The 72089-nt window shown below is 40.7% G+C and overlaps 2 protein-coding genes across 2 annotated transcripts; one reads left to right on the forward strand and one right to left on the reverse strand.

Moving 5' to 3' along the window:
- Positions 1-26005: 26005 nt before the first annotated feature.
- On the forward strand, positions 26006-27162 carry LOC141657462 (2-hydroxyisoflavanone dehydratase-like). The gene has a single exon (XM_074464712.1). The coding sequence runs from the start codon at positions 26094-26096 to the stop codon at positions 27021-27023; it is 930 nt and encodes a 309-aa protein (XP_074320813.1). The 5' UTR covers positions 26006-26093; the 3' UTR covers positions 27024-27162.
- On the reverse strand, positions 27121-39497 carry LOC141657461 (putative ATP-dependent DNA helicase CHR12). The gene is given in 13 exon segments (XM_074464711.1): positions 27121-28091; positions 28093-28147; positions 28725-29330; positions 31076-31229; positions 31308-31515; positions 32040-32261; positions 32999-33258; positions 34485-34868; positions 35157-35306; positions 35937-36125; positions 36502-36566; positions 38364-38520; positions 39096-39497. Coding segments are annotated over 13 exon segments (3285 nt in total). The 5' UTR covers positions 39345-39497; the 3' UTR covers positions 27121-27505.
- Between the last annotated feature and the right edge of the window lie 32592 nt (positions 39498-72089).

The following is a 72089-nucleotide window of genomic DNA, read 5'->3' on the forward strand; positions in this document are numbered from 1 at the left end:
TACTTCGGATCCAGCGGAGCTTGCTCGGGTCCGCGCTGAGCTGGATGCAGCTAGGTCAATGATCAAAGCCCAGGGGTTGGGGATCACTCGTCGGGACCAGGAGTTGAAGCGTCGTGAGGACAAGTTACGGAGCCGAGACGCGGAGATTGCCTCTCTGAGGGCTCAGCTGGCTGCAGCGGAGGAGCTTCCCATCGAGATGGAGCGTGAGATGCTGGAGAGTTCCTCGGAGATGGAGTCTGAGCAGGTGGTAGTATCTGCGTTGGCGGCGACTCCTCGTGAGACCGGGACTGGTCCGACGGGAGACGCCGAGTAGATGTAGTAGTTTGTCCACGTCTTGGACTCGTATTTGTACATATTTACATTTTGCGTGAGGCGGTTTGTATATATGTGTTTTTGGATTGTGGCTCATTTCGTGATTTTGTCTTTTTTTAGTGTTGTGTTTCGGAGGAGCGTTGTCGGCTGTCAATTCTCCTTCTGTTTTGCACTAGTCCCTGCATCGTTAGTGTAGAAAACAGGCAACAGATAGCACATATACATAAACGCAAACACGTAAAAGCATTTGGTTGAAAAACAAAAATTAACCAAGATGACTTGAAGTTAAAATTTGAAATTTGAAATGATATGATATTTGAAAATTCCGCGACAAGTCGTCACTTTAGATAAAAGGAATTAATTTGAAAATTGAGCAATTAACTCGTGTCGTGAATTAAATTGCATCGAAATGTTGAAATTGATTTGTGACTCGAAAAATTCAAACTCAAACCGTCAGGGATGAATTTTTAGAAAATATGTTTACGAGCATATTTGATTTTTGAGGTCAAGACTCGAATTTGTGAGTGCTTGAATTTTGAGGAAAACTGATGTCGTGTTATCAATTTTCGATTTTTATTTTGATGGAAACTTGTGAAAAAGCGAAAAAATTTCGGAAAAAAGCATCAAATTTTCGGAATTTTGATTGATATGGAAACGATCCGTCGCGGATCGGGGCGACTAGCCCTTCCCCCCTTTAAAAAAAGAAAGAAAAATTCGTATGCTTAAAGCTGCGTCATGGAAACCGTGTCGGATTTCGTAAAACGCGAAAATAAGGAAATGTGAGTGTGAGGAAACACAAAATGTCTTGGATCATCCCGAAGAGTCATGAGCGTCCCGGGGGAGGTTTGAGGTGTTAGGAGAAAACACAACTTGAAAGAGACAAGTCAAAAGCGGAATCCTGGGAAGGCCTAAAGAGGCGCGAGTCGCCCGGCGATGGAAGCCAGCTCTCCCCCTTTTCTGAAAAACGCGCTGATCATTTTTGTATAAATAGTGATGTTTGCGCCTTGTTGTTTCATCATCCGAAACACAAAAACATCTCTACAAAACTTCTTTTTCTTCTTCCACGAAAATATTTCATGGATGCTTTTGAGAATGCATTGCGACAATGGTGCCGGGATTTGTCGCCTCCCGAAAAGTATCAACTCGTTTGCATGGGAGTTGGTCAATTGTTGGTGCTCCGTCAAGTCAAGTCAAGCACCCTCATTTCTCGAAGCGAGTTCTCGGTTTTGGGATTCAAACACCATGTTTTCGTTTTCCGAAGGGTGAAATTTGTCCTCTTGCCGAAGAAGTTGGAGCCATTGGTGGGTGGCCGGGTTGTGTTCCGGTGCTTCCTCCTACTCGGTTGTGCTATAAGGAGAAATTCCGTGTCATATTGGGTTTGTCGATGAGTCAAGTCAACTTCCTCCTTGCTCCTCATGGTGTGGATATGTTGGCTCTTATCAACGTCTTTTCAAACCGATTAGATGTCAATGTTTCGGAGGTGGCTAGGAGAAGGGCTCTTGCCTTTTGCCTTGTCCATGTGTACCTCTTTGTTGATGTTTTGAAGAAGGAGGGGCCAAAATGTTATGGTAGCAAGTAGCATGACCCTTATTCATGTGGTTGAGCAAATGGAGCATGATAGAGATCCATCGTGGTTGGTGCTTGGCGAGATCATCCAAGCCTTGGACAAGGAAGGCTCTTGTGGAGAAGCTCCTTCGTTCGGATCCCCAAGGATCCTTCAAGTGTGGCTATTGGAGAGGCTAAGGTATGTAGAGCCTCCGGTTGATTCTTCTTCTTATTCCTTCCGTCACCTTACCATGAGGAAGAAGTTGTACTCGGATAGTTTTGCTTCCACCGAGGCTTATTGGGCCGCAAGATTGGCGGAGAAGGGTGGTCCTCACATCCGTTGGGTAGTGCCATGGTGACACTTGAGGTCCTTCACGGGGTTGCCCACTTCGGGTGCTAGTCCTCAATCTTTAATGGTGGTGGGTTTGAAGGTTGCTTCCTTCATTTATCCCGAAAGGCTCATGAGGCAAATGAGGCGTCAACAAAAGGTGCCCGCTCAAGATACCCCTGTCCAAGAGAATGTTTTCCGGAACTCCGAGCTTGTGGAGGTCATCGAAAGATGGTGGGCCACTCGGCCGCTTTGGGAGGTACCAAACCCTGTTGCCACATTATGGGTGACTCTCGCTTATGTCAAGTGGTCACGAGCTCCGTCCTTGGAAGAGAGGTCCAAATTCCGTAAGGACGAGGTTGACGACTTGAAGTATCGAGAGGTTGGCAAGGCCAACCGTGCCTTCTTTGAGGAGTATGTTGATGGGACTAGCACCGATGTGATAAGACCACCAAAGAGGAGAAGCTCAGGTCCCAAGAACATGGTGGGCCGTGCATTGGCTCATTTCGGGTCGAACATGGGGTCTTGTGCTAGATCGGAGGCCGTCGCCATCTTAGATCCGTTGAGGATCCGTTCTGAGGAGGAAATCCATGCTAGGCGGGCCAACAAGAAGAAAAAGGGGAAGATGTACCCCGAGGGAAAAGGCAAGGGTAAAATGGAAGAGTGAAGACCTCCATTACCCACTTTATTATTATGTTGTATTAGTGTTGTGAGTTTTTATTATGTCGTACTAGCTAGTTATTGTGTGTTTTGTGCTAGTTTTATTATGTGAGGTGTTTTAGTCGACACCTTAGCTTTGACAAGTTGTAGACTCGTCGAGCTCTATTTGTTATTGAAATAGTAATCCCTCCCAATATTAATTAAATAAGGGAATTGCTCGTGTCGAAAATTGTGAACGCTTGTTTCTTCCATCCATTTTGTATTGGCAATTCGATTTGAATTATCCTAAACATTTGCACTTAGGAAAGTGGTATTTTTGTGAGGAAGGGAAAAAAGCTTATTGTTGTATTTTTTGTGGGAAAGGGGAATGCTTTTCCCTTTCTTTTTTGATGGGGATGATGACCATGATGTTTTGTATGTGGGTGATGTTTTTTTATTATGGGGATGGTTGTTTTTTTTATTATGGGGATGGTTGTATCCTTCTTGTGTAAGAAAGGACTACCTACGTATTCACCTGAGGAGGTGAAATCAAACCATGATCGTAGTTCGAAATGTTTTGTAAATTTTGATTGGGTTTTGTGGTTGTATCCCTCGTGTATAAGAGGGACTGCATACGTATCCACCTGAAGAGGTGAAATCAAACCATGCTCGTAGTTCAGGGGTTTTTTTGTTTTAGTGCAAATGGACGTTGCCTTTGACAGATCAAAGGACATTCGAAACGGGCAAGGTGCCGCAGCTTAGACTCGATAAAACATGCAATTTTAAATCAGAACACGTTGAGGAACTTGACTTGAAAAGGGTTGAGGTGGTTGCTAGTTGTAAACCTAGGCTAGGTCGTTGGTTGCTATGGTTCAAGGGTAGTATTTCTTGAGTTGGTCTAGGTTGGTCGGGTTTGTAAAATCCTCCCCATCTAGGTCACTCAGTCTCACTACCCCCCCCCCCCCCCCCCTCCGAAAGTATTTTCTTGGCCAGGTATGGCCCGGCCCAGTTGGGTTTGAATTTTCCCCTCGGATCGACGGGTAGCGGTGCATGAACCGACTTGAGGACCAAGTCGCCTTCCCGGATGTTCCTGGGTTTTACCTTCTTGTTGAATGTCCGTTGTATACGTCGTTGGTATAGTTGGACGTTGTGCAAGGCGTTGAGTCGTCGTTCGTCTAGAAGAGTGAGTTGCTCGTACCTTCGACGGGTCCATTCCGCCTCAGGGACTTGACTCTCCAGTAGTATGCATAGTGAGGGGACCTCTAACTCTACCGGTTGAACTGCCTCCATACCGTATGCTAGGTAGAAGGGTGTGGCGCCTATCGGTGTTCGGATGAAGGTTCGGTATCCCCAGAGTGCGAATAGGAGCTTGCTCGGCCAATCGCGGTAGTTGTCTTGCATTTTCTTGATAATGGTGACAAGAGTTTTGTTAGCTGCCTCGACCGCTCCGTTGGTTTGGGGACGGTAGGGGGATGATCGATGTCGTTTGATTTTGTATTTGTCCAGCAAGGCCTGAGTTTCCGCCCGGAAGTGAGAGCCTTGATCACTGATAATCTCATGGGGTACCCCATATCGGCAGATGATGTTGTTTTGGATGAACTTGGCCACTTGTTTGGCGGTCAAGATTGCATATGACTGCGCTTCTACCCATTTGGTGAAGTAGTTGATGGCGACAAGGACGAAACAATGCCCCTTGGTGCCTACCGGGTTGACTTTCCCAATGATGTCGATGCCCCAGGTTGAGAAAGGCCAGAGTGAGGTCATTGTATATAAAAGGGATGGCGGTATGTGTTGTATGTTGGCAAAGATTTGGCAATTGAGGCAATGCTTGATGTAGTTATGGCAATCATCTTCCATGGTGGTCCAGTAGTAACCTAGCCCCATGATTTTCCGGGTAAGCATCATTGCGCTCATTTGAGGGTCACATTCTCCGTCGTGGACCTTGACAGGATAGTCGTATACCTATCAAAAATAACCAACTGGCTCTAACTAATATAGCTAGGGAAGTCGGGTCGATCTCCACAGGGAGTTGGGAAAATGTCAGCTTAATCTAAGTTTGTCTCGGTAACCAAATTGGGGGGTTTTAGATGATTGATTCTAAACTAATGATAAGGATAGGGAAGAGAAATAAGAGAATAAAGAATAACCAAGTAGAGAAAACAGCTAAGACAGACGGTTCATCATAATCATTCAGTCAAGTAAGCTAGGTCTCAGGTCAATGCAGATACGGTCTGAGGAGCAATGAATATCTCCTTTCGGTCTCAATTCGCCCTAAAGCAGAAATAGCTTAGCTTTCGCCCTAACTATAATGCCCTATTGTTCGCCACTAGTCTCGCCTTTTCCAAACTTTTAGTCCAGGTCAAGGGTTACTAATATATAAATGCCTAATTGGGTCGACTCAATTAAACAGATACAATTAATTGCGTGATTAACAACAAAGATTATACCAAAGATTAACCCAATAGATCGATTACTTTCCCTTCATAATTATGGATCCCCTATAGTCTTAGCAGAGGGGAATTAGCTACGCATCATCATTGAACTAACAATAATAACAAATAGATAATTGAAGCTAAACATAATAACAAAACTAATAAAGATCGAATTAAAGCAATTATGATAACAATAAAGGAAAGAGGAAATTAAAGCAATAATCAAGATTAAAGGATTAAAGAAGAAGAATAGTACCAATACAATCCGAATCCGAGTAGCGAAAGTGTAAAGGAAAAAACTAAATACAAGAAGCAGTAGCAAAGTATAGAGTAAAAGTCAGTGAGAGAGAGAAGAGATAGCGGAGTTACGTAGTTCTTCACTCTGTCTTATACGAAAAACACACTCTAAACCTAATCTATGGACTAATTACAAAAGCCCATACGAAAACTAGGCGGATAAAGTCTAAAGCAGGACAAACCACTCGATCGAGTGGAAATAAACCACTCAATCGAGCAAACTAACACCAAACCACTCGATCGAGTGGGTATAAACCACTCGATCGAGCATCCTTGCAAAGTCTTCTCGATTGGCTCCTTGAACTGCTTGATCGAGCAACTTGGAGTATATAAAGCATTCGATCGAGTATTAAATCACTCGATCGAGCTATCTTGGCACGTAAGACCTTAAAGCACCTTCCGAAACCAGCTCACGCGTCTCCAAAATGTTAGATTCCAAGCTCCGACTCCTTATTCTCCATAAATGCATGCAATTGGGACAAAATAGGCTCGATTTAGCTCCTCTTTGGTTTATTCCTGCAAATTACATAAAACGAACCAAAGTAGAATATTCGGGGGTATTTGTAGCTAGATGCTACATAAATAGTACATAAATGCGTGTAAAAATGAGGTAAAAACCTTCTATAAAATACACGCATCAAATCTCCCCAAACCAAACATTTGCTTGTCCCCAAGCAAAATATGAATGCAACTAAGAATGAACAGTGGAACGGGACCAACGCATCAGCTACAAATCACCCACCAAAACCAGTTTAATGCAACAAAATGACAAGGTGGCAAATCAGAATTGCAAACGAGTTAAATCAATGTTTCAAACTTACTGAACCGTCGACCTTGCAAGACTCAAAGGATATCGGACTCTCACGGGTCGCTCGTCACTCAAAATTAGGCACAAGGTGAGTATATATGTGAAAGATAGAAAGAAGTAAAGACACTTACCTAACTCGACCTATAAGAACATGCATGCAGTTAACATGAATAAAGTCTCTACAACCGTACATATGCATTCCAACCATACTAATGACCAAGACACATGCCGAGGACTTACATTTGGGTAAATGAGGTAATGGGTAAGAAGGGTCTAAGATGAATTTGGATATGTGGAGTTAATAGCCAGGCTAGCAACAACGAAACCAAATTTTGAACTGCATCCCAACTTCGCACTCAATATAACAAGATGAAACGGTGCAAAAACCATGCACTCTGCTCACGAAACACCAAAACAAACTCGTCAACTCCCCATAAGATACAAATAAAACATGGGAGTGAAAATCATTATACAATTTCTCATTTTTTTTTTCACACATGATTTTTCTTTCTCTTCTTTTTCTTTTCTTTTTTTTCGTTCTCTTTTTTTTCTTTTTCATATCATTTTTTCCATTCATCATTTTTCCTTTCATTCCCTTCAATTCTTCCACCAACTGCTGAAAATCAGACAAAAATAACCAAACTGCAGTAAAACATTCCAAACAACTACTCGTCACTAGCTTGGCTAGGGTAGGAAAAATTATAGATAGTAGCTAAAAGGACAAAAAGGCAATTTGGCTATGTGGGGCTCATGGGTAGAATGAAATAAAGGGAACTGCCTCTCCTAACATGTGTCACCATCCACAGACTGAATGCATACAAGTATTAAGAAGACTAGACTCATGTTTATGCAAATTGATGTTACATGCCTTAAAGAGAGTACTACTCACATCCTAGATGAAACCGGTCATGAATGTCACCAGTTTATAAAGCTCTAACCTCAGAATGTAATGTAGCTTGCCGATATAAGAGTCAAGTCTATTCGTTCAGATAAGAGAGAAACAAAAACTCGTAGATCATGCACATAATCATGCCAACTAAATGTCAAGAATATGCAAGGCTCAAGTAAGGATTCAATGTAGCGTCAAAGTTCAAACGTTCCGACTCAAATTAAACATGAAATTTTTTTGAATTTTATGCATTTTTATGTGATTTTTTTTTTGAATTAATTAAAACAACAATGCATGCGAAAATAATTAAACGTGCAAGCAAAAATGCAAGAAAAACATGCAGACAGACACAGATATGGATGCATACCTCCCCAAACCAAACCGTACAATGCCCTCATTGTACCAAAAATAGGGAAAGAAATGCAAACTGAAGAGAAAAAGGAGAAGTGGAGTCGGAAAACTTACAAAACGTCGTAAAGAGGGACCTCCCCAAACCGACCATGAACATGGGAGGTCAAAGAAAGTCAAGCAGTAGCTCCATAGACGTAAAATAGCGGCTGGATGACGTAGCTACTCGATCGAGCAACTTGGAACAGCTCGATCGAGCAAACTGGTATATGGAAGGACTCGATCGAGTAGAAAACTACTCGATCGAGTAAGCGTGATTTTGCATTTGGTCGATCGAGTAAGAATATCACTCGATCGAGTGAATAAAACCCAAAAAGTGCTCGATCGAGTAGAAAAACTACTCGATCGAGTGACTGGACCTACAGAATACGCGTTAAAAGCAAGGGAAGCATAAAAAGTTCGTAAAACAGCGTCTAAAGTTCCACAAAAAGCGAAAGAAAAGTAAAATGTTCAACAAAAGTACAATAAAACAGTCCGGGCTGCCTCCCGGAGAGCGCTGGTTTAAGAGGTCCCGCACGACCTTTCGGCATCAACTAATCGGCGTCTAGCTCGTCGAAGTACAGGACTTCAACACGATTGTCTGCTTCATTTGCCTCGTGATAATGCTTCACATATTGCCCATTCACCTTGAACCTACTACCTTCGGAATCTTCGAGCTCCACGGATCCAAATTTGGTAACAGCTGTCACCATATAAGGACCACTCCACCTGGACTTGACTTGCCAGAAACAATCTCAATCGGGCATTAAACAAAGCAACCTTTTGCCCAACATGAAACTCCCAAGGTAGAATTCTCTTGTCATGCCATCTCTTCGTCTTTTCTTTGTATATGCGCGAGATATCATAGGAATTTAGCCTAAATTCTTCCAACTCATCTAGCTGCAAAAGACGATTCTGACCACACAACTTAGGATCAAAGTTAAGCTCATGAATTGCCCACCAAGCCTTACATTCCAATTCAACAGGTAAGTGACATGATTTCCCATAAACTAACCTCTAAGGTGATGCACCAATTAGTGTCTTAAAGCCGCCTCGTAGGCCCATAGTGTGTCCTCTAACTTAAGACTCCAGTCCTTCCATGATTTAGAAACTAACTTAGACAAGATCTCTTTCAACTCGCGATTAGAGACCTTAAGCTGACCACTAGTTTGGGGATGATACCCCAAACCACGCCGGTGTTGGACACCAACTTTAGACAGAATAGAAGTTAGTTTCTTTTCCTTAAAGTGCATTCCCCATCACTAATGACGACCCTAGGGACACCAAATCGGGGAAATATGACCTTTTTGAACATTTTTATCACAGTCTTGGCATCACAATGAGGTGAGGCAATTGCCTCAACCCATTTCGACACATAATATACAGACCACTAAGATATACCCGTTACCTTTACTAGACAGGAACGGTCCTTGGAAATCAATGCCCCGGACATCGAAAACCTCAACCTCTAGGATGCCGTTTTGTGGCATCTCATGTCTCTTCGAAATGTTCCCGATCGTTGGCAAGCATCACAAGCTGAAACAAAAGACTTAGCATCGGCAAAAACAAAGAAGGCCAAGTAAAAACCAGGTCGAAGTACCTTAGCCACGGTGCGCGATGGACCGTGGTGACCACCATAGGAAGAGGAGTGACAACCTTCCAGGACTACTTTGGCCTCCCACTGCGGAATACACCGTCTGTAGAGACCATCTGCACATTCCTTAAATAAATAAGGATAATCCCAAAATACGCTTAGCGTTATACGAAAACGCTTCCTCTGGCGATGAGAAAGGTCGGCGGCGACTTACCACCACCGACAACGAAGTTAGCTATATCTGCATACCAAGGCTCTTGGTTAACAATAGATGATATAACAAAGAATTAAAGTATCGTCAGGAAAAGAATCATCAATAGGTAGAGAATCTTCCCTTTCTTGTCGCATCGATCGCGACAAGTGATCAGCTACAACGTTCTCGGCTCCTTTCTTATCCTTAATCTGCAAATCAAACTCCTGAAGAAGGAGTATCCATCTCAATAGCCGTGGTTTAGCCTCCTTCTTAGCAAGGAGATGTCTCAAAGCTGCATGGTCAAGAAAAAAAGAACTTCGACCCAACTAAATAAGAACGAAACTTCTAAGGCATAAACTACAGCTAGCAGCTCTTTTTCGATGGTAGTGTACTTCACTTGAGCCTCATCCGTTTCGGCTCGCATAGTAGATAGCATTCAGAGCTTTGTCTTTCCTTTGGCCTAGCACCGCTCCTAGTGCATAGTCACCGGCATCACACATAATCTCAAACGGCAAGTCCTAGTCGAGGTCGTATGATCGGCGCAGAGACTAAAGCCTCGCTTTAACCCGTGAAAAGCGAAAGACACTCATCAAGAAACACAAAAGGGGCATCCTTAAGTAGCAGATGTGTAAGTGGTTTAGCAATTTTTGAGAAATTCTTGATAAACCGGCGATAAAAGCCGGCGTGGCCAAGGAAACTCCTCACCCCCTTAACATTAACAGGAGGTGGTAATTGCTGAATCACTTCCACCTTTGCTTTATCAACCTCTATTCCCCTATCAGAAACTAAGTGCCCTAAGATAACTCCCTCGTTGACCATAAAGTGGCACTTCTCCCGATTCAACACAAGATTAACCTCAATACAGTGACACAACACTTTCTCAAGGTTAGACAGACAGTTAGAAAAATCACTTCCATAAACACCGAAATCGTCCATGAAGACTTCCATAATAGACTCAATATACTCTGAAAATATCCCCATCATACACCTTTGGAAGGTGGCAGGGGCATTACATAAACCAAAAGGCATCCTGCAATAAGCAAAAATGCCCTGAGGACAAGTAAATGTAGTCTTAGCTTGATCGTCTGGGTGAATAGGGATCTGAAAGAACCATGAATACCCGTCTAAATAGCAGAAAAATTTATGAGAAGCTAACCTTTCTACCATTTGATCAATAAAAGGAAGGGGAAAGTGATCTTTCTTGGTGGCGGCATTAAGTCATCTCGTAATCTATACACATCCGCCAACCAGTCACTACTCGAGTAGGTATTAACTCATTCTTATCATTCTTAACCACAGTTGTCCCTCCTTTCTTCGGGACCACCTGCACTGGACTTACCCATTTGGAATGACCAACGGAATAAATAATACCTGCGTCGAGCAGCTTCATTACCTCAGCCATCACAACATCTTGCATCTTCTGGTTCAGTCTGCGCTGACCCTGTCTGCAAGGTTTGTGATCTTCCTCCAGCTCTATCCTGTGCATACAAATATCGGGACTAATCCCCTTGATATCGTCCAATGAATAACCCAAAGATGCTTTCTGTTTTTCTTAAGTACAAATAACAAAGAGGTCACCGATCATTATCAAGCTTAGCACTAACAATGACCGAAATTGTTCAGTATCGTCTAAGAAAACATATTTTAGATGAGAAGGGAGAGGCTTACGCTCTGGTACCTTTACCTCAATGGAGCAAAGAGTGCTAATCATCTGTTCCACTTGCTCTCCCTCAGCTTCGGTGAGTTCGGGCTCATCTAAATCATCAACAAGCAAATCCAACACAGCGTCATCGTCATCTGGGCTATCTGCACACTCATCAAAAAGCATAAGAGCTTCTAGTGGGTCCTTCATGAAAGAACCCGACCAGAAGTCATAAATAGACTCGTCAATAATATCAACCGAATAACAAGTATCCTCTATCATTGGCCGAGCCAAAGTACTAGGCAGACTGAAAGTGATCGCGTCATCCCCTACTGCAAGAGTCAAACGCCCTTGTTTGACATCAATGACGGCCCCAGCTGTACAAAGGAATGGTCTTCCTAAGATAATTGGGGTCCGGGTGTCCTCAGCTATATCTAAAACAATGAAATCCACTGGGATAAAGAGCTTGCCTATTTTCACAGGTACGTCCTCTAAGACACCTAAGGGCTTCCTAACAGATCTATCGGCCATCTGTAGGGTAATGTTAGTCACTTTAAGGTGACTCATGTTCAGTTTCTTGCAGACAGATAGGGGCATGACACTGACACTGGCTCCTAAATCACAAAGAGCCTTATCAATAACCACATTGCCTATAATACAGGTAATAGAAAAGCTGCCCGGGTCTTTCATTTTAGGTGGAGCCTTGTTTAAAAGCAAATTACTAGACTCTTCCATAAATGAAACTGTCTCAAATTCACTTAAATCTCTCTTACGCGTCACAATATCTTTCATAAACTTAGCGTAAGTAGATACCTGAGTAACAAGTTCGGTAAAAGGGACAGTTACCTGGAGGTTCTTCACAACGCGTCCACAAACTTACCGTCTCGTCGCTCGATCTTTGCGTCCTTCGACGACCTGGGAAGGGCACTGGGTAGCAATGAGTGGACCCGCAACTTTCTCTTTACCTTTATCAACGCGTGACGTCTCCAAAGCAGGGGAAGATGACACGGTAGCGGAATTAGATAGTAAAATAGGATCTCCGCGCTTTCCGTACTCGATCGAGTACTTTTATCACTCGATCGAGTGATTTCATGTTGAGAAATACTCGATCGACCACTTTCCTCACTCGATCGACCATTCCCTTTTTCTGCCTTACTTGATCGAGCATTTTTATCACTCGATCGAGTGATTTCTTCAGCAAACTTACTCGATCGAGTAAGAATATCACTCGATCGACCATCTTCAATTTGTGCACTTCTAGATCGACTATAATTATCACTCGATCGAGTGACGGGATGAATTAAATCACTCGATCGAGTAGATTTTTCACTCGATCGAGTGTCCGAACACACGCAGAACAATTTCGTCCAAAACTCATCTATATCATCCTCCGGGGTATCTTCAGCTATCAAAACCCCGTCTTCTGGTACTTTTGGCTCTTCATGAGTAAGGCCAACTTGGAGATTCATTGCATTGACTGAATCGCATGTCGGTAGAAGCTCGGCTTGGTCTTTCGCGAGTGTTAACTGCGCGACTTGTTCTCTCAATTCCGCTATGGCGGTTTCTTTCTTATTGCACTTCTCCTGAAACTGTTGTGTTATGCTAAACATAAAGGATTTAAGTTCAGTAATTTCTTGATTTGCAGGAGGAGAAACCGGTTGCGGCGCTGGCGTAGAAAGAGTAGGAACATTCCTTATTTCTTCGTACAGTTGAGAAAAAGGAACTCCTTGCTTGTATTTCTGATAAGCAAGGACACGCTCTGTACTCGCCAGGCATCCAATAGGGTCATGCCCTTCCATACCACATCTACCACATAGCTCCACATACTCAGTAATCGAACAAACCTGAGCACTCTCGCCTGAAGCTTCTGTAATCTCCACATTACCTAGACTTTTGCTAGGACCGTCCACTGCAGCTCCTGCCGACTCAATAACTTGCTCACTACCTCGGGGATTTCCATATTCAGAGACATGAACAGCCATCTCCTCAATGAGACGCCACCCTTGGTCATCTTCAACATTCTTCGTGAATCTCCCTTTAGCTACGCTATCAAGAATAGCTCTCTCGCTTCGATATAGTCCATTGTAAAACTGAGTACAAAGGAACCATCGTTTGAACCCATGATGAGGCACAGAGAGGACAAGCTTCTTGAACCTGGTCCAAGCCCCATTCAAATCTTCAGTAGACAGCTGCTCAAAAGAACTAATCTGAGCTCTCAAGGCATTGGTGCGCTGCGGTGGAAAATATCGCCTGTAAAAGGCTAAAGCAAGGGAACTCCAGTCGGTTACACCGGCTGCCTCCCTATCAAGATCTCTCAACCACTCCCGGGCATCATCAGCTAAAGAAAAGGGAAAGAGGGCTCCCTTCACTTTGTCCTGTGTCACCCCAGCAGAAAGGGGAATGGTAGAGCAATACTCTGTAAACAGCTCTATATGCCTACATGTATCTTCTTCAGGTACCCCCCCTAAATATATTTCTCTCTACCATCTGTATGTAAGATGGGTGGATTCCAAAGTTTCCCTGATCAGTAATGGGTAATAGGAAACCTTTTGGAAGCGAATCCACAGTAGGCTCTGAATGGCTGGCTAACTTAGGCATTCTGGCAAATAGACTTTACAAAGCAACAAGTGACCTGCAAAACTTATCAAAAACTTTGCAGAAATGAGATCAGTCTCAAGGAATAAATTCCTTGAGACGAGGAACAAACTTAAATAAAGCAACAAAATTGCGCCACCTCCCCGGCAAAGGCGCCAAAATTTGACAGGGCGGTCGTATACCTATCAAAAATAACCAACTGGCTCTAACTAATATAGCTAGGGAAGTCGGGTCGATCTCCACAGGGAGATGGGAAAATGTCAGCTTAATCTAAGTTTGTCTCGGTAACCAAATTGGGGGGTTTTAGATGATTGATTCTAAACTAATGATAAGGATAGGGAAGAGAAATAAGAGAATAAAGAATAACCAAGTAGAGAAAACAGCTAAGACAGACGGTTCACCATAATCATTCAGTCAAGTAATCTAGGTCTCAGGTCAATGCAGATACGGTCTGAGGAGCAATGAATATCTCCTTTCGGTCTCAATTCGCCCTAAAGCACAAATAGCTTAGCTTTCGCCCTAACTATAATGCCCTATTGTTCGCCACTAGTCTCGCCTTTTCCAACCTTTCGGTCTAGGTCAAGGGTTACTAAGATATAAATGCCTAATTGTGTCGACTCAATTAAACAGATATAATTAATTGCAGCAGTTAACAACAAAGATTATACCAGCATTAACCCAATAGATCGATTACTTTCCCTTCATAATTATGGATCCCCTATAGTCTTAGCAGAGAGGAATTAGCTACGCATCATCATTGAACTAACAATAATAAAAAATAGATAATTGAAGCTAAACATAATAACAAAACTAATAAAGATCGAATTAAAGCAATTATGATAACAATAAAGGAAAGAGGGAATTAAAGCAATAATCAAGATTAAAGGATTAAAGAAGAAGAATAGTACCAATACAATCCGAATCCGAGTAGCGAAAATGTAAAGGAAAAAACTAAATCCAAGAAGCAGTAGCAAAGTATAGAGTAAAAGTCAGTGAGAGAGAGAAGAGAGAGCGGAGTTACGTAGTTCTTCACTTTGTCTTATACGAAAAACACACTCTAAACCTAATCTATGGACTAATTACAAAAGCCCATACGAAAACCCAGGCGGAAAAAGTCTAAAGCGGGACAAACCACTCGATCGAATGGAAATAAACCACTCGATCGAGCAAACTAACACCAAACCACTCGATCGAGTGGAAATAAACCACTCGATCGAGCATCCTTGTAAAGTCTTGTCGATTGGCTCCTTGAACTGCTCGATCGAGCAACTTGGAGTATATAAAGCATTCGATCGAGTAATAAATCACTCGATCGAGCTATCTTGGCACGTAAGACCTTAAAGCACCTTCCGAAACCAGCTCACGCGTCTCCAAAATGTTATATTCTAAGCTCTGGCTCCTTATTCTCCATAAATGCATGCAATTGGGACAAAATAGGCTCGATTTAGCTCCTCTTTGGTTTATTCCTGCAAATTACATAAAACGAACCAAAGTAGAATATTCAGGGGTATTTGTAGCTAGATGCTACATAAATAGTACAGAAATGCGTGTAAAAATGAGGTAAAAACCTTATATAAAATACACGCATCAGACCTCTCCCATGACTTTTTTGGCTTTGTGATGGTCAATGTAAAGGAGGAGAATTCTTTGGGGTGTTCTTTTGTAGAGTTGATTTTGGTTTATCACGAATTGTGATGCAAGTAAACGGATGGCTCTTTGTCCTCTTTGATTAGAGTTGGGAAGGAATTCGTTTTTGGTTTTGTAGTTGAGGATGGCTTGGTACCAAGGTTCATCATGGCTTTCCTCGTCGTCGTTGATGGCACAAATGTGAGCTGGCTTGCTCCTTCTCTCGACACATAGGGACATCGATGTCATGTCGTCAGGTATGTTGACGAGCGCGGAAAGTTTTGCCAGGGCATCAGCAAATTGATTTTCCTTCCGTGGCAAGTGGAAATAGTCGATTTGGTCGAAGAACTCAGCCTCTTAATTGATCTTCGCTCGGTAGGGAGCTAAGCTGTCACTTCGGATTTTCCATGATCCGGACCCCTAATTGATGATGAGCGAGGAATTACCATGGACCCTCAATCTTTTGATGCCAAGTGTGATGGCTGCTTGTAGGCCGATGAGACATGTTTCATATTCAGCGGCATTGTTGGTGACGGCGAAGTCCAGTTTGACCGGGATCGGAACATGTTCTCCCTCTGGCGATATTAGAAGCATTACCACCCCAAAGCCGCTCAGATTAGATGCACCGTCGAAGTATAGGTCCCATGCGTCGGAATCGGCACAAAGGATGTCTTCGTCAGGAAGCGACCATGTGTCGGTCGTTAGATCCTCGTTGATGGGATTCTCTGCCAGGAAATCGGCGAATGCTCTTCCCTTGATAACCTTGAGGGGTACAAACTTGAGATCAAACTCGGACAGCATGAGTGTCCACCTAGACAGCCTTCCGTTTAGTACGGGTTTTTTGAAGATATATTTAACCGGGTCCATCTTGGAGTAGATGTGGACTGTGTAGCTGAGCATGTAATGCCGCAGCTTCTTTGTTGACCATACTAGGGCAAGGCATATCTTTTCTAGTTAGGTGTACCTTGTCTCGTACTCAATGAACTTTTTGCTGATGTAGTAGATGGCTCGTTCTTCGATGCCGACTGTTTGTGCTAGCATAGCTCCCATGGCGATGTTGGTAACAGTCAGGTATAGGGATAGAGGAATCCCCGGTTGAGGTGGCATGAGGACAGGAGGTTTGGATAGGATTTCCTTTATCCTGTCGAAGGCCTTTTGACAATCGTCGTCCCAATCAGTGTGATCGGATGCGCGAAGCTTCTTGAATATCGGTTCGCAAATCATAGTGAGCTTGGCAATGAAGCGGCTGATGTATTGAACCTGACCGAGAAATCCCCGAATCTCCTTCTCACTCCTAGGCCGAGGCATTTGTTGAAGGGCTTTGATTTTGGTTGGATCAATCCCAATGCCTCTTTTGCTGACGACATGTCCCAAGAGTTTTCCGGAGGTGACCCCGAATGTACACTTCTGGGGATTTAGTCTCATGTTATATTTCCGCGGACGAGCGAAGAATTTTCAAAGGGCGTTGATGTGGTCGTCCCGTTCTCTCGACTTGACAATCATGTCGTCGACATACACCTCTACCTCCTTGTGTATCATATCATGTAGGAGAGTGGTAGCGGTTCTTTGATAGGTAGCCCCAACATTGATGAGACCGAAAGGCATAACTGTGTAGCAATATGTACCCCATTGTGTAGTGGACGCAGTCTTGTACATGTCTTCCTTAGCCATTTTAATCTGGTTGTACCCAAAGATACCCATCCATGAATGATAGGAGAGCGTGCTCGGCGGTGTTGTCTACCGAATGTCAACATGTGGCAAAGGGAAGTCGTCCTTTGGACTCGCCTTGTTCAGATCCCTGAAGTCGACGCAAACCCGAATTCTTCCGTATTTCTTTGGTACGGGCACAATGTTGGCCACCCAATCAGAGTATTCAGACACTTTTATGAAACCGGCCTTGAACTGTTTATCTACTTCTTCCTTGATTTTCAGGGCCCATTCAGGGCGCATCCGGCATAGCTTTTGCTTCACGGGTTTAGCTCCGGGCTTAATGGGTATCCGGTGCTCTGCAATTTCTCTGTCAATCCCAGGCATATCTTTGTAGGACCAGGCGAACACGTCCTTGTATTCATGGAGGAGGTCAATGAATTGTTGTCTTTCCGAGGGGTCCAGGGTTGTCCCTATCCTAGGTTCTTGAGGTGTGTTGTCGGTTCCTACATTAATAGGCTCGGTCTCCTCAATGATGGGAGTTCTAGTTTCCCGTTTGTCAAGTTATTTGGCTAAGTGAGGTGGGTAGTCACTCAAGTCAAATTCCTCATGGTCATTCAGAATTGCATTGCAGTTAAATTGAGACGAGTCATAAGCAAACTTAGCGTTCATTAAGTTAACACGAGCGAAAAGCTCGAAGAGGACAGATTCTCGTGATCAGTCAGAGGTGACACAGCCGAGGAGGTAGCCCCTGGAACAGGCTCCAGGTTGTCACCTTTCATGGGAGTGGGGGTGACCCTAGTAGACTCAGTCTCTGAATCAGCCCATGACTTTGTGATAAAACAGTGGGAAGGGGACTTTGACTGGGACATCAGGAGTGTTAGGAGCTATGACAGACTCTGACTCCGACTTAGACTCAGATTCAGATTCTTTTCACTCCCCTCTTTGAACATTGGGCCTTCTCCAGTTGTGATCTTGAGAACGCGGCCTTGGCGATCGGCCCACTTGACGGTTTTCCTCCAGCCTTGTGTAGCTTTCTCCGGGTCAGTGTCATAGATCAAGGCAGTTGGGTCAAACTAATTTTCCTTCAGAGCGATATTGATAATGTCCTCATAGTCGAGGTGCTTGATGTTATCTTCTCCAAAGAGGAGAGTGGCAGCTTGTCCATCGAGGCATGACGACGGCTTAGACTCGGTTGATGCAGTTTCGGTGTTGTCGGGGATGAAGTAGCAGTCCTGGAAGACTTCCACACCCGGGTATCTGGCCTTGACCACAGAGTCATAGATCGGCTCCGGAAAGCTATGGTAGAGCTCTGATTCTCCCTCGGGGACAAAGTATCCATTGAGGGTCAGATGATAGGGACGGAGGATAACTCCGTGCTTCTTGCGTTTTCGAACTAGGAGGTTCATCTCCTGGATATCTTCATCAGTAGGCTCATATCCCAGTCCGAAGGAAATGTTGGGGACCTTAGCCTGTTTCAAGGGAGGTAAGGTGCTCTTTAGTGGGTTGAGGGGTAAACCCGGGAAGTAACCCTGGCGCATCATTATGCGGTTGACTGTGAGGTTGGCAAACGGGTCACAATCAAAGGGTGTTGATTCATCAGTTATGGCATTCACAGCTTGGAAACCCCACATTTCATTATCATCTTCCTCAATGGTCTGGGAGGCTATTCCCTTTCTCATGATGGCTTTGATTGGGGAAGCAGGAATTGTGATTTTTTTCCCGTTGAAGGGGACCCTTATTTTCTGGTGGAGATTCGAGGTAATTGCCTTGACGGCGCGAATCCAGGGACGTCCCAGGAGCATATTGAAAGAGGCGTCGATGTCGATCACCTGAAAACTTGTTTGCCTTTCCAGTGGTCCGGTTGCGACAGCCAGAGTGACAAGCCCTGCGACCTTGCGACAAGTGTCGTCGTAGGCGCGTACTCCTTGGTTTTTCGGGACCAAATCAGCTTCCTTAATACCCAGCTTGTGAGCAGTCTTGAGGGGAATGACATTTACCGCGGATCCATCATCCACAAGGACCATGGGCACATTCTTCTTGAGACATTGTACGGTAATGTACAGGGCAAGGTTATGATTGGCTCCGAAAGGAGGGATATCTTCGTCGGAAAGACGACTGGGTTGTTCAAGTCAGGGGCGTCCCTCGTCATATGTGCCACTATTTCTTCAGGGGAAGAGGTTGAGGCCACCGTTAATTTTCCCAAAGCCTGTAGCAAAGCCTGTCGATATTCAAAGGATGTCGCGATCAGTTGCCAGATCGAGATCTCGGCTTTTGCCTTCTGAAGCTGTTTGAGGATTGAATTCTCAGGAGCCTTTGGTTGAGTGTCTACATCTGGGACAACTTAATCGTTTGTTGTTGGAACGACCGTTGGATTGTTCGGGTTCTGATAGGGGCGTCCGGACCGGGTAAGGTGACCGATCTCTTTCGCCCGTTTCTCTTTCTCTGGGACAAGGTAGACATCTTCAACATCGTCTCTCCAGATGCCGTTGATTTCAGGATCTCGAAGGCACCTTGGAGGGGTATTTCTTGGTGGGCAGTTTTTGTGAGGGATATTTTTGTGAGGGTAATTTTTGTGAGGGTAGTTTTTGTGGGTTTGATTATTGTGAGGGTGATTATTGTGAGGATAATTATTGTGAGGATGATTATTGTGAGGTGCATGCCAGAATGGTCGCGGGAGCAATCCATCCTGGTGAGGGTAGTTTTGGGCGCTCGGGGGATTCACCCTCGGGCGTGGTGGTGGAGGATTGAAGATAAGTCGACGGTAGGCATCGTCAAGATGGGTAATCCTCTCGGAGAGGCTGACTATGGCTTCCTCAACCTGTTGGAACATGGTGAGCATAGTGGCGGCACTAAACACAAATATCCCGTCCGAGGGATCTTTCTCCAAGGCATTCACCTCGTCATCAACTGGCAGGATGAGGTGTGAACAGTCCAGAGTTAGCTCATCGTTGGAGATGGCGTGGATTCCCAGAGGATTTGTTTTGTTGTTTGGCTTAGTCGGCGGGGGTAAAGGCAATTCCCCTTTCTCAATCATGTCTTGGATGATGTGTTTGAGTTTGAAGCAGGTTTCTGTATCATGCCCCTTCCCTTGATTGTACTGACAATAGGCATTGGGGTTCCAGAAGTGGGATTTCTTAGCATCGGTCGGATCAGGGGTGGGTCCGATTGGTTGTAACTTTTCCTGGTCCATGAGCCTCTTCAGAGCACTTGCGTAAGTTGACCCTATATTATGGAACACTCTCTGGGGGCGCTCAGCTCTCTTAGCAGATGGTTCAACGAGGTTGACCTCATCGATCTTGTTCGTTTGGCCGTAAGGGCGAGACTCGGTTGAGGTGGATCCTTGGTAGCCTCTGCCAGTAGTCTTGTCCAAGACACTCTTTCGGAGGTCATCTTCAATGCGTGTCCCCGACTTTGCGGATCTTGGAAGGTCTTGATATTTTGGTACCTCGGTAAGTTGGCATACACTCAAGCGGAGATTGTTGACGAACTTTTCCACCAAAGTTGATTCACTCGGCTTGCTGGCCACCGAGTACTTACCCTCCTCCAACAAAGTTAAGAACTCCTGAATCCCTCCTTGTCGTTCTGGGTTAGGACCTCGAGGGTACGGGTATTGGCTTGGATTTCAACATTGTCAGCGTATTGCTTAGCAAATTCAACTGCGACCTCATCCCAGGTAGTAAGGTTTTTCGGATCAAGGGAGTAGTACCACTGACGAGGGATCGGTTCCAAAGAGGACGGAAAGATCTGGGTGAAAAGTTCTTGTTTGACCCCTTTAATGGCCATGTAGTCTTTGAAGGCACGGATATGATTGAGCGGGTCCTCCACTCCTTTGAACTTAGGTACATCAGTTAGGGTAAAGTTGTCAGGTAATTGATCCCCAACAGGTTCGAACCTTCGGTTGTTCTCAAGATGGATATTGTTACCCCGGGCTAGGAACTGTTCTTCCAAGAGCTTTAGCCTCTTCTCAGTTTCAGTCAGAGGTGGAGTTTCCTTGTTCTCCACGGCGTCGATACGGGTCTCGACGCGATCCAGGGTGACCTTAAGAGCGGTGAGCAGGCTGGCTGGCTGATCAGTCGTGACATCTCTGTTGTTATCATTGTTGTTGTTGTTGACAGACGAAGTTGAAGACAGGGCCATGGCTCTGAGGCATAAAAACGGCTCACATTACAACTCAATCCGACACGGTTCAAAGACTGAACGCAGACAACACAAGGACGAGACAAAGACCAGACCCAAAAAGACGAGGGTGATCGTGTGTGATCCCTCGGTGCTGACTCGATTTATGACGTGACGGTGTTGACCGAAGTTTTAACACGTGTCCAGCATAACGGCGCGACGCCATTGGACGGGTATCGTGGTGAGACGACTCATAAGTAAAGACCCATAAGTACGTTTGCTTCAACTCGATAGACACGAGGCGGAATTGGAATGGTGGACTGAAGTTTTCGAAAATAGAAATTTTCAAAAAGATTCATTTGTCACTTTGCGGACGGCTTCCGAAGATAGAGATCTCCGTAAGTCGGTCAGTTGAAAGGGTTGTCTTAAGTTTATTTGCAAACGACGGTTTTGAGTTTGAATCGGCTCGGAAAACAGTGTATTGTTTCCCAAGACGGTTTTGAAATTCAAAATTGTATGTTTTGAAAATCGAGTATGAAATGTTTGAAGAGGTCACGGGGACAGTGCATGGTCCTCGGGATCTCGAAAGTGTCTCGAGAAAAGGGTGTGTGCTTTTCTCGGGTTTTGAAAGAGCCATTGTCGACACGAGACGGGTTAAAATCCGTGTCTAGATGCGGCGATTATAACGGCGTGAAAAGGTGATTTGAAATGGTTGTAGAAAACCGAGTTTGAAAATCGTCATTATGACGGCCTAGAAAGGCGTGTTAAAATGGTTATAAAAACCAGGTTTGAAAATCGTCATTATGACGGCCTAAAAAGGCGTGTTGAAATGGTTATAAAAACCGGGCTTGAAAATCGTCATTACGACGGCCTAGAAAGGCGTGCAACGGTCGGCGAAAGACCGAGGTTTGAAATGGCCATTATAACGGCGCAAAAAGGTGTTTTTTGAAAGTTTGAAAATGACACGGAAGGACTTATGATCAAGTAGCACATAAGCACTCACAGTTCATTATATTATGCATTATGCTGACACGGGTTTTGGCTTAGAAGGGTGGGTTACACACCAAGCAATCAAACCCCGATTTGCGAGAGGGATACCAATCCAAACAAAAGGTGTAAGGAGGGTGCCCTAGCCTCGTGCTCGAAAGTAATGAAAGCTCTTTGACGAAACAGAAATGTGTAACGTCAATGGTATGCTTGACTCAATCAGGATTCAAAACGCGGGGATGAGAAAACTCACGCCGACGAGACGAGCCAATTGGTCGATAAAGGTTAGGTTGTGGGCCCGGACAGGGAACCCGACCGTGACCGTAATATCAATTAATGCATTCCAACCAAGACCTCGTTCGAGTCTCACCATCTAGGGATCACAAAGACGTAAGTGTCCTAGTTGTCCCCCAGCGGAGTCGCCAAATATGTGGACGGAGCCACCTGCAGGTCCGGTTCGATCTGTGGACATACAGCGGTCTTTTGAAAGCCACGCTCGACGGCGTAAAAATGCTTTCGACCGGATCGTTTTAGATCTATCGGTTTCGTCTCGGTAAGGGTCTAGAAATGATTAGAGATGTTCGGAGTCGCCACCAAGCATTGGTGGGATGCTTGGAACCCGTTCGAAATCCACTTTATACCTCGGTCAAATCGAAGCACAAAGCAGCGTTTGACATAGGTACTAAAGATAAGGAAATTGTCCCTCTTTAGCATCCTATCTCTAGAATGACTCTCGTACGCCCCGGATAAGGTCGTCCACTATCCAAAGTTTCTGAGTAAGAGGTGAAGGTACGTATTGGGAAGCCCTTTAATCAGACACCCAATCCCGCCCGCGGTAGCTGCCTCTACTGATCGATCTTGGTTGGTTGAATGCAAAAGTTGATGAAACGGTTTAAATGCATGAATGCGCATCCAATAATTTAAACCTAACATGTGAGAGTTTTCTAAGTCGGTTGATTTAATCCAAGTATCAAGTATAAGATGTCGAGTTGGATTTATGGTTGATTTGCATGCAAGACGGAATTAAACATCCATTTACCGTATTAGGTTTATGGTGCATAACGTGATCCATTTGTCTTAGTAAAGTATTTTGCAAATATGATTTTGAATAAGCAAATAGTCATCTGATCCGTCCTATATCCGGGTTAACCGAGTCGGGATCGTCCTAGACTAATCCTGGAAAGGGAATAGACCCTGCACCAGGCGGCCACATGAGGCACGAGCCTATTGGCAGTGCAAGGGGGTCTCCCCTGGTTTTGGAAACAAGAAAGAAAGGGGCCTGTTTAGGCGCGGGTCAACCAACGGTTATATGCCGTGTTCTAACCTTTTGAAAAACGTTTATAAAACGTATTGAAAAATGGGTATTTGACCCGATTTGGTTTGAAAGAGTCGTTTAGACCATATTTGTTGATTTGAGGAACGGGACTCGAATAATCATCATCGTTTTGATAATATTCGATGTCGGGTTCGACGTTGGCAAACTTGACATGAATAGTTTTGAAAATAATTATGAACTAATTGTTTTAAGTTCATTTGAATGTAATTAGTCGATACTCATCATCGCATCTGTTAAAATCCGGCATGGTATATAGAACCAAGGATGACTTTGTGTTGGTGACTAACATACTTGTTTTGAAAATGTAAAGAAATGATGAAAGGCTTTAAAATACCTCCCAAAATGTAATAAAAGGCTTTAAAATACCTTTTAAATGTTATTAACCAAATATTATCACCGAAACACGGATTTAACTGTCATGGTATGAGGAACCAAGGTGAAAAATGTTTTATTGTTAAAACAAATGAAATAAAATAAAAAAGGTTTGAAAATATTTGAAATGGTAAAAATCGATTACAAATATGAAAATGAATTAAAGGGGAAAGACGAGAACAAACACGGTTGAGTTCGACTGGCACCCCATTGAGGCGCGGGCCTATTTGCACAATAAGGGGCTTCTGCCTCAGGCCAAAACTCAGTTTTGGCTCGTTTATCCCATGTTTTGGATCATGTTATGCATGTTTTAGCATGTTGTAGTCATGAAACAAATGAAGGCATGATAAAATAAAGATTTTTACACCCTCATACTTACATGTTTGGTTATGGCGAGAAACCGACGTAAGTGTAACAACTCATTTGGTCGGAAAAGACTCGGTTTAAAACCGTTTTGGTAAGTAAAAAGAGTGTTTTATTAAGTTTAGTGACGGTGTAGTGGTCGAAGTGATCGGTCAAGTGATTTAATGCACGATGACGGTACCAAACAATGTGTAAGGCTTGTATTTACGATCGGTAGGTCGTAAATACGCGTCGTATTGTGACTTAAGAAGTCGAGTCGAGAAGTTTAAGAGAGAAAAGAGGGGGCGGACACTCGCGTGAGTTCTCAAATGGGGGCATTTGAGGGGTATTTATAGGAAAATGAGTAGTTGTGTGAGTTTTGATCGACGTGGCCATCTGGGCTACTAAAAGAGGCGCGAGCCACGTCGCGGTTCTTCGAGTTGTCTTGTCGCTTTCACACAAGTGCAATCATGATTTGTTCTATCCTAGGATTTGTAGTCATATATTTGGTACTTGACCATTTATAAATCCGGGAAATCTTAGCATAGAAGGCTTTTAATGTTTGTTTTTTGTGGTTGACTCGGTTTGACTCGTTGTTGGAGTCGGGATTTGAATTTTTGAGTCGGTTTTTGGTCCGGTGTCGGTTTTGACTCTAGTTAGTGTCATTGCGACCCCGTCGTCGTGCATTAAACACTCCATGTATTTTTAAAATGTTTTGAAATGTTTTATTTTCGAAATCGTTTTAAGTTTTCCGACGTAAAGTTGTACACAAACTGTCGATCAAACGCCGCGATTCCAAAGCATGTTATAGTCTGATAATCATCGGGTGTTTGTTGAAGTCTCAGCAGATACTGGGTATCTACAGGTAGGACCAACCTATCTCATCCTTTCGAATGAGTGAGTTAAGTTGAATCCACCGACTTCCAAACCATCTCGAAAGAGACGGGCACGAATGTCTAATAGAAGTCATAAAATCAGCAACCTTATTAGTTTCACGAAAGTAATGTTTAATTATCATTTCATTGAAAAATTGAAGGTCTAATTTCACATCCTTGATAATATTAGAAATTTCCCAAATGATTGTCAAGTACTACAAATTGAATTAATAACACATAAATTGTCACCTTCGACAGTTAACTTTGAGGTTCCTAAGTATTTAGCTGCTAAAATGCCTTATTTTAAAGTAAGAGCTTCCGCCACAAAAATATTATTCGTTCCGCACTTTTTTGCTCATAATAAAACAATTTTACCATTATGATCTCTTATATACGGAGTAATACCTTAAACGAGCATTATTTCCAAATAAACGGGGTTAAATGTACCAAAACGCACACTAAATCCAATGTGTTGGTGATTTAAGAGTAATTACCGGTTCATTTGGCGTAATTAAGGTTGGTTCGTAGATGGGTAATTTCTAAATAATATAATGCGAGTTCGGGAAGTACGGAGTGTACGCTTGCATAATTATTTACCGGATTACGGTATAGTTTTCGTTCGAATAACTATGAGAGTTACAACCCTTCAGGAAATGCATCCCCCTAATTCCCTATCCCTGTTTCCTTTTTCTATATAAATAGATAAAGGACGAAAAGGAAATTTACACATAATAATTTCCATCTTTTGCATCTAAAAAACTATAACAAACTACACAAAATATACTTCTATATTACGTCTCGATTTTTGTGCCTAAAAATCAGAGGCACCGCTTATCTAAGTAGAAAATTTGGTTTCACCCAGACTAAAAATGATCGAATTATTCTATTAAAAAATCGGATTTGATTCGGTGCGATTTTATTATCAATTCCTGTTCATGCATATACAATCTCTAACACAACGTTATCTAAAAGAATTAGGGAATGGCAATAAATGCTTTCGACTATTTGTCCTTTATTTATTTTTGGTGCGAACTATTTGTCCTTTATAAGATGCACATTTCCACGCTCTAGTGCTCTACTTTATTATCTCCTCCCAATAACTTGTCTTACTAGTTACTGCAATACAAAATGGATACTGAAACAACAGCCAAAGAGGTAAAGGTGGAGTTCCCAGGTCTGATCCGAGTTTACGAAGACAACTCGGTAGAAAGACTCTATCACTGCCCTACTATTCCCCCTTCACTCCAAGACCCCCAAAACGATGTCGCATCAAAAGATGTCATCATTTCTACATCAACAGGCATCTCAGCTAGACTCTACCTTCCCAAACCCACTCAAACACCTAACAAATTCCCCATATTAGTCTACTTCCATGGTGGCGGATTTTGCATTGAATCCGCTTTCTCAACTCTAACCAGTCGTTACACGAGCATCTTGTCGTCTCAAGCTCAAGTCATTGTTGTTTCAGTTGAATACAGGCTTGCTCCTGAACACCCACTTCCTACAGCTTACGAAGACTGTTGGGCCGCGCTTAATTGGGTTGCGTCGGTATCGGATCCATGGTTAAAAGACTACGCTGCTGTAACTGCGTTGTTCATTGGTGGGGATAGTTCTGGGGCCAATATAGTCCATAACATTGCAATGAAAGCCGGGACCGAGAGTTTAAACAAGGGTGTCGAGATCCGTGGGGCATTCCTTTCGCAAGGGTTTTTCTTGGATGAAAAGATTGATGAGTTGGAAATCGGGTACAAGATTTGGGAGTTTGTTTACCCGGATGCACCGGGGGGACGAGATAGTTGGATGATTAACCCGATGGGTGATGGAGCTCCGAGCCTGGCTGGGCTCGGATGCTCCAGGGTTCTTGTTATTGTGGCTAGTGACGATGTAATGAGAGGTAGTGGTGTTAGGTACTATAATGCAGTTAAAGAGAGTGAGTTTAATGGTCAAGCCGAGTTGTTTCAAGTCCAAGGGGAGGGTCATGGCTTTCATGTCTATAATCCTCATTCTCAGAATGCTAAGCTTCTTTTCAACCGACTTGCTTCTTTTTTCAACAACTAGAAAACAACAGATGCTATAATAGCCGAATATTGAAATATGTGCTGTTTTTGAACTTATATCAGTTTGTAGCTTAATCAATTTATACTTTGAAAGGGTATAATTTTGAAGGTTCATTCGCTTTAATATATATTTTTTTTTGTCATTCCGTGCGTAGTCTACATGAGTAGTTGCAGATGAACTTACACTTCTGTACTTCTACTTAAGAGTTACTAGTATAATCTAACAGCTATTCAGAATTTTGAAGCACTCAACATCAGGTGATGAATAAAAGATAAATAAGCGACTTATAAAAAAAGGCCTAATTTTGTTCCATAGAATTCTTTACCGACAGCAAAAGAGGTGCACGCCGTACAACTTAAAAGATGAAACATTGCAGATAATCACCACCATGTTTGGAATGCTAATCAAACCAATATATTTACCCACATCTGGATCAATGGCATTGACAACTGGGCACAAAATTCGATAATTTACTGGATGATTTACCGGTTTCCTCTGCCAGAACTTGGACCCCTGGAAGATTCTGACGCCGATGAAGTGGACCCTAACATATTATAGCTAGACCTCTTCTTCTTATGGGTTTTCCAAGTCAAATCTTGACCAGTCCACATCCCATTCTCGCTTCCCATGTCATCTTGCCTCTCTGGCGTCCTAAAGTTTAACCCGTTGAGCCTAAGCTTCACAGCTGAAAGACCTGGAATTTCAACGCTATTCCCATCGCTAGGACTCGCCATGTCATCATTTTCAGCTTCATACGCCGGTTTTTCCATGTCTCCGTAACTATTATTATTATTAGTAGTAGTAGTATTAAGGTCTTCTCCATTTTCAGAAGAAATAGTATCTCTTTTCTTTCTCTTAAGAACAGCTTTAGATAAGTCTTCTCCATTTTCTACCGCTTTTGCCCACCGTGTATCACTGAGAGTGTCGGCATACACCACCTCTTTTCTCTTTCGTTTACCTGTTAACTTTCCGACATCGTATTCAAAACCTTTACCCTTTTCACTGATACCGGCATTGACAGCGTAAACCTCCATTTTCTCAAACAGCCAGTACTCTTGTTCTGACCTTTACTGAACTTGTTCCTTTCCGCATTATTTCTTCTAACATCTCCTTTCTGTCCTGAGCTGTATACCAAAAGAAACACTTTCAGATGAACATCTACTCGACAGGTGTCTTGCAAGTTAACTTGCAATAACTCATTCAGGGGGATACCTAAAATCATTAATTTATAATAATAATAATAAATATTTAGAAAGATAAAATTTGAAGTGAAAAGAAAAGACTATTGAGATACAAGGCTTTAAATTCATCAGAAATCTTGGTATATGTTTCATATACTAATCTCTCCCCTAGGAGAAGTGTCAGGCACCGATTCCAAACCAATATCCTTGAGCCCCGAAAGTGAAGAGTCAAAAGTATAGCCCATCAACTTAAAATAGGTAAAAGACAGAGCAGCATGCTAAAAGACTTAACCCAGGCCCCCTAAAAGGCTAAAAGACTAAAAGATTAGATGACTAGTGTTCTCAAGGTCTTCATGGTTCTACAGTATGACAAGTTGAGTCTCGAGGAATTACGAGTGGGCACTTCAGAGATTTTCGATCAGAATGTATTCAAGGTCTTCTTTGAACTAAGATACGCTTGTATATCACAAAGTTAAGGGGCTTAATTACCACTTTCGCGCATTTATAAACAATATTATACCTGTAGATGTGGTATTGAAAAGCCCCGCCTGGATAACCTTGGCATCAATTCCCATCTTCTGTTTGGCACGATCGAGAATTACTTCTTCAATTGATCCTACACTTACCAGAACAAAAACTCTCACCTCCTTCTTTTGACCAATACGGTGGGCCCGATCCTCTGCCTGCTGGTCCATCTGTGGGTTCCAATCACTATCGAAAATAATGACTGTATCAGCCGTCTGTAAGTTAAGGCCCAGACCACCGGCCCGGGTGCTGAGAAGAAACAAGAAATAAGGAGAATCAGGAGCATTAAATTCTTTCAATAAGGTCCCTCTTTCATCAGTCTTTGATGAACCATCCAATCGAAGGAACTTATAATCATGCATTCGCAGATAATACTCAAGAATGTCTAAAAGGCGGGTCATTTGTGAGAACAACAAGACTCTATGACCGGCTCGATGTAGCTTAGGGAGTAAACGGTCAAGTAGCTCGAATTTTCCGGATGCTCGTACTATATCATCCATGCGTCCAATATTATAATAATCTTGCAAGAAGAGGTATGGATGGTTGCAGCATTTCCTCAGTTGCATTGAAAGGTTCTGCAAACTCTTTGACTTCCCTCTTTCTGCAATAATATTGAAGAAAACATATCAAGAGAAACAACACATTGAGTAAACACTACAACTCACCCCCAAAAGGGATTAATCATCTAAAAAAAACTAATATCATTTAAGTTCACCCATATTATACATATATATAAAAGATTAAAAAAGAAACCCAGGAAATTCTACATATAATTTGCTCTGTATTTCCCTATGCATTTATGATTTATGTATGACTTATGGAAGAACTGAACTCGCCAGGAACCAACACAATCCTGCATAACACTATACCTCGCTGAAATGAGGTTATCATCTAAAAAAACTACTAGCAAAAATAAAATACATTTTAAGGCGCAACGTAGTGGGCGCACAGTCACACACCCAACCACAAACACAATAAAAGAAGAAAGAAGTCAAGGAATTTCTAGAAAGAGGTAATAACCTAAGGATTGATGTATTTTCACCAAGCACCTAAATAAAAAATGTTGCTGCACTTTCTCCAGCCAAAAACTTGGACCATCACATACAGCATATATTCTTTTTTGGGATATTCTATGGTGTACCCTTGAGTTTTTCGGTTTTCTATGTTGTACCCTCATAATTTTTATATTCTACATTGTACCACTAAACTTCTTTCTTATTTCTCTATCATGACCTCATTTAACTCTCCGTTAACTTTATCACTATCAAACAACCGTTTTTTGACCTTTATTCTGACTTGTTAGTGTTCTAACAACATCCTAAGTGAAAAGTATCATAAATCACTTTCCATAAGCATAAATTACTATTAAAAACCTTAGTTATGATTCATGAAATGATAATGGAGATTTTATGAATTTTTAGTTAGATTCGTATACTATTTGGTGGGTTAATGGGTAATTTGGCGAGTTAATAAGTAAATGAGTAGGTTATCAATTAATTGGAATGGTAAATAAATGATTAATAGATCAATTAAGAAAATAACATATCAAAGACAATAAATTAGGTCATGGTATGGACTAATGTATAGAGTTCAGGGATACACCATAGAATTTCAAAAATGTAGGGGTACACCATAGAAAACCGAAAAACTCGAGGGTACACCGTAAAATATCCCGTTTTTTTTTTACTGAGGCGGCAAGCCAGGAAAGTAAGATGATGATGTTACAAAATGGACAATTTATTTATGCAGGACCTAAGTTTGTGAAATATCGAAAATGTTTCTCCTCATGAAGTAGAAATCAGATTTTAATTTTCAGTAGTACATGAAATTATGGGTTTTCCGGCCATCCAGGTGACAGTGGGGTCAAGACTGACAAATAATGAAAACTGTGACAAGAATTTCATCGACACGTTACTTCACAGAATAAAAAGTATGGACATTCGACCCACGCTTCTTTATTTCATCGTCATATTCTACAGGCAAAAAAAGAAGTTTTTGGCTCCTACAACCATGGAAATTTGAACAGGGAGTGCTTTTTATAATGTTGGAAACTTACTTCGAAAAAAACAGAAGATACTACATGTCTTTTTAACTATCAACTGTTAAAGGCTTGGCACTTGGGATAGACCAGACAGATAAAATAGATTAATCCCTTACGCTACTACTAGAATCCCAATATACAGCTTTCCCCGCAAATACCTAAGGATTGTTCAACAGAACAGTAAAAACAAAAATCTATTCAGCCAGGACTTCCTCTAACAAAACAATGTAGATCAAATATGAGACTACACGCAAAAAATAAATCAGTTCGAATACTACTAGCTCCAGAAAGAGAAGAAATTAGACCTGTTTCCAAGCCAACTCTTCCCCAATCAGTAACCTGCTGATAGTATACTTTCTGCCATGCAGACAAGTCACATTTCAATATGACCTGTGTTTTGCTAGGAAGATATTTCTCCACTTCATCTTTCTTCCTCCTGAGAATAAATGGTCTAATGACCTAAAACCACAGAAATCTAATTAGAAAATCGAGCCATAACTCACGAAGTTGGAAGAGAGTTGAGGTATAGAAGCACACTTGATGCAAACGTCGAATGATCAAGAGCTCTTCTTCATCAGAAAGGGCAACATGACCTCGATCAGCAAATGGTGCGTTGAACCAATCTGCGAAATTGTCAACGGAGTTAAAAATTTGAGGTAGAAGAAAATTGAGCAGGGACCACAGCTCCTTCAGAGTGTTCTGTATTGGAGTCCCAGTCAGCAGAAGCCTTCGCCGGATCCTATATCTGGATAAGCACACAACTTCCGTCAGATCTCAAAACTTCAGTTACAAACACAAAACCAAGAAACCTTTATTATTGTGGAACTATGAAACATATTAATCAGGGCCACGATAAGGGAATTACGGAAGTGACAAATATAAGCCAAAACCACACAGATAACAAAATGCAAGTAAACATCAGAAATATCATTTTTAATTGGGGTATAGAAAGCATTTAGCATGAAAACATTTAGATCACGGGACATATTAACCATGTAAATTATGTAAAGACATACTACTATACTAGCCAAGTTAAGTGCTCATTGTTCCATTAGAAGCTGAGTCGTGAAGGTGGCTACAAAATACAGAAATTTTAGTTAACTTCTTTTAAGATTGAACGATTTTCTCCCATAAGAAATAAAATCCCTTCAACATAGAATAGATGACGTCACAGTCATGTACAAATCAGTAATTATACAAATTATTCTAACACGTCAGATGAAACAGAAACAGGAAATCACGGGCAAAAAGAGCAAGTTGAATACATACTCTGAACAAAGAATCCTAGAAAGAGCGCATTCGTGATTTTTCAATCGGTGACCCTCATCAATTATCATGTAATACCAATGTATTTTTTTGAGGTATTGCTTATCCCTCATAATCATATCATAGTGCGTAAGCATCACGCAGAATTTTCCATCACTGCCGAAGTATTGTTCCCTGATGGCTTTCCTTGTCTCTGGACGTCCATCATATAAGATAGCAACAATGCTGAAACACGATCATTTACAAAATATGTCAAAACAGAGCATATACACACTGGACTATTATAAACAGCTACATGCATTTTCTTTTCCAATTTTAAGTGATACAGAAGTATAAAGACAACAAAGAGGCAACGTCCATTAACAAAAAGAGGATTACGACAAACCCATCAGGTCATCATATCATATTACAATTTGGTCTTTGCTAACTTTCCTTCTAAGGATTGCTTTTCTACTTTTAATGGTTTGGGTGGGTGGGAGCACTCGAAGCCACACTCTAAGGGTGTGTTCGGATTGAGGGATTTGGAGGGAAGGGAAAGGGAGGGAGAGTAGGGGATTTAAATTCCCTCGTTTGGAATAGCAAATAAGGGTGGAGGGAAATGGAGAGGAAGGGATGTGGAGGGATCCATTTTCCCTCCCCAAGACAAATCAAAATCTCTCCACAATAGGAAAGATTTGGAGGGAAATTGTATCCAAACACCCACTCTCCATTTCCCCTCCCCTTCCCTCCCCTCCCCTCCCTTTCTCTTCCCTCCTTCCCCCTCCCCTCCCGTTCCCTCCTTTTTGGTATCCAAACCGTTCCCTCCTTTTTGGTATCCAAACAAGGCCTAAGTTACCATTCTTTAATATACCAACAAAACAAAAGTATAAACTATTGATCCGGAGTTGACACTGGATTCCAACTGTACATCATCTTTTGCATTAACACAATTGTCACAAGCCCAGAAATAAAATATTGTTTACCTGGGAACCCATTTTTGAAATTCAAGAATCCAATTAGGCAGGACAGCTTTTGGTGCCACGACCAAATGTGGTCCATTCACATCTTTATTCACCGCTAAATATGCAATCAACGAAATGGTTTGAATTGTTTTTCCCAGTCCCATCTCATCTGCTAATATCCCATTCAGATTGTTATTGAACAATGAGAGCATCCATTGGAGCCCTTCTAACTGATATGGTCTGAGTTCTCCACCCTGAAGTATTGCTGGTTGCTCTGTCACCTGCAAGAAAAATAAGACATAAATCTATGCTCAGCAGAATTCTAATTTTTAGTATAATGTAATATCAGAGAAAGAGGATGCAGCAGCATAATCTAAACATTGACACATCATTTATAATGGTAAGAGGACCTCCGCAAGCCGGTTAGAGACAAAAAAGAACAATTTAAAAGTTTCAAGGAAGATAATTCTCTCATCTTCCGATTCCTGCCGTCAAGTATCCATCAAGGGTTGATTCTATGAGCTGTCAAGGTCATTCAAGGTGTTCCTATTGCCAATTTAAATCTACTACCTACAGCCAATTTTAACCAGTCGGCATGAGAGACTTCGACTCTTATAGTCATCTTTAGATAATTTATGCCATATAGTAAGTCCCATCAGCTATTGAGCATTTTAACACTAATGTATTAACAAAGTTCTGTTATGATAACTACATGTTGACGGGCATATAATATGCAAAGGTACAGACATACAGCTCCTGCACTCTCAAGTTCCAATTCCTAGTCATGGAATTTAAGGTTGTTAACCCTCCTCCACCCCACCCACCTCCAGCCACTGGGTTGATGTGGAATTAATTTTGTGCCACCACATTTCGATCCCCTGGCTGGTTATATGATGGCCAATTTTCTAAGGTTCTCCTTGAATCCCTGCAATCTTTCAGCCAATGTGCCCTCATGGGCCACTAGATTACAAATCAGTCTCTTCAGTTTTTAAAGATAATTCTCCTGGATGCTTATATTCAATACCTCCTTGACCTAATAAACATCTTAACTGCCGGTTTTTGTGATACTAGTGAACACATCGCGATTGTTCTAGGATTGTAATCACGCATCTTGGGTATGCGCATCTTGGGAAGCATAACGATGTAATATTTACAATTAGATTGGCTTAAATAAGTGGGGGAATGATATCAAATTAACAATCAGGACATAGCTGTATTAAAAATCATGATTTCCTATGACATCAGTAACAAAAGAAACACCATGTTATAAGGGAAGGTTCAGAGGCACCCAACTTTACCACAAAGTAATAGAGAAGTGTCTCATGCGCGTTGTCATAATGAAAAACAACAAGTAATGCTCAAGTAAATTAAACCTCAAAATATTGCCATTAACTTCCAATGCCAGTATGAATTGCCATGAGTGTTAAGGTGGGACAATCAAACCGACTACATTCTTATAAATATAGGAAAATGATACACAATCAAATGCGGAGTTAAAATGTTGTACCTTTTCTTCAATTGAGTGTACAGCTGAGTTATATTTCTTCTGACCATCGAGTAAATTGCCTGCCTTGACAGAATCATCATCACTTTCGTCAATATTTTCATTAGCGACAGAATTCCCGTCTTTCGGAACATCCAGATCATGCATATCAGCATCAGACTCTTCCAATGGTTCAATGCCTTCAGAATGATTCGCATCTTTTTGACGTTGAACAGCAGCTCCAAGATTGACAAGAAGCTCATTAGTTTTCCCAATGAGCAATTTTAATCTTTCATTTTTGCTCTCCTCCACCATTTTCATATATAAGTCCTGATCATGATTTCTAAGAGCATCCATCCTCAGCTTCTCTTGCCGTGTAACGCGTTGTCTTTGCCTTCCATGCCAAGCCTGCCAATACCATCAAATTCATATATATGTATCGACTAAAAAACTAGTGTCGCCACTTCTTAGACACACCATTTCTTTTATAGTAATAAATCTCGAATTGAGACTTGATCTTGGAATCAGTCATAAATGAGACCGCCTCAAAATATGGTCGCGGTAATGTTGAAAACCTTGGTAACTAAATCCTTTAATACGGTGTAACAGCCAGTATCGAATACCACCAGTTCTTTCACAATGTTTACCAAGTTTTAACTATAAACATATAACAGAAAGAACGGAAGATAAAATTACCAAGACCCCATCATTCCTCTGTTTCTGACGTTTTAAAGAGGCACCAACTTGCAGCTGAAATTCACGAGCGGCATTTAGCAAATCGGCGAAAAATCTCCTCTTTCTAGTCTCCACATAGCTCTTCTCCTCTTCCTCTAATCTAGATAATCTCTGCGATTACGTGGTTCATCACATCAACAACAAAACACAAACAGCATGAGGATATAAGCACTCTTTCAAGAATGAAAACATAAAACATTTAGAATTAGATTGTAAGGCAGGCTAACTTTTTTTATGTGCTAAATATGCTTGACAACCTTTCTTTCTATCTTACACAAACACCCTTGGCTTACTATCTTTGATGTTTAACTCAACAATCACCATCATGTGCAAAGCATTTTTAAAGAACTGCGGAATAAAATTTGTGCAAACTACTCTCTCCAACCTATTTATATTGTCCCCATTTGACTTTTATGGCCTAACAACGTTGACAATGACCAAAACTCTCACAATATACATCAGTGACAACTATTTAGAAATGATAAATGAAGATTGTTTATTTTTTGGATAAATTGAACATTACAAATTTTACATTGTATCACTACATATATTTTGAGAAATTAATGGTGACCACCAAAATCAAATGGGGAGAATAAATATGGGATGAAGTATAAAACTAAAACTACAAACAGAAATACTAAGTTGGCATCGATAAATGAGAGAAAAGGAAACAGGCAACGAAAGGGCACCCAACAGGGAGGGAGAGGGAGAGGGAGAGGGAGAGGGAGATAGGAATACTACCTCAGCATCCCTTTTCTTCCTCAACTGATCATCAGATTCGGCAGCAAAGGGATCACCTAGACCGTAAAAGGGGAAGCGCAATCGGGTCATCCCCCAATCAAACATCTGCTGTTCAGGATAGACACACTTCAAGCGAAGCCAAAACTCTGAACTTACATCAGCACGAACCTTCTTATGTAGCTCATCGAGCTGATAAAAAGACAATGAAAAACATGTCAGGCCTTGAGAAAATATAAATCCAACAGTTGTTCATATGTTTATGATAATAAGGTGTTATATTAACAACTGAAAGCTACATTAAGAATGCAATCAATAAATGCCACAGTTCAGGGGAAAATATAAGGAAACTCATAAGGAAACATTAAAAAAAATGCCAGTGAGACAAGAGTTATTATCTCCGGCTCTTGACTCAAAACAAACTATGTTTCAGCCAAGTAAGGCAGTATAATAAAGGCTTGAAAAAGTGATTTCACTTTATTTTTGAGGTACATTTATTTACATAATAATATATACAACTCCGTTCTACACCAAAACAAAATGTAGGAAGCGAAATAATAAACTTTACCTTAAGACCATAAAGTTCAAGCAAGCACTTGGACTGCAGATCTTCTCCTCTACTTGTTGGCAGTTCTGTTTGATAACAAACCATTAGTGTATAGTATAACTACAAAATTTTACAGAAGTTTAATCCATACAAACAATCAAGCTGAAATATAGACAGGGTACTTGAGAGGAACTGACTTAAAGTGAAGTTAAAGCAATATGTCAAGTATCGAACTGCATCATAAAAACAATAATATACAATGTTTATGCATTATAAATTTCCCTTTAAGGAATAGCTCTCTTCAAAACATGAACCATCTTCTGATACATGTAGCAACACTGCTCAAGAGTTCACATTAAGAAAAACAAAATTTTAAATAAAGCTACCTTATCCTAACTTGGGGGTAAAATTACAAGCAGTAGAATAACCAAGGATGCAAAGTGAATAGTCCATTTACCGTCTCACCCATTTGTTTATTCCTTTTTTGTCCATGTGAGTTGCTTGTTTATGTTTCCTTCCCTATTCAGTTACGCTTGAACCAAACTTGAATACAACAACAATACCTTATTCCCTCAAAGGCTACTGCCAGTGGCGAGGGAAGGAGAGTCATGTGTAGACAACATTACCCTTGTGTTAACAAGGATAAGATGACCCATAATAAAAGTTGAGTTAGGAGCGTCGGATGATTTCTACTTGCCACAAAACGGAGTCTAGTTTAGTGAGCCTTCCTTCTTTATTCTAACATAATCCAAATTCCAAAACCAAAAATATATAACCCACGTGTTGGTTGTTTGATACACTAGACTAGTAAACTGTTTTGAGAATAGATCTAAATTTTATAATTCTGCACAAGTAAATAATCTCATGCTTAAGAGATTACACATGCTTAAGAGATTTACCAGGTAAACAATGCAGCAAGAAGATTAGAAATAGTTAGCAGATTCCACTATACAGAAGACATTTGGATATTAATATAATCTATACTAATGATAGCAATCTATTCTACAGCTTATCACATTCTAAGCATGAACAAGTAAAAATAGTTAGCCAGAATTACAGTAAAGTAGTCAAAAGCTAGAATGAGAACAAGTCAGCCCCATAAAATAACGTAATTGCTAAATCCCGCGCGTAATTTTACTAAATCCCGCGCATTTTGTCCCTCTTTTCCATTATTACCCTTCATTTAAAAAAAAAAATGTTGATTCACAAATCAAACGTCCCTGCCATCCCCGACCACCCCTCCTACCTTCCCCCTCATGACCACTCCTCCACCAGCGCCGACCACCTAGATCCCCACGCCGTCGACCACCCTGCCCCTGCGTCATCGACCATCCTAATCCACAATACTCGATTAATTTGTGTCCCATTTAACCTCCGCAACCGCTTCTCCGTCGACAAACCCTATCCATTCTCAACCACCCATCCACCAGCCCCGACCACCCATTCCCTAGCCCCGACAACCACACTACGCCGTCGACCACCCCCATAACATGCCCGGCGTCGTCAACTCACCCATGTACCATCGACCCACCCCTTCCCCCCATTCCTCAACCCCTACGAACCCAATAAACCTTCATCGTCGTCGATCTTCCGTCGCCGTCGACCCAATACTCTTCTCCTCCTCCGGCGTCGGTCAGTGAGGGTGGTTGGTGGGACGCGGCTGGTGGGAATCAAGGTTTTCTTTTTGGGGATTTCTCGATTGATTAGTTGAGGTTTTTTTTTGGGGTGAGAAATGAGAGGGGTAATTTCGGAATAATGGGGATAAATGCGCGGGATTTAGTAAAATTGTGCGCGGATTTAGCACGTCCCTAAAATAAATGCTTCTAATATATGTTGAAAACTTCGTCCCTGCAAGTTATAATTGTTATGAAAACTGAACCAACCTTCGAGTTCAACTAATCGATGCTCAATTCTACTCTGCAAACGGCTCTCATTTAATTCTGTCAATACATTACTAGACATTAATCTTGGTCTCTGCTTCACCACAGCATCCTCAAATTCCATAATCAAATCTCCATAACTAGACATGGCACATGTGTCCTGCAGCGTAGAAATTGACAGTTACAATCATTAAAAAGTCATATCAAGCATCCGGCTGAAATCCTTAACCTAACACTGTAGAGTCATAGACATACAATAAAGCAGAAACTAACAGAGAACAACCTTCATCAATCCACCGTTAATATACAAGCACCAGACAAACTGACAGCAAATTACATTCAATAGAATCAAATGTCTTCCAACCAATTACGGCAACGGCAAACGTAAACCTAAAAGTATCAAAACTAATACTCCCTCCGTCCCAGTCAATTGTCTACCTATTCCATTTTCTGGTGTCTCGGTCAATTTTAGGAATGTCTTTGATGGGTAACTTGGTTGGTCCACTCTTGTTTCCTTGGTCTTTGTGCCAAAACGAGAGGTAAACAAATGACCGGAACAAACCCAAATCATCCCCAAGTTTTACACCTCCATACGAAAAATCAATCAAGACACCATCACGGATACACAACGAAAAAGGGAGGAATCTGAAAACCCTAATTCAAAAAGATGAAAATCAACAAGAGGCATAAAACAGATAGTAGAAAAACAAAAAGGGCAAGTGTAAAGATCCTCACTTTAACAGAATTAGAGGAGGAGGAATGAAGTGGGTCAGGAGTATCAACGTCGTCATCATCGTCGTTGTCGTCATGATTATCGGCGTCGAAAATGGAAGAGACAGAATCAAAGACATGGGTCGGAAGAGGGAGGTTACGAGAGAGGAGATTAAGGGCACAAATCAAGGTCTTGGTCTTCTCAACATGGTCTAAAGAACAAGGAGAAGATGAAGGGTTGGTATCAACCTGACCAGCCATGGCGGGAAACATAACTGTAATAACAGTACTACGCTCTTTCAACTGGCTATTTTCAATTCAATTCAATTCAATTGTTTAAAAAGAAACATTAAGAGTCGGAGGGATTTACATACAAAGGAGAAAGGGGGGTTCTGGGATTATTGACGAAGGTAGAGAGAGGGGGGTTTGTTTTTGGGGTTTGGTTTGAATCTTTAACCTATTAGAGTTTTTTTTTTTTTTTTTTTTTTTTTTTTTTTTTTTTTTTTTTTTTTTTTTTTTTTGCCTACTTTTATAACGAATCATTCTTTCTAATTAGTATTGGTGCCCGGCTTCGCCCGGGCTACCTCTAATTACCATTAATTTTTTTTTCATTAAATAAAATTACTTAAAGTTGCATAACCTTTAAATTTATCATTAATATATTTTTTAATGACATATCCTAAAATTACGATGAAATAAATTTTGAGACAAATTCACTACTCCCGCTATTAATATTTTACTCTTATTAATGAAACAACAGTAATAACATTTCATTACTTACCCGTAATCATTGTTACTTTCACTACTCCCGCCGTAATTATTGTTACTGTCACTACTGCACCATTAATATTGATAATTTCACTACTCCCGCCGTAATTATTGTTACTTTCACTATTGCCGCATTAATATTGATTATTTCACTACTCCCGTTGTTGTTTCTACCACTTTCACTAATCTCGCTGATAATATTGTTACTTTTATTATTCAAATGAGTTATTACTATCATATAACTATATCCAATGTTACTACAAATTTTTTCTTTACTGACGAAATTACTTTTACTACTTAGGCATGCAATTTTAAGAGGATTATATATTTATATTACATATATGCATTAAATCGAAAGAATTATGCAATATTATATATTATGGAATCTAACTTGAATTATTTATAACCTACTTATATTATATTTTTATATGTTAAATAATTAACATCTCTATACATCTAATAAACTATAAAGTTTAATAAAATTGCATAGATTTTATATTTAATATATAATTTTATGATGATTATAATTAATACAATAAGTGTGCATGTTTATACTAATTAATTATTTTATTTTAAGGAAATTGACCATCTTCTAGTCTCTTTGAAATTGACCATCTTAATTAATTATTTTATTTTAAGGATATTGACCATATTAATTAATTATTTTATTTTAAGGAAATTAACCATGTTTTAGTCTCTTACAAATGTTTAGGAAAATTACCAAGCTTCTATATAATTTAATTTTAACCCAAACTATATAATATTTGCATTGAGATCCCTTAATTGGGTCCATCACATGGTGCTAGTGATTTAAAACTATATAGTATAATTAATTTATATAACTTTCTTTAATTACATTGAAGTCCCTTGGTTTCTGGATTTAATATATAGTATTGATTGGTTGTTTAAGTCACATTCTTTTGGAATTAAAGTTACTCGCGTGAAATTTAATTTAGATTGTATAAATTCGGTTCAAATTTTCTTAACTCCAGTTCATATCTTATAAGTGAAATTCTTAAAAGTTTAGTCTAATTTATATCCACTTTTATCTATATAAGTTCAATTCAGCTCCGCTCATATAAGTTCAGTTCATTCAGTTTAAAAAAGAAATCTCATAATTCAATTCAGAATAGTTTAGAAAAGTAAAGTCCATAAGTTTATGGTTTTCATGCATTTGTCAACTTTTTAATAAAAATTCTTCTTTTAAACTAATAAGTTAGTTCAGATTAGTTTATTTCAGCTTAATATTATTATAAAAAGACGCAATTTTTATTAAAATAATGTCAAAATTTACAAAATATTAGTGGGCAACCAAGATACAATCTGGGCGTCCACTCCCTTAGCGATAACTAAGCTAAGTCTAGTAGAAATGTAAGCTGCAGCACGAGCCTCGGCATCCTGAGACACAGATAATTTCTGAATTCTGAATCCGCTTAAGCAAGGCAACAACATCCGTATCTAACTCCCCCAGCGAAGAGAAGAAGAAGGGTAGGAAACCATAACTAACCGCCATGCACAAATCCCAGTACTTGGTGCAATACGACGGTTCTCTGAGTCTAAGATACTCGGCCGAATAGGGCTAACTCGGCCGAGTAAGTGTGCCGTGTGTTTCTGGACAGTTTACTGCCCAGGAATACTCGGCCGAGTATGGGAATACTCTACCGAGTAGAGGATACTCGGCCGAGTATACTCTATACTCGACCGAGTATCCGGTCTGACGGGTTTAATTCCGCGGTTTGGTTAAGGTGATTAGGGATTATTATAAATTACGCTTTTACGGTTTCTAAATCATTTTACCAAAACTCAACGACGCTCATATCTCTCTAATCACCCTAATCACTCTCAAGGCTAATTGATTGATCGCAAGTCTACACTTCCGTCTCTGGTCTCGATTTCATTGGTAAGTCTCTAGTTCTTTGTAATCAGCTAATAGGCTGTCTTTTAGGGTTTGGCCCTAATTATTGTTTTGGGTTAAATTAGGGGTTTAGGGTTTGGTCACCATATATCATTGTTGTAGGTGACGATATGGTATTTGTTATGCGTGTGTATGATTGATTGCAGCGTAGCGGATTGCGAAAAGGTAGGGTTTCCTTACTCAGTTCCTATTTAATTGATTTGAGATTGTATTGTATTGTGTACGATTGATTGTCTGGTGATCTTTGTGGGAGTGTTAGTGTTGGTGTTGGTGTGGTGGTGGTGTTGTGATGATTGTGGTGGAGTCACTTGCGGGAGTGGCTTCACACCCTAGTTCGCCCTCCGTGGAACCCGTCACGGAAGGGATGTGCACATTAAGGGACAGGGATATCGCTCGTTGATGACCGAGGCTTAGGTGGGGATTGGCTGCGGTCCCCCACTGGCGGCGATGATTACCTGTTGAGATGGGTAATCTGGTAGGGCTACACACTTCGGTGTGTAGTCGGTTACTGTGTGAGTTTGGGAGACCGGAGGAGGATGATGATCAGCTGGTTACCTTTTGTACTTGTCTTGCTTTGATTATTCAGTAACTGACCTCGTTGTTGTTTTATAAAATTTGTGGTGATCCATTCGGGGATGGTGAGCAGATTGTGACACGTGATGCAGTCCTTTAGCTATGGGTAGTCGTTGGGAGTCATCACCCGAGTCTAGCTTCCGCCGTCAAGAGACTTAGCATTCATTTCTAGTTGTTTAGTATTTCCAGTTGTACTTTGGTTTTGATTTTGGGAACATGTAATCGTTAAACTCAGTTACACTTTAATAAATGTGTTTTGGATTCTTAACTTTGATATACTAACCTCGGGCAACCGAGATGGTAACAACCTTTCGTGTTGGGGTAGTCCTTGGTGAGGTACCTTGGTATGAGGGGGTGTTACAAAGTGGTATCAGAGCGACGATTATGGAACCTAAAACAAATGAACCTAATGAACATAAGGAGTCTAAATATAATGAACCCGGGGAGAGTTGTTTGGAGCTACCGCAAAGATTTGGAAGACGTCCCGAAGTCGCATTAAGGCCCTTACAATCTCAAGTCGGTCACATGGGGGGAAACAGTTGTATGTTTGAGACATGTGTGTGTGATACCTATAACTTGAATTTTGTGAAGTTGTTGGATGAATGGTGAAAGTGTTAGAATATGGTAATATATGAAAGGTGAATTGTGAATTTGTATATGATAGATCTTGACTCTTGAGCATGAAACATGTTGAGCATGTTACCTGTTTAATACGTGGCTTTCGAAAGGGTAGCGAAGTATAGTATATGGAATTGCATGTTTAAGTATGTTATCGTAAGTTTATGTTGTGTTTAATGTACATGTGGATATGATAAAAGTTCACCTATGTATTGGTTTTTAGAAGTATTGTGTTGTTATTGTTTGCCTTATTCATGTCCAAGTTGTTTTGTTTAGAAAAATTTAATATATATAAAGACCAATTGTGGATGGGCTGTCTTAAAACTGTCATAAGTCGAGTTCTAGAAATGATATTGATTTAATTCCAATTGGAAGTGATAGCTTGTCCTCTTACGATTCTAACGATAGGTCGCACGCCCAAAATGACCAAGTAACGAGTGAGATATGACTGTTTTACGAAAACAGGACGTTGCTGAGAACTGTGTCGATACTCGGCCGAGTATCATTTATACTCGACCGAGTAACCCATATTCGGCCGAGTAATCTTTCCGTGATAATACTGTTCAGCTTTTGGAGTCGTGAGCTCGGCCAAGTAGTCTCAATACTCGACCGAGTGTCCTGTACTCGGTAGAGTACGTCATGCACTCGACCGAGTATCTCTTTGGGCAGTTGTTTTGAGTCGACGGCTACATTCTTACACATGTTTTGAGTAGTAGGTCATGTTCACATGTATGTTTTGGGTCTTAAAGCATTCTTTTATATATGTGACGGTCTTGATACGTAAGTTACCAAATGCTATTTTATGGAGAATGCCGGCTTATGAGGGATATGTGTTGGATAGGAAGGACATGAGTTATATGTGGTTGTGAGGGATAGTGGGAAAAGAAAAGGGAATATTGATGAGCTAATCGAGGTAAGGAGCATGTTTTGTGACATATGGTGAGTGATATACTAGCGTGTTGAGTAATATAAAAGTAAGTGTATATGGGCAAGGGTGATGTAAGTATAAAGAAACATGAGAATGAAAGATTGAAAGGAAGGATGTGAATAGTGATAACTTGAGAGGTGTAAGGACTTATGGGGAGAGATGGTTAGGATTGTGTTGGTTAAGAATATATATGTGATGAAAGGTTGTTGTACAGGGATGGAGAAGAGGGGTATATAGTGAACTTAGACGGAGTTATGTCGCGATGTGGATTTGTAGACAGTGGCTGAGTTTGAGAATTTGGATTATCGAGAGGTAAGCCTAGTGTATAATTCTTTGAGCAATTAACGGTATGAGGCGAATTTTTGGTTTTCTAGGGATACGAAAGGGAGATACAACTAATAAAAGGGTAACTGTTAGTTGTGTGGACTTGATGGTGACAAGTGTGAGTGAGTAGTATGATGGGAGAGGATCAGTGATAAGAAAGAATGAGAAGATATTGATATGAATTAATGGAATTTGAGTTAGGGAGCAACAAGAAGGTAATCGGATTACTAAAGAGTTAGGTAGAAGAAGGAAAGAGATGAATTATTAATTGCTATTATTGGATGGAAGTAAGTTGGGAGAACATTGACCAAAGTTATGGGACATGAAAGTAAGGAATCATGGAAATGCACGATAGCATCATGAGAGGGTGTGAGTTAATATTTATATAGGAGTTCAGGACGACATGTTATCCGTGAGTTCGAGGTATTAAGGGAGTAAGAAGATGGCAGAGTGTTACACGATATGAGATTTTGGTGGAGAGTTAGGTGATGATGCAATAAAGGATAGAATTGGAAATAATGTGAGGTAAATTTTGTTGATGGATTTGATGTTCGTTATTTGGGATGATAACCAAAGAGAGGAAACAGATTGTTATATTTAGGGGTGATGGTAGGAGAGTAGTCACACGAAGGATGGTGGTGTCGTAGTGTTGTCACTAGTGGTTGAGGATGATGTTACATAGGGAAGTTAGTTGTTCTAAAGGGGTTGATTTTGTGGAGACTAATTGATATGTATGGTTGTGAGGGGGTATGAAATGTGATTGTAGGAGGTGGGTTCTAGTAGTTGAGTATTAATTGTATGGTTACATTGTCAGGAAGTGATAGTTATGCGAGTGGGAGAATGTAATAGGAGGGGCATACGAGTTAAGCACGGGTGAGAGGTAACACTACTACAAATCCAGGCAACTACAACGCCCCTTTAACAACGTTTATGCACGAAAATCACAATAGGCGTTGTAGAATGTATGGCGCGATTTTTAGTAAACTTAATTACAACGGGTATGGTTATATAACCGTTGTTATAAGTTATAACAACGGGTCAAATTTGCACAACCGTTGTTAATAATTTGGCGCAAAATTGGCGCAAAGTTAGTGAAAAGTAATCACAACGGGTATTTTTAAACCCGTTGTTAAAACTTATTTGACAACGGTTGTTTATTTACAACCGTTGTTAAAAATTATTTAACAACGGTTGTTGTTTAACAACCGTTGTCAATACTTTCCATACTATAAACCACACAAACACAGATCAGCTACAGCCACAAAACACATACATAACCTAACACAAACACAAACACAGACAAACACAAACATACACACAAACACAACAAACACACTTTCTCATCGTCTCTTTCTCTCTTTTTCATCGTCGTTTTATCATCTCGCCGTCACTGTTGGTTTCATCGTCTCTTACTTTCTCTAATTATCAGGTAAATCTCGCTGTCACTGTTGGTTTCATCGTCATTGTTTTCTTTTTTTAATTATTTCATTTGCATGTATATATGATGGGTTTTTATCGATCATTATTATGTTATTATTCGCTTAATTAGCTCGTAAAACAAATTAAGTAAAATAAAACAAAGAAGAAGCAAGATGATAGAGAGGAATGCATGATAAACTTAATTAATAATTCATTAATATATATATATATATATAAATACATAAATTAAAAAATATATATATTACATTTCTAAAAAAAGAATTACATTTCTAAAAATGCAATTCTTATATTTTCATAGAGAGTCTTATTCTCTTCTATGATATCCCTCCTCTCCTCCTTAGCTACTTGGAGGTTTCGTTCAAAGCTTGCTATATCGTCATATAGCCGCAACAATTGTTTGCCGCTCTGTCAAGCCATTTCTTTTGGCGTCCTTGAGTGCGGCTTGAGCATCCACAAGATAGCTCCTAAAACTGTCCTCGATGTGGAGCAACCGGCGGATGAAGTCGTTGTTGTTCTTCTCGGTCATAGTAAGAGTTTTAAGGATGTAATCGTTCATTTTGTTGATGAACTTTGGAGTTGTTAGTTTGAAAGATTAATTAGGGGTTGGAGATTGTTTTAGCAGTTAGGGTTTGAAGATAGTGAGATAATGGAATGGTGGTTGAGATAATGTATGTATTTATACTAAGTAATGTGTCCTTTGAGTTGTTTTTTAATAAATATAGTATATGCATGTTTAGGAAGTTGTGCCATAATCATCATATCTCCCTGCTTCAAATCTAATGTAAACCCTTCTCATTCCATATATTGTCCATTCATATGCACAGTATACAGGGATGGCAGTAATAATGCATGCATCAGAATTATAACGGGCCCCGTAATTATGCATGCATCTAGTAATATTTAATTTAATTTTTTTTTATTTTGTAAAAACAAACTGATGGGGCATATTCTGTTCAGGCCGTACCATTCATCACCATTCACGGCACATACATGTATAAAATGATGTCGTTCGGTTTGAAGAACGCTGGCGCAACTTACACTAGGCTGGTGGACAAAGTGTTCCAAAATAAAAAAGGGCGAAACATCGAGGCTTACGTCGACGATGCTATTGTGAAAAGCAAGTCTGACAGCGAGCACTTGGCCGATTTGAGCGAGACATTTTGTTCACTAAGGAAATATAAAATGAAGCTTAACCCAAAGAAATGCAACTTCGGTGTCCGGGCCGGCAAGTTCCTCGGCGTGCTTGTCAGCGCCAGGGGAATTGATGCCAATCCAGAGAAAGTCCAAGCAATACTAGACCTACCGGAGCCGAGAAATCGAAAAGAGGTTATGATGCTGACCGGAAGGATGGCGGCTCTCGCCCGCTTCATCTCTCGGTCGGCCGACAAGAGCATTCCTTTCTTTAAAGTGCTGAAAGGGAATAAAGACTTTAGTTGGGGGGGAGGAACAGAGCACGGCTTTCAAGCAACTGAAAGCCCACCTTCTAACACTTTCGACCCTGTCCAGGCCGACGCTGGGGGAGACGCTATATCTATACTTAGAAGTTACCTCGGCCACGGTCAGTGCCGTAATCGTCAGGGAAGAAAATAAGCACCAATGCCCAATTTACTTTATCAGCCATACACTGCTGGACGCCGAAAGAAATTACCCACTAATCGAAAAGGCAGCCCTCGCCGTCGTTGTTGCCGCAAGGAAGTTAAAACCCTACTTCGACGCACATCCCGTGACGGTCTTAACCGACCAGCCATTGGAGAAAACGTTGGAAAAATTCGAAAAATCCGGCAGACTTATCAAATGGGCAGTGAAGCTCTCCGGCTTTGGCATTCAGTACAAGCCGAGGCCTTCGATAAAGGGGTAAGCGCTTGCAGACTTCCTGGCCGAGTGCACATATCAAGAAGAATCACATCCCGATGTGTGGGAAGTATATACCGACGGGTCCTCCACGGCGAACAGCTCAGGAGCCGGCATCCTTATCATCAGCCCTAACGGAGACGAGTTTGAGTACGCCTTGAAGTTTACCTTCTCGGCCTCAAATAACGAATCCGAATATGAGGCGGTGATAACTGGAGTCGAGCTAGCTAAAGCTGCCGGGGCGGAGCATATTGTGTTGAATACAGATTCACTTTTAGTGACTAATCGAATCAGAGGAGAGTATAAGACTCGAGACGATGGGATGGTGAGGTACCTGGAAAGGGTAAAAGCTGACACCTCAAAATTGAAATCTTTCCAAATACAGTGCATCCCCAGGTCTGAGAACAACCGAGCCGACGCTCTCTCAAAACTTTCCAGTTCAAGCATCAAAAATGTCAGTCGAACCGTGCTGGTGGATATCAGAAATGCTAAAAGCATCACTGAGACCGTCGGCATGGTGGGCGACATCGAAGCCGAGACGACGTGGATGACTCCGATAATGAAATAGAAGCTGACAAAAGAGTTGCCGGAGGACCGCAGTCTGTCTCAGAAGATAAGAAGGATCGCCGCAAGATACTTAATATTCGAAGGAGAATTGTACAGAAGGTCCGTAATAAGACCACTCCTGAAATGTGTCGGCCCAGCCGACGCAGAGCTTATACTGACAGAGATTCACGAAGGCATCTGCGGACACCACATGGGGGCGAGAATGTTAGCCCACAAAGCTCTCCGAGCCGGCTACTTCTGGCCTACCATGCTGAAAGATTCCAGGGCAAAAACCAAGAAGTGCAAGAATTGTCAGATGCATGCTCCGGTAATACATGCACCTTCCCGAGACCTGCAACCAGTACTTAGCCCCCTACCATTTGCACAGTGGGGGATGGATTTACTAGGACCATTTCCGACGGCCTCCGGAGGAAGGAAGTACCTGATTGTCGCCGTTGACTACTTCACCAAATGGGTCGAGGCTGTCGCGGTACATGCCAAAACCACGGCGGCCGTAAGAAAGGTAATTTGGGAGAACGTCATAACTCATTTTGGGTTACCCCAAGTCATTGTATTTGACCACGGCCGAGAGTTTTGGAGCGACATGGTGATGAATTGGTTGGAAGAGCTCGGTATCAAATTTGCATACTCCTCCGTCTGCCACCCTCAGAGCAACGGGCAGGTGGAAGCAGCTAATAAAACAATACTGAACGGGTTGAAAAAGAAGGTTGAAGATCTAAAGGGAATATGGGCTGATGAGCTACCCGGCGTCCTGTGGTCCCTTCGAACCACGGAGAAAGAAGCAACAGGGTACAGTCCATTTCACCTAGTCTATGGGTCTGAGGCCGTCCTGCCAATTGAAGCAGCGGTGCCGACATTCAGAACGCAAACCTTTAACCCAGTCGAAAATGAGGAAGGCCTGAGAGCCTTCCTAGACCTGGTCGAAGAAAGTCGAGATACGGCACGGCTCAACTTGGCAGTTTATCAAAACCGAATGAGAAGAGCATACAACCGTAGGGTCCACAAAAGGGACTTAAGAGTAGGAGATCTAGTCCTAAGAAAGTCGGCCGCAACCAACAAAGGAAACATCCATGGTAAGATGACGGCCAACTGGGAAGGACCCTACAAGGTGGTTGAAGAAATGAGGCCGGGGACATACCGGCTGACAGACATGGAGGGTGTGCCTCTAATGAGCCACTGGAATACAGACAACCTTAGGAAGTATTTCGTATAGCGGCGGAGGTGTCCGAGACCGTTGTGGGCACCCCAACGCGTGATTATACCTTATGAAGAGTGATCCAAGTTTTCCATCGAAATGCTTGTCCCCTCCGTAGTCGTACCAAAGTAGACGCCACGGCCAAAGCCGGGCAGTCACTACAAATGCAGTTGATACTCGCGAAAGCGACCAACATGCTTAGTAGACACCAAATGGGCAAATACTACAAATGCAATTGATACTCATGAAAGCGACCAACATGCTTAAGAACATATAAGTACAATTGAGAACCGCAAATCGATCGCCCCGCCAATCCGGTAGTGGCAGAGGAAGCGATCAATATGTCTATAGATACGAACGCCGTCGAGCCGTAACCTCGATTGCCTCGCCAAAGCCGGAGTGACGGGGAAACGACCGATACGCTAACATGTTCACAACAGCAGTTGGGAAGCGCAAATCTGACCGCCTCGGCTAAGACCGGGAGTGGAGGAGGAAGCGACCGACATGCCAACATGTTTAAAAACGTTTAAGTACAGTTGAGATACGCAATCTAACTGCCTCGGCCAAGCCGAAGGTAAAACAAAAAAAACGCTCAATATGTTTAAAAACGTAAGAAGACAACTTAATGGAGGATGAGATCAAAAGCCTCGGCCAAGCCGAAGGCAAATAAACAAACTTTATTGAAAAATGTTTACAAGTGAGGCAAAACAAAGTCGACGGCCGTCCCCATAGGGATAGCCTAAACACAACCTACCAAAGTTTAACAAAGAAAGATGGTACAACAAAAGATTACAACATAAGACTTGAAGCACCAAAACGATGGCAGGGAGGAAAGGCTCAATAGTTGGCCCCCGAACAGCTGAAGCTATCCGAAGGGCCGGGTGAATCTGGTGACGACTGCCCGTCTCCCTATGCTTGTTGCTGCTCGCCACCGGCAGCAGTAGCAGCATCACCAATGATGGGCGGCCCAGAGGATGACTTGGCAGCTTCACTTGCCTTTGCCCTCTCAGCCTCCTCTCTGGCCTCCTTCACCTTAGCATCCCGGGCCGCCTTGGCCTCAGCTTCCTGAGCAGCCTTCGCCGCCTTCGCCGCCTTCGCCTCATCCGCGGCCTTGGCCTCCACAGCAGCCGCCTTCTCATCAAGAAGCCTATCAAAATGTTGCCACGGGAAGGTACCTTCAGGAAGGAGCTCTTTAATCGCATCCCTGGTAGCATCTCCAGCTTGGTCCCGGTACCGGGCACACATCTCAGGGATGATGACGGTTTTAAGCATCTCAATATCTTTCTCCCTCTGAGCAAGGATAGCCTTTGTGCTCTTATGCTCCTTCGCCTCGGCCGAATACAGGGACTTCCATTTTTCCCTCTGCTCAACCATGGCCTTATAGCCGCCCTCAAACTTATTTCTCTCCTCCCGCAGCTTAGCAGCACCAGCCAAGGCAGACTCAACCTTAGCTCTCTCGGCCAGGACCATCTTCTCAGCGTCCTCCTTAAGCTTTCGCTCAGCGAGGAAGTCCTTCATGGTGGCGAGGAAGTCCCTCTTCGTCCTCTCGGCCTCCTTCTTAGCAGCGGCAAGCTCAAGCCTAAGCCGTTCGAGCGCAGGGGCAGATTGAGCCATAAGCTTTTCTTGCTCGATAAGCTGAGTGCCGGCTAGTTCAGCCCACTTCACCAGCCTTTTGGCCAACTTTACGCCGTCCTCCCTGAGCTGAATGCAGGAAACCTTCTGGGATGAGGAGTCGGCGGTGACATTTTTATCGCCCGTCTGCACAGGCTGCTTCTCCAATTGCTATTCAGTGAGAACGACAGCCGGCGACGGCTGATCTATAAAAAACCTAGACAAAGCATCCATGTCAACATTCATTGACATATCAGAAAGCCTGTCATCAGGAATGCCTAAAGAACCTGCTAAATCCGAGCCATGGGTTAGATCCATACCAGTCTTAGCCTTCTTGGACAGAGGGGCCTACCGACCCCTTTTCTTTCCCTACTTCGGTAATAAAGAAGAAGAAGAAGAGGCGTTGCCTCTTTTCTCTTATTTGAAGGAGGAGGACCCTCCACAACGGTGACGTCCTCTTCAACATCGACGACCACTTGCTTCTTTTGGACTACGGGGATTGGAGACCGAGTAGGAGTTGACGCCGTAGCCGCCGAAGACATTGCTTTTAGTTTTCGGCGCGGCACGTTACCGCCAATCTCCGCTTGAGTCGCCCCCACATCCATTGCCTTCAACGCCTGCTCCATAAGTTCTTGCGGGGCCAGTCTACGATCACGCGGCGCGGCCTTAGGATGCAGCTCAAGAACTCTCCCGTCCTGGTCAAGTCCCAACTTGTTGAGGATGGAGACAGACAGATCCCGGCCAAATCGATCTGCAAAAGAAACAAAGCAGGAGTTAAGCAAAAGAAATAAACCAAGGCTCAAATACAGAAGCATAAAAAGCAAAGGTGGGCCTCATACCGACCCCACTCACCCTGGCCGAGGGCCGGTATGAAGCCGACGTGGCAAAGCGGCTTGTCTTGAAGGACGATCTGCGTCGGGGGCATCCATCCCTTCGGCGTGCCATCCTTCTCAGCCTCAAACAGCCTCATTGCCCGCACTTCGTCCTCCTTAAGATAGACCTCCTTGGCATCCATCTTAATCTTATTACGGGAGACATATTTATCATGCTCCCCCTGACTCTCACACCGCAAATTGACGCGGCTCTGGAAGGACCGGGGCAGTGGATAGTCCTCCGGAACCTCGACGTATACCCACCGCCCCTTCCAGTCTTTGCAAGATGTCAGCTTAGAGACGGTCACGTAACCCGGCTCGGTTTGCACGCTGTACCACCCCGTGCCGCCTAGGGTGGTCTGTCGAAGATGGTGGAGCCGGCGGAACAGGTTAACCGTTGGGGCCTCCCCCTTAAAGAGACAAAGCCATACGAAGCCAATAATCGTCCTGATGGCCAACGGATGCAGTTGTACCACGACGACGTTCATGGCTTTGATTATGGCCGCGACGTGTTCATTAAGAGGAAATCGGAGCCCATACTCCAGATGTCTGATGTACACGCCGATACAGCCTTCGGGAGGGCAACAGACTGCCTGATCACCCTCAGGGACAATAATTCTATACCCCCTGCCGAAGGAGTAATGGTCTTCAAAAAGTTCAGGCCCGGAGACAGAGGCGAACTTGTTTGTCCAAACGCGATCAGGATTGATCGAGCAGGCTTCGCCGTGCCACAAGAATTGCGGCCTCTCCGAATTAGATTGGGTCGCATCATCATCGTCATCATCAAAATCCTCCAAAAATTTCTCATCAATTTCAGGAGAAGGCGACTTGCGGCCCCCGAACCCTATCGGGGTGACAACCAGTGGCTCCTGTTCATCAGGATGCGACGGTTCGCCCCCCGGAGTTGAGGTACTAGGCAGAGCATCAGCAGAAGACATGGTGACAACAATTACTTAACAAATAAAAGATTGGGGAAGAATTTGTTTGTTTACCTTGAGAGAAAGTGTTACGCCGAGTAACGCTTCGAAAATTAGAGAGAGAAAGAAACTCTTCGAAAAACTAGAGAGAGAAAATTTTTGAAGAAAATGAAGTTTTCAAGTCAAAATGAGGGGCACACTGCTCTATTTATAGAGTAAAGCCCATTCAGTGGACCAATCAGAGCAAAGCCCATGAAGCGTCCACCAATCAGCACCAGGCCACGTGTCGAGCATGCAGCCACGGAATGTCAATCGACATACAGTGACAAATCTTCTTTGACACGCTCCTTGGTATCTACTTGCTAACGGCCAGCTGATCAACAAAGCAAAGACAGCACCGGCCGGGGGCAATCAAAAGCACAAACGGCACTCTCAACCTTGGTCTCGGCCAGCGCCATTCTCTTTTCCACATTCGATGTCCATTATACAACCATGTGGAGGGGGGATATGGTACGGCCTGAACAGAACCAAGCCGAGGAAGAAGTTCGACATGCGCAGAATACGCTCAACACGCATCGAAGGTCCATACCACGACATAGACTACGCTGGGGGCAAATTGATGGGGCATATTCTGCACCCGCTGACCGAGTCAACATATTGAGGAAGGTCAAAGCTAATAGACAGCAAGTCAACATATTAACAGCCTTAACCGACGAAGCCTGTCGGCCTGTCACTTGGGTCTCGGCTAGGCAGCTAGCCGGCCGAGAAGCATATCCGCGTACTCACATCCAGTCCCCTCGGCATGGAGTCAATCAGGCCTGCCGGCCCGGCATGGGTCCCTCGGCCGAGGGTAAGATAGTCTTTCCACCTGCTAGCCACTTGGCCACTTGGCCACTGCGTGACAAAAGGTGAAAGTCTATAAATACTCCACTTCTCTCATTGAGAAAAGGATCCCAAAAACTAACTAAATAAACTGGTATAAACTCCCTTATCTCTCTACAATATACTCTGCCAAGTTAACATACAACTTATCTCTTTAAGTTTACTGACTTGAGCGTCGGAGTGAGTACGCTCGGTACCAAGCCGAGCCCTCAGTTTGTTCATCTTTACAGGAAGAGAGTGAAAGGAAGAGACAAGCAACGACATCATTCAACAAGCTTAAGTGGTCATAATCCTGCTCCGGAATTACACCCGGAACACAAACAACAACGGTTATGTAGATACAACCCGTTGTCTTTAGTTATAACGACGGTTCCTTGTAAATTAACCGTTGTTATAACTTTCCCACCAAAATTGAGTCACACTTTCCACAACGGGTTTTGGTACTTAAAACCATTGTTAATAGTTTTAACAACGGGATGCTTAAGAAAACCAACCGTTGTTAAAACCTTTTACAACGGACGCTTTAACAACGTCCGCTATTTTATATAACAACGGTTTTTAACCGTTGTTATAGCCTGTATCTGTAGTAGTGTAACCTTAATCAGGTGGTAACTTACGTGATCAGGATTGCCTAGTCAGATTCGATTATGGGTCCATGATATGTGTAAATGTTTGTGTGAGGTTCTGACCTCATGAGTTATGGTATGGTCTGATAGTTATAAGTCGTTATACGTTATTCCGTCTAATATGTTGTGTTGTGATCTAGTAAAGCGGTTATAAGAAAGTCTTCTGGTCAAGGAGGTCGTACTGAGTCAGTGTTTATGGGATTGAATAAGTTGCGATGACTATCGATGTGGTTGTTGTGTACCTGGCACGGTAATTCGTGTTGTGATACGAGTATTTTTGTGTTGTCATAGATTGTTGTTTGTTTACTGCTGTTTCCTGTCAGTGTCGGTCGGGGCATATTGACCATTGTTTTATTTACCGATGTTCCTTTCTAGTGTCGGCTTAGGAGTGAGAATAGAGTATGATATGAAAGAGAGTTGGGTATGGTTCTGTTGTTGTCATGGCATAATAATATTCTGTTAATGGGGCACGTTTGTGAGAGGTTGTTACTTCTAATCTTGTTTTAGATGAGGTGTTGGTGGACATAGTTGTGGCAAGGGAATTGTGGAACATGTGTGGTATTGAACGGGAAACTATATGTGGTTTATAACCCTTTTTATTGAGACTTAGTATCATGTTAAGTTATGGGTGAGTTTTGTGGTAATAAAAGAAATGAACTTGAGAAGCTAAGGTGAGTGTGTGTAACAGTTGTGGATCGTGAGTTATGATCGTGGAGGTGAGGGTATATATATATATATATATATATATATATATATATATATATATATATATATATATATGTCGTTTTATATATATAATGTTGAAGATGTTGAAGAGTTGGGGTAGTGGTTATGCTGAGGATTTTATGGTATAGGGTATATGGAGTGCAGAATGAATTGAGGTATGAGGACTGTTAGAGAAAGAGAGCTCTGGATATAGGAATGGTTGTAGGTGTTGAGGTTATAGTGGGTTATCGTTGACATGCGGTGGTAATGAGGTTTATGGGAGGTATAACAAAGGACCTAGTATTAGTGAGTTACGAGGACGTAACATTTATCTTAAGAGGAGTAGGATGGGACAAGAGAGTTGATGGTCATGCGGTTGCAATTGGAAGTTTGAGTGTTGGTGTAGAATAAGGATGGATTGTGTGATGGTCGATTTTATTACAGGTAATGGCAGTGCTTGTAGTAGTATGGTGTTTAGGATTGTGGGTAAACTTCGATAGTGTTAACGGATTAGTTGATGATGTTTATGGGTGTGAGTAAACTTCGAGGACGAAGTTCGTTTTAAGAGTGGTAGAATGTAACATTCCGTTTTGGTGGTTGATCTTGTTTGGTGGTTTATCTTGGTACTGAGTTTGCTAGTGAGCGTTATGGACGTAAGACAGAGTTGGCAACACTTATGTTATTGGTATTCGATAGTATTATGGAGTTGGATGAGTTCTTCTACGGTTGATGTTGTGTTCTAAGCTGCGTGGTTTAGATAGGCGTTGTTATGTGAGTGAACGTCGAGGATGTAGGATGGGAGTTGAGTGATGTTGGTGGGTTGAGTGGCATGTGTGTATGCTTTGTTTTGAGTATGGTATGAACTTCGGGGACGAAGTTCTTTTTAAGGAGGGAAGACTATAATACCACGGTTCTCTGAGTCTAGTATACTCGGCTGAGTAAGTGTGTCGTGTGTTTCTGGACAGTTTATTGCCCAGGAATACTCGGCCGAGTATGGGAATACTCGACTGAGTAGAGGATACTTGGCCGTATACTCTATACTCAACCGAGTATCCTGTCTGATGGGTTTAATTCCGCGGTTTGGTTAAGGTAATTAGAGATTATTATAAATTACGCTTTTACGGTTTCTAAATCATTTTACCAAAACTCAACGACGCTCATATCTCTCTAATCACCCTAATCACTCTCAAGGCTAATTGATCGATCGCAAGTCTACACTTCCGTCTCTGGTCTCGATTTCATTGGTAAGTCTCTAGTTCATTGTAATCAGCTAATAGGCTGTCTTTTAGGGTTTGGCCCTAATTATTATTTTGGGTTAATTGGGGGTTTAGGGTTTGATCATCATATGTGTGTTTATTGTTGATTATCATTGTTGTAGGTGACGATGTGGTATTTGTTATGCGTGTGTATGATTGATTGCAGCGTAGCGGATTGCGAAAAGGTAGGGTTTCCCTACTTAGTTCCTGTTTAATTGATTTGAAATTGTATTGTATTGTGTACGATTGATTGTCTGTTGATCTTTGTGGGAGTGTTGGTGTTGGTGTTGGTGTTGGTGTTGGTGTGATGGTGGTGTTGTGATGATTGTGGTGGAGTCACTTGCGGGAGTGGCTTTACACCCTAGTTCGCCCTCCGTGGAACCCGTCACGGGAGGGGATGTGCACATTAAGGGACAAGGATATCGCTCGTTGATGAGCGGGGCTTAGGTGGGGATTGGATGCGGTCCCCCACTGGCGGCAAGGATTACCTGTTGCGATGGGTAATCTGGCAGGGCTACACACTTTGGTGTGTAGTCGGTTACTGTGTGAGTTCGGGAGACCGGAGGAGGATGATGATCAGCTGGTTACCTTTTGTACTTGTCTTGCTTTGATTATTCAGTAACTGACCCCATTGTTGTTTTATAAAATCTGTGGTGATCCATTCGGGGATGGTGAGCAGATTGTGACAGGTGATGCAGTCCTTTAGCTATGGGCAGTCGTGGGGAGTCATCACTCGAGTCTAGCTTCCGCCGTCAAGAGACTTAGCATTCATTTCTAGTTGTTTAGCTTTTCCAGTTGTACTTTGGTTTTGATTTTGGGAACATGTAATCGTTAAACTCAGTTACACTTTAATAAATGTGTTTTGGATTCTTAACTTTGATATACTAACCTCGGGCAACCGAGATGGTAATAGCCTTTCATGTTGGGGTAGTCCTTGGTAAGATACCTTGGTATGAGGGGGTGTTACACTTGGCACACGCTAAGCAGCAGCAACAACAACAACAACAACACGCCCGGGCACAAAATCAGATATCCCAGACTGACTTAAGGGGGAAGACCCCGTCAGATCGACACACACATCCCGTCCCTTGTCCTAAGAATAAAGTAACAAATTCGTCGGACGAAAGGGCTTGTGATGCCCATCAACCAAACCGATATCAACCTTCTTACCAGCAGAAATCCTAGACCTGAAGCAAATATTTAATAAGGTGTTGCGAACGAGGTTATGTCGATGCATAATGGCCACAGTACCAGCACAAGACACATCATGATCGTCATAGACATCACCATCAAAGATCCGAGAACAAGCAGGACAGGGTCTAGACACCATGAACAACGGAACACCTAGTCGATAGCTAAGCACACTACGATAGGTCCTTCTATTCATAGTCTGCCCCAATCCCCAAATAGGAACTGCACGCCACCAATCAGAGGAGTGAGCGCCTTTCTGAGACATCTATAATGCCACCTGCCGCGGAGTCAAAGAGAAAATAGAGTCCGATGTAGCCGCAACCTTCACGAAATATATATATATATATATATATATATATATGTCAATTTCTTCATAAGTTTAAGGGCATCGATTTCACTAGGATCACATAGAGAATCAGAACCCGTGGTCTTATTAAAAACACCAAAACATCATCGAAAGTAGGGTCAGCAATAATGATATCAGAAAGATGCAGGAGCTTAGCCTGGAAATCAGCAGACTGCAAATGGGATGCCAGAAAGGCATAATATAGGACATCCTCAGCAGCATAAACCCCGAGCCCACCAAAATGAAAAGGGAAGGTGGCAAGCCGCCACTGCCAATCCCAAAAACCAGGCCAAGATGCAGTGACAATACGTTCCAATCTAGAACGAGGTGCCGCATCAAAAGAAAGTTGGGCCGACCCAAATGTTGGAATAAGTGTCCTCCGACAATAATGCGATCACAACTGTCGATCATAATGATCACATGTTTAAATCTCATATTTAAGAATACATGTGGGAAGTAATATTTTACAGTCAACGGTTCCACACATATCGGTAATGATTGGCTGACTAGAGTTTGACATTACTGTCGTGCGACGGTGGTGATCAGTTGATCCCCTTCGGTCATACCTATAGGGAAATACTCTTAATTGATTATTTAATTAATCATATGCCGATACGAGTTAATTAAATTGCTTAAAATTGACGGATGATTTTGTGAGTAAAATTAACGTGTCTCATTGTAATTCGATTAAATAAGATACGTACTAAGTAATCAAATTGTTTTATTACTTAGATAAAATTATTGTTTACGAAACAATTGAAATTGAATGAATAATTTATTATAAATACAAGACGTTGTAATTTATAATTTGATAAACCATTTTGGTACAAGTAATCAAGGATTACTAGTTAAATTTTGTATGTGATATATTTTATTAATATGTTGATTTTTAATATGTTAAAAATACATTATGGTGTAACATGTCATGTAACATGTGACACATGACAAAATTGACAAATGACAAAATAAAATGGACCTTCCATTTTATGATGGGTGTACCGAAAATGGGGAGGGTTAGGGTTTTAAATTGTGTTAATTATTTTAAATAGAAAACACAATGATCACTCTAGTATATAGCCATGCAACCCTACAAGCTTTTGAGAAGAGCATCTTTTGCATGCATTGGCTCCCCATTTATCCCACCCCCAACCGGTTTTTCCACTAGAAAAATGCCAATGGTTTTCTTCTATAATTATTCACTACTTTACTTAATATTTTCTAGTGTTAGAAATTAAAAACTCTCTACATTTGTGAAATAATTTTAGAGAAAGAAAGCTCACAAAAATCCTCTTCTCTTGACCGAAATACAAAAGAACAAAAACACCATTTTTGTGTCCAAATTTTAAGTAAGATTAGTATTATTACTAGTTCATAATAATATTAGTTATTAAGGGTGTTCCTTGGGTATAAGCTTTTGGGAGAGGTTCTAATTTGAACCTTTGTTCATCCATTGTTGGAAAGCTCAAGAACTAACAAGTAGGAGATCTTGTTGGTGCCTAAAATCCGAAACACCAATGTAAGAAGTGACGATTTCTTCTCTACTTTGTTTTATGTTTGCATGCATAAGATCTTGTATTTATTTTATGACCAAATAAATTAATTCATATATGAATATGTATACTAATGATATTAATGAATCCTAACAAGTGGTATCATGAGCCTTAGGTTGTTTGCATGCAAATCAGTTTATTGTTTTTCCGAGTTAATCTTATTAACAAATAAAACTTGTAATTTTGTGTTTATTATGGTATATCACGAAATCACTTTGCATGTTAAAGTTTCTGGTCCTAAAATATATTTGGGTTATTTTGGTTCATTTATGGATTTTATTGTTCATTTTATATATTATTGGCATTAAAATGTGATTTTTATGAGAAAAATGTCATTTTTGGACGAAAAATAGCTAAACTTCGAATTTTTCATTGGTTTTTGGATATGTTTTCACATATATTATCTACTAATGGCATGTTAAATCTCGTGATAAACTAAGTTATTTTGCATGAAATATGGATTTTATAAGCTTAAATCGAATTTAAAGGGTTTATTAGGTTAATATGAGTTATATTTCGAATCCGGTCATAAAAATTTAATATGTTATCACATGAATTTTTACTCAGTGTGTGTAAAAATCTAAGAGGTATTGGACTCATTTAGCATGATTTATGAATTTTTGAGTAAAAATTCAATAAATAGTGACTTTATTTAGTATATAATGCTAAAACATATTTCATGACTAAAGAAAATTGTCACATGTTGCATTTTATCATATATTTCAGATCTAAAAGTGAAAAGTTGATGAAAATAAATTTTCTCATATTTTAATGGTCATATTTGTTAAAACCGATAAACCGCAACATTGTTTTTCTCGATAATTTTTCGAAATTTTTAACCTAAATTTTGAATATTATGAGTGTCATGGTATTTTTCCAGGTTCATGAGTTTAAATTTCAAATTTTGAAATTATTTGAAATTTTTATAATTTAATTTGAAGTTTATAGCATAGTATTTTTGGTCCATAATGAACAATATTAAGATATCAAGTTGAGTTATTGTCAAAATATTAGTGAAGACTAAGTTTTGAGTCCTAAGATGGTTAGGGTAATTAACTTGAACATAAATATGAATTTATGAGACATTTTGTGATTTTAAGAAGTTATAATCACGCAAATCCATAAAAACCGATAACTTATACGATTTTGGCTCTTAAAAGGCTATTTAGCATAAAATTAAGCATGTTCGTACATATTATAATGCTGCAATTTATTTATGATTGTCATATTTTTAATTTTGTGTAATTTTTGAATTATGTAATTTTACTTAGTATGGCCTTAGTTTTTAATTGGTATTACCCGAAATGTATGGGAATATCGATTCGGTTATAATTATTGTGATCTCGTATCACCGTTTTGTAATTTAATAGATTTATTTTTATTACAAATGTATAATAGGAAATTATGTAATTTTATTTATTATTTGTAATTTTCCCAGAGTTTCCATGAAGACGGTGTTGCCTCGAGATGCGTGTCAAGACCGAAGTTCAAGGGACCAAAGGAGTTGGTTTCCGCATTTGTAATAGTTTATTAGATTTACTATTTTAGGAAGGCCATACTAGGATTTTATTTTTATGCTTTGCATTTTATTTATATGTTGCATGCATCGCTAAATCGCCATAACTAAACATGCATTTTAAATCGAGTTTATCGACCGTGTCAATTACAATTATCGTAGTTCACCGCTTTAGTTCACTTAAAACGTGATAGATAATAAATTGACATGACCTCTCGCTAAATAAACAATTGAGTCTTAGCCTTACCAAAAATTAGAAACCATGAAAACCTATTTCGTGAGGGAGTGCGCTCGGCCAAACCGGGTTACAAATCTTGTTACGTAGGGGAAGTGGGTGATAAATGTCTATCCACCGAATTCAGGTTGATGAGGGTTGTATCGCCAAAGCGTGCCCAAGTTAATGTGAATTTGGATCATGGACACATTTATTCGAAATTTGGGTTGTACTCAACAAAAGTATTCTCGACCATAGCCGGATGTGTTTTGGGCTAAAGATAAAAATTAATGTAATTTTATCGACCAAGAGTTCTAAAAGTAGAATCGATTAAAGGGTTAATCCACCGAGTTATATTGATAAGGGATGTATCGCCAAAGCGTGCCCAAGTTGATATGAATTTGGGTCTTGGAATCATTTATCAAAGTTGGGTAGAGGTCACTAGATAAATGCAATAAAACTTGTTTAAATTAAATTTACGAGTATTATTATTATTTTAAAAACGACAAGTGTTTTATTCCTTCTATTTTTGTTTTGTAGACCACTTTTATTTCTCATAACAAATGGCCGCACCAAACAACAACGCTCACGCTCTCACTAATGTTTCATGGCTCCGATCCTTCATGGATCGTTGTAAACTTGAAAATAATGGGTCAAACTTTTCCGATTGGGATGCTCAACTCAAGCTAGCCGCCCAAGGTGACGATAAGGTTCGTTACTTATGGAGGCCTCTCCACCCGAACCTAATGCTAGGCCAAGTGCCGCAACAAGGGAAGCTTATGAAGCTTACCATAAGGAATCCGCCGCGATTAAAAATGTGTTAATTTTTGCGATGGAGGCGGATCTCCAAAGGAGAGCTTTCAAAATGGGCACCGCTTATGAAATTTATTCCAAACTTTTGACAATGTTCTCACAAACACCGAGGATCGTCCAATATGAGGCGGCCTCGACATTCTTTGATCTCGATTTCAAGGAGGGCCAAAAGGTTAGCCCTCACGTGCTCAAATTGTTGGAGCTAGTCGAGACGTTGAAAATTCAAAAGGTTGAAATCCCCAAGGAGCTCATTGTTGATAGGATTCTTCACTCCTTATCCAAAGTCAAATCATATATGCAATTCTGGGTGAATTTCAATATGCAAGACAAGGATGTGTCTCTTGAGGAGTTGCACAAGTTACTTGTGCAAGCCGAAAGAGACATGGGGCTAAATGTTAGTCCACCTAAGGATGTGCTAAATATAAGAACTAAGAGCAAGGGGAAGTTCAAGAAGAATGGGAAAAAGAGTAAGAGGCAAGCTCCCATGAACACCAAGGCTAGGACTTTTGAAGCTAGCAATTCCAAACCCAAGAAGGGTCCTCTTGATAAATGCCATTATTGTAATGGTGTTGGACATTGGAAGAGGAATTGTTCCAAGTATCTTGGTGACATCAAAGCTGGAAAGATCACTCCAGTAGGTAAATGACTATCCTTTCTTTTATGTTTCTAATTCAACTATGGTATTTTGATACAAGTTGTGATAATGTATCCCCTTTTTATTGTAAATAGGGCCTCCTCCAAGCAAAGACAAGGGAAAAGAGAAGCAAGCTTAAGAAATCATGAAGGAGCTAGGAGTAGCTACCAATGAAGCTTGGCTTTTATTATTGTCTTTATTTTAATGTTATGGATTTTAGAACTATTTTGATTTCCGGGTTCGACATGGAAATGTGTGATCCTTTTAAACAATGGTTGTATTTTGGATTTTGGTGGCTTGGCTTGCAACCCAAGTCATCCCTTTTATCGTATTTGTTTGTTCTAAAAATTCGTCTTTATATGCTTGCACATAGAAACATATGAACATCTACTTAAAGTGAATCAATTGACAATTATAATGATAGGATTCATTATATGTCCACAAGCTTGAAACTTGTGTATGATCAATTATAAAGTGATGTTGAGTTGATGAACTCTCCTAAAGGAATGTCAATTACCAAGTACACTCATCAATCTAAAATCTATTAGTCAATCTATGAGATAGTCCTCCTTCTACTTCAAAATCATTATTTGTGTCTCATAAGCTATCTTTGAATATCTAGTGTATTTATTCTAAAGAAAGAGTGGGAGAAAAATGAAGACACAAAGAATACAAAGAATAATTTGTATGCTTGAGTAAATGAGATCTACAAAAGAAAGAATGATTTGTATACCAAAATAGATAGTATACATGAATAGATGAGATCTACATAACAAAAGAGACCAAGTGAAGTAATCGAAAGAATATGTTCTTAAGATAAGTGAAGTAATCAAAAGAATATGTTCTTAAGATAACTACACGAGGAGACCAAAAGAAAGTTCTTGAAAGATAATGACTAAAGAAAAGTCTCAACAAGAGATTTTGCTAGTTTATGACCAAGATATAAATAGAGTTTCAATATTGATATTTACTTAAGAGCCTAAATGAAACAAAGTTGCATCCTTGAATATAAATGAGATTTATGATTAAAAGTTGCAAAGAAAGATATGCCGATATCTACAAAAGCTAAGTTAATTGTTAACCACGCTAGTGTCGTTACTTAACCTCATTATGAAAATGAAATGGTTAAACCTCCTTCCGAAAAGGGTATTTTGAGAAGGACGTGTATTAAATGGGATTTCACATTTAAGTAATGACATTGCTACGCATCATTATAAAAATGAATGAGTTAGAGATTAAAATCTCTTTCCATAAGTTTAAGATTGAAACCTTTTCACAATTGGTATTTTGAAAAGATATATTGGAAACATATATGGTTTTATCTTAATAACTTGGCAAAGCAAAATTGATTTCAATTCTTGAAATGTTTCGATTGAGTAGTCAAATACGAAACATGTGGAATTGAGTGGGAGTTTGAAATTATCATGTGAAGACATGAAATTTAGTGGGAGCAATCATCTTGTAAACTTTATAACTCATACTCATTGAGAATGACGAGCTGATACTGTCTTTCATAAAGAAGTATTTGAGTTTTCAATTATGGATGAAAATGGACTAACATGAATCCTATCACAACTTGGGATGTTGGATAGGCATTGAGATATGCACATCAAATCAACCAGAAACGTAGGTTATTCATATCGATGAAAATGGAATTACCATAAGCAGTCACGGTCATTCATTGAAATTAAGAATGGTTGATTACATGATTAAAGATTACTAATGTTTCCGCCATTAGAATAATCATGCACATGTCCTATAATGAATCATATGCTTAAGAGAATGATGAGTCATTGGTAAGCCATATAAGAATCGTCATGAATTCTCAAGAAGAACAAATGAGCTGTTCTAGTGTTTGATAGAACACTCTGTTATGTGACAAGAAGTTTCACATATTGAACTTTCGAAAATGCGTAAGGATTTATGAAAATCCTAAGCTTATTAAGCTAAAAAGAGAAATAAGAAGTTTGAATAGATACTTGGTTATAGTAAGAAGTTACTCAAAACTAGTATTTTTAAATTTGCTAGGACTTATGAGAAGTGCTAGGCTAATCATCTTGACAATTGTTGCAAGATTCTACACAACATATACCTAGTACATTATGAGTTGGAAGAACACTTGACTAGTGCAAGTTATATCGTCCACCATAATTCGTTTGTTATGTAATAAGCAACAAGAAAATTCTCTCAAAATAAAGAACCTAAACCTAGTTTGGGAAACTAGATATGTACTTGGTGAGATTCATGCTATGTAAGACAAACATGAAAATAAAGGAAAATGCAATTCAAGAGTTTGAACACATGGACACATGGTGTGTTAAACTCATGTTGCAAATGACTAGTGTTTACACACTTACAATATACATCACAAGGTGGTAATATGGTATTGACTACCCAAATGTGATGTCCACATTTGTCGTTTGAGTTATTATTAACTCACCTTATACTTTGTTACATCCAAATGGGTTGTAGAGACAATTGAACCCCGTTAAAGTGAACACGGATTAACATTGTATTCGCCCATAGTCACTTACATGAGGTGACATCTCGAAGTGACTAGAGTGTGATGCGATTGATGGCAAGTTCAAGTGCCATAGAGTCATGTGAAATGACTAGTCGATCACATAGGCAGACTGTTAGGAACACTTTGTCGGGCCTTATGACCGCTTATAGAGTTCTGGCAAATTTATATAGCTTGGTTGTGGCGAGAGCTACTATAGTATTCTAATGAGTCGATTCTTTTAATTAAAGACTGTTCACCTAAGGTGGCACAGTTTCAGATTAACTTTGATATATGTTACTGCGACCTTCGTAAATGGGGTCAAATGGGCATATTTTGGGTTATGATGGTTGTGGCTAGTCGAAGGGAATAGTGCGATAGGAATTGTCCACCCCTTGTCAGGGTTAAAACAATATCTCAGGGCCACTCGAGGAGTAATGAATTGGAAATGCGTGGCCACGCTCGGAAGGTATCTATGGTAGATGATTCCGGTCAATCAGTTATTCTCCAGATCGAGGAAACCACTCTCGATATGATCACTTGCAAGTACGACCCGAAAGACACCTTGTATTGAGTGGGAGATAGTAATAGGACAAGAGAATTGGTGACGCACACTTGTCGAGGACAAGTGGGAGATTGTTGGAATAAGTGTCCTCCGACAATAATGCGATCACAACTGTCGATCATAATGATCACATGTTTATATCTCATATTTAAGAATACATGTGGGAAGTAATATTTTACAGTCAACTGGTCCACACATATCGGTAATGATTGGCTGACTAGAGTTTGACATTACTGTCGTGCGACGGTGGTGATCAGTTGATCCCCTTAGGTCATACCTATAGGAAAATACTCTTAATTGATTATTTAATTAATCATATGCCGATACGAGTTAATTAAATTGCTTAAAATTGACGGATGATTTTGTGAGTAAAATTAACGTGTCTCATTGTAATTCGATTAAATAAGATACGTACTAAGTAATCAAATTGTTTTATTACTTAGATAAAATTATTGTTTACGAAACAATTGAAATTGAATGAATAATTTATTATAAATACAAGACGTTGTAATTTATAATTTGATAAACCATTTTGGTACAAGTAATCAAGGATTACTAGTTAAATTTTGTATGTGACATATTTTATTAATATGTTGATTTTTAATATGTCAAAAATACATTATGGTGTAACATGTCATGTAACATGTGACACATGACAAAATTGACAAATGACAAAATAAAATAGACCTTCCATTTTATGATGGGTGTACCGAAAATGGGGAGGGTTAGGGTTTTAAATTGTGTTAATTATTTTAAATAGAAAACACAATGATCACTCTAGTATATAGCCATGCAACCCTACAAGCTTTTGAGAAGAGCATCTTTTGCATGCATTGGCTCCCCATTTATTCCACCCCCAACCGGTTTTTCCACTAGAAAAATGCCAATGGTTTTCCTCTATAATTATTCACTACTTTACTTAATATTTTCTAGTGTTAGAAATTAAAAACTCTCTACATTTGTGAAATAATTTTAGAGAAAGAAAGCTCACAAAAATCCTCTTCTCTTGACCGAAATACAAGAGAACAAAAACACCATTTTTATGTCCAAATTTTAAGTAAGATTAGTATTATTACTAGTTCATAATAATATTAGTTATTAAGGGTGTTCCTTGGGTATAAGCTTTTGGGAGAGGTTCTAATTTGAACCTTTGTTCATCCATTGTTGGAAAGCTCAAGAACTAACAAGTAAGAGATCTTGTTGGTGCCCAAAATCCGAAACACCAATGTAAGAAGTGACGATTTCTTCTCTACTTTGTTTTATGTTTGCATGCATAAGATCTTGTATTTATTTTATGATCAAATTAGTTAATTCATATATGAATATGTATACTAATGAGATTAATGAATCCTAACACCAAAGACACGTGGGAAACAAGTGCTCAGGGCAAAGTAAAGTTTAGAAATACCAATTTGAAAGCTCGTATGTTATACGGGTTAATGACCTTAATTATTTAAACACAAAGTTATAAATATGAATTGTTAAATAGGTGTTTTGAAATTCATGTTTAGAAATGAATAATTCTAATTATAAGTAAAGTCATGACCTAATGTTACAATATTTTCAATACCAAAGAGATCTTAACTTACTGTTAAAATGTATATACTTTTTCCGTCCCGGTCATTTATTTAACTATTCCATTTATGAGTATTTCATTCATTTGTTAACCTTTTTATATTGGGTATATTTTTGAAGGGTAATTTTATCATCAACATAAGTACTTATTGTCCACTTGTTACTCAATAACCCCAACCACAAATATTCCCCACTTCCCTTCCATTCTCCTTAGTCTTTGTACCAAAACCAAAGGTAAACAAATGACCGGTACGAAAGAAGTATATTATAGACATAAAGTTGAGGTTAAATCCCCATTTTCGCTATATTATATTTTTTAGTGGTTCATGAGACAAAAAAATGTGAATACATACTAAACTATTTTCGCATTTTTAAATCAAAGGTTAAATAAATTGTAATTGCAAATTTTATAGACCAATTGTTTAAACTCATGTTCAGAATATTACTTGCATTCAACGAGACCCAATTCGAAAAGGGATATTATAGAAGCAAGTAAAAGAAGCGGAAATACCAATATGAGATCAAATCTCGCGTGATATAGGACAGTGACGGAGTACATGATCCATAGTTTCTTCTTCCGAGTGACACCCAGGGCAAAGAGGATCGTCGAAAAGATTACGTCTTACCCCATTAACATTACACATAGCCCGACCGTAGGCAGCCAGTCAAATGAAGAATTTTATTTGTTGTTGAGGGTACTCTCCAAATAGCATTCCACTGTACCTCATTTTCTGAAAACCGGTCTAAAGCTTTGATAATATTAAGAGCGGATTTAATGGAAATTTTCTCGTGTAAATTAGACATTCCAATGGATAGAGTCAACCAGATTTAGGTCGGGAGGTAGGGAGAAAGAAGCAATTTTTAGAAGACAATCTCTCGGTAATAAATTAGCAAAGACGTCCCATTTCCAACCTGAAACATCGTCCCACATATCACTAACCATCACTCCAATTAATGTATCCAAAATATTAGCAACCGCCTTATCAGCTAGGGTCCCCTCGTTGACCCAAGAGTGGTCCCAAAATAAAGTTCGTTGTCCCTTTCCTACGGCTTAACTGGTTCCGCCAATAATTATATCCGTCTGTGACGAGATTCTTGCCCATACGTTAGACATATTAGCTTTGGGTTTGAACATGTCGAAATCACACCTCCCATCGTAGTATTTGGCTCAGAGGACTCTTGCCCAAAGGCGTTTGAGGCTCCGCAAGGACCCGTCGCCCTAACTTAGTGAGGAAAGCAACGTTGACTTGTGATGAGCGAATCGTTGTTTACTCAATCAAACACATTTATAATCTCAACAAACTAGCTAATATAGCATGATAAGTCGAGGTTGAACTCATAGGACGGTGTGTTCAAAGTTCTAAGTCTATGTACTTCGAGGTTGTGTGGGTCTCACAATTGTATTGGAGTTTTAAGCTTAGCTAAAGTAGACAATGGAAACAAAACAAGATGCGAACAATCAAAGTAAAAGCAACTAGGATGAGTGGATTCATATGGTTGATTATTAGGTTGGGTCTCTTATTGAAGGGTAGTCTTATCTAGGCTTATGGGTGCATGTAAACAAGTAATGAAATATGCTAGTCGTCACTCAAGCCTTTCATCGAGCATGTAACGTGTGTATGCTAGAAATAAGACAAGTACTCAATATATCAACCCGATATACTTGTGAGTCTAAGATTTGTTCAAGTCTAAGTTGGGTTGGATTAGGTGTGAGGCTTTCGATCTTACGGGTCCACCTAATTTGATTTTGGGTTAGCTTTTGGCGTACACCCAGTCTTCCTATCAACGACGTGCATGGTCTAAAAATTCCCGAGGCTTTCGATCTTACGATAATTATTGAATGGGTAGAGATTAAAGCAAGGTTTGTCAAGTCAAGCAAGCATTTCATCAAACATATTGTGTGCACTAGTTGAAACCACAACAATCAATCAAAATAAAAGACTTCAACAAGCATAAATGACCCTTTAATCATACCCATAATCCCCCACTAATTCTAACAAGATCACTACTCACTAATCATCATAGTAAATATGCTAACAACAACAATAAATAAAGAGTCTAACTAAACATGATGATTAATACAAGTAATGAACCAACTTAATGAAAGATTAACAAGTAAATAAAGAAAGATTAGAAGGTAATACCAACCAAATGAACAATAAAAGGAAGGAAATCTTGAATAAAGATGAAGACTTGTCACTAATCTTCAATGCAAAACCCAAAGAAATCGAAGAACAATGCTAGATTTAAAAGTACTTGAAGAGTACTTAAGGAAAGATTACATAAATTGGGGAAAGATTAAGTATAATCTACTCCTAATCTAGAGAGAGATCTAAACTAAGGAGGCTTAATCTAATCTAAGAGGGCTTAACTTTAGAATTATTACAATTAGGATATTTATAGGGGTTACAAGATTATGGTTTAATTAGGGTGAGAAGAGGGTGACGGAAAGGCGTAAAAACCATTGCCCTGCTTGAGCCATGGGTAAGCTCGAGTGGGTTCTGAGTCGGGGCCTGAAGTTGTGCTTTGAACTCGAGCGAGCCGAGGTCCAAGTCGAGCGACTTGAGGTCCAAGTCAAGCGACTTCAGAGCATATGCAACAACTTTGCCCTGTAACTCGGGCGAGGTAAGGTCTGTCCCGGGCGGGTTGGTGTTGAACCCGGGCGGGTTTTGGCTCAGCTCAACTAATTGAGCTCGAATCGTAAAAAGGGCATCATTTGCTCATTTGGACTTGATGAGTAGTATTTTAGTCGTATTTTACCCCTCATTTATATCTTATTCCGACTCGATTTTGCGTGCTTAATTGATTAAATAACTCATTTTAATTACTAATTTATAATAATTAGTTGTATTAGTTTGATTTTGTAACACCCCTATACACCAAGGTGCCTTACCAAGACCACCTAACGCACGGAAGTGCTACCATCTCGGTTACCCGAGGCAATGTATATCAAAAGGACCATAAAAGAACGTATTTTATTAAATAAGTTTAGTGCAATACATAAACAAAACGTGTAAAGAAACTCGTCGAGAATGGGACTATTTCCGCATTCGATTTTTCTACATTTGGCACTTGTGAATCATGTCTTATCGGCAAAATGACTCGAATTTCCTTCAAAGGTGTTGGAATGCGCGCTAGTGACCTATTAGGACTCATACATACTGACGTATGTGGACCTATGTCAATTACTGCTAGAGATGGCTATAGATATTTTATCACTTTCACGGACGATTTGAGTAGATACGGATATCTCTACTTAATGAAGCATAAAAGTGAGTCCTTTGAGAAATTCAAGGAATACCAGAACAAGGTTGAGAACCAACTGGGAAGAAAGGTTAAAGCACTCCGTTTTGATCGGGGTGGCGAATATCTTTCAAATGAGTTTGATCAACACCTTAAAGACTGTGGAATCGTTTTACAGTTAACTCCACCTGGAACACCTCAATTAAATGGTGTGTCCGAACGGAGAAATCGAACATTACTTGATATGGTTCGATCCATGATGAGTCACACGGTAGTACCTGATTCATTATGGGGTTTTGCTCTTTGTCACCGCTCTTATACTTAACCGAAGTCCGACTAAAGTCACGACAAGACTCCATATGAAATGTGGAAGGGAACGGTACCTAACTTGTCCTTTATTCGGGTTTGGGGCTGCGAGGCTTATGTCAAGTGGAGACACGAGGATAAGCTCGGCCCGCGATCGGTCAAGACATACTTTATTGGTTATCCAAAAGGAACGTTTGGTCATTACTTCTATTCGCCTACCGAACATCGAGTTTTTGTTGCGGCTAGTGCGACGTTCTTAGAGAAAGAATTTCTCGAGAACAAGTCAAGTAATAGAACCTTCGAGATGTCGGAGGTTCAAGAACCAACAACCGAGGTACAGATGGAGGAATTTGTTCCTCCAACTGATGATACGGTTAATATTCCTCAGGAACCTAGGAGGTCGGGTAGAGTCTCTAATCCTCCGGACAGATACATTGGTATGGTCGAGGAGAATGACGTTTTGCTCCTAGAGATTAATGAACCCCTACCTATAAAGGTGCCATGAATTGTTCCGACTCAAAGCTATGGCTTGAAGCCATGCAATCCGAGATGGACTCCATGTATGAGAATAACGTATGGGATCTTGTTGATTTACCTAATAAGGTAAAACTCTACAGTGCAAATGGCTTTACAAAATAAAGCGTTCTGTAGACGGGCAACCAGATACCTATAAGGCACGACTAGTGGCAAAAGGTTTCACTCAAGTGCACGGATTGCATTATGATGAAATTTTTACACCCGTAGTTATGTTGCGTTCCATTCGGATAATCTTAGCGATTGTCGCTTTTCATGACTATGAAATTTGGCAAATGGATGTGAAAACCGCCTTCTTAAACGGTTATTTGGAGGAGGAGTTGTACATGGTGCAACCCGAAGGTTTCATAGATCCTGAAAATCCTAAGAAAGTGTGCAAGCTTAAGCGTTCCATTTATGGACTTAAGCAAGCTTCTCGGAGTTGGAATCATCGTTTCGACCAGGTGATAAAAGAGTATGGTTTCACTCGATCGGTCGAGGAACCATGCTTATATATCAAGTCGAGTGGGAGCAAGATTGTTTTCTTGATATTGTATGTCGATGACATACTCTTGATTGGGAATGACATTCCTCTCTTATCTTCGGTTAAAGGATGGTTGAAGAACCATTTCCAGATGAAAGATCTGGGTGAGGCACAACGCATATTGGGAATCCGTATCTATCGAGATAGATCACGACGGACGTTATCGCTGAGTCAAGAGTCTTATTTGGATAAGATTCTTGAAAGGTTCAGCATGACCAACTCCAAGAAGAGGAACCTTCCAATGACGTCTGGGATGCATTTGAGCAAGTCTCAGTCACCCACGACGCCTGAAGGGATTGAGCGCATGAGTCGTGTTCCTTATGCATCAGTTATAGGATCAATCATGTATGCCATGATATGCACACGTTCAGACGTGGCATATGCATTGAGTATGACGAGTCGGTACCAAAAGAATCCAGGTGAAACACAATGGATAGCTGTTAAAAACATCCTTAAGTAC

The sequence above is a fragment of the Silene latifolia genome, chromosome 5 (genome assembly GCF_048544455.1).
Source record: "Silene latifolia isolate original U9 population chromosome 5, ASM4854445v1, whole genome shotgun sequence".
Lineage (NCBI taxonomy): Eukaryota > Viridiplantae > Streptophyta > Magnoliopsida > Caryophyllales > Caryophyllaceae > Silene > Silene latifolia.

Excerpts from the sequence above, each read along its gene's own strand:
- LOC141657462 (XM_074464712.1), top strand. The coding sequence starts at position 26,094 with ATGGATACTGAAACAACAGCCAAAGAGGTAAAGGTGGAGTTCCCAGGT.